Source organism: Bubalus kerabau, chromosome 15 (assembly GCF_029407905.1).
Source record: "Bubalus kerabau isolate K-KA32 ecotype Philippines breed swamp buffalo chromosome 15, PCC_UOA_SB_1v2, whole genome shotgun sequence".
Lineage (NCBI taxonomy): Eukaryota > Metazoa > Chordata > Mammalia > Artiodactyla > Bovidae > Bubalus > Bubalus kerabau.
The window spans coordinates 22,353,727-22,425,815 of record NC_073638.1 but is presented as its reverse complement, the minus strand read 5'-3'; the positions used below and the strand labels follow the sequence as shown (position 1 = coordinate 22,425,815).

At 38.9% G+C, this 72,089-nt stretch overlaps 2 protein-coding genes across 5 annotated transcripts; one reads left to right on the top strand and one right to left on the bottom strand.

Moving 5' to 3' along the window:
• Nucleotides 1–1,861: 1,861 nt before the first annotated feature.
• On the bottom strand, nucleotides 1,862–12,229 carry TEX12 (testis expressed 12). The gene is made up of 5 exons (XM_055548014.1): nucleotides 11,842–12,229; nucleotides 9,773–9,851; nucleotides 8,940–9,051; nucleotides 8,798–8,849; nucleotides 1,862–2,530 (listed from the first exon to the last, which is right to left on the bottom strand). The coding sequence occupies exons 2-5, from the start codon at nucleotides 9,833–9,835 to the stop codon at nucleotides 2,386–2,388; spliced, it is 372 nt and encodes a 123-aa protein (XP_055403989.1). The 5' UTR covers nucleotides 9,836–9,851; nucleotides 11,842–12,229; the 3' UTR covers nucleotides 1,862–2,385.
• Nucleotides 12,230–14,958: 2,729 nt separating this feature from the next.
• Nucleotides 14,959–40,399, top strand: IL18 (interleukin 18). 4 transcript variants are annotated; one of them, XM_055548010.1, is made up of 6 exons: nucleotides 14,959–15,232; nucleotides 31,514–31,600; nucleotides 32,499–32,510; nucleotides 36,574–36,708; nucleotides 37,514–37,647; nucleotides 40,150–40,399. In XM_055548010.1, exons 2-6 carry the CDS (start codon nucleotides 31,522–31,524, stop codon nucleotides 40,369–40,371), a joined length of 582 nt encoding a protein of 193 aa, XP_055403985.1. In that variant the 5' UTR covers nucleotides 14,959–15,232; nucleotides 31,514–31,521; the 3' UTR covers nucleotides 40,372–40,399. The 4 variants fall into 4 exon arrangements, with proteins under 4 accessions (XP_055403985.1, XP_055403986.1, XP_055403988.1 ...); XM_055548011.1 differs by having other exon boundaries at nucleotides 14,960–15,232; nucleotides 36,577–36,708; XM_055548013.1 differs by lacking the exon at nucleotides 32,499–32,510 and having other exon boundaries at nucleotides 14,961–15,232; nucleotides 36,577–36,708.
• The last annotated feature ends 31,690 nt before the right edge of the window (nucleotides 40,400–72,089 follow it).

The window sequence follows — 72,089 nt, the reverse complement described above, 5'->3', positions numbered from 1 at the left end:
AGGGCAAATATATTCCTGCAATAGCATATTTCCAGTTGTAAGATAATCAATTATTCTCATGTGGATGGTACCAAAGATATCAAGTTTGATTAAAAAATAAGCCTTATTTAGACTTTCAAGAACTTCTTCCCTAGGAGGTGTCTGTTCTGACCAGTAAATAACATTGTGACTAAAAGTCATTCCCTAGTCTTAAACACATACCCAATGAAATGATCAAATTTAACCTGCACAGGAAAGAACCAGATACTGAGCAATGGTGACCCTATTAAGATATAACAAATATTGGAGCTTCCCTGGCCGTCCTGTGGTTAAGCCTCCGCACTTCCTATGCAGGAGGCATGGTTTCATCCCTGGTCAGGGAACTAAGATCCCATATGCCACAGCAAAAAGAAAAAAAAAGGTATAATAAATATAATATGAAATCAAAATCTACTCTGAAACAATGCTAGCCTTATCTTTTACATTAATATTTAAGAAAAAATAACTCAAGAACATTTCTTAATGTTGCTAGCTTCTGCCCAAAGTTAGCAGTCATTTTCACAGTTAAAGAACTCTGTAAGGCAACAGGATAACTCAAAATCCAGCAGATTTGTCATACCAACTCAAATGTAGTCATCCTGTTGCATTTAGTTTTTAAAATCCTATTTCTAATCTTTACTGATCTCCAACCTATCCTGTGCCATTAAGATATCTGCCTATGAGCCAAATAATTTTTCCACTGTAACCAATATACTTAGTAAATATTACATTATTGTTTTCAATTCTTTCTTGTATGAATATTTATCTTACATGGTATATATGCCTTAAGGTAGTAATTGATGAAATGAGATTTTAACATTTAGAAGGCAGCAGGGCAAACATGCTGTCCACCTAAGTGAGTGAGTGAGGTCGCTGTCGTGTCCGACTCTTTGCGACCCCATGGACTGTAGGCTACCAGGCTCCTCCATCCATGGAATTTTCTGGGCAAGAGTACTGGAGTGGGTTGCCATTTCCCTCTCCAGGGATCGAACCCAGGTCTCCTGCATTGCGGGCAGACGCTTTACCGTCTGAGCCAGCAGGGAATCCCTGCTGTCCACCTGACAAATACCAAATTCCCTGTGGTACTGTCTAAATATATATATCCAAATTTGTGATAACTTATATAGGCAAAATACACATATAATAGATAGAATTGTCCATATAAACAGTGAGTGTTGTGATTTTTAAAAATCTGATCAATACAGTTATTATATAAATTATATATAACATATTAAAAGTTTTCATTAAAGTCATAGTAACTTCCAACAATGTAGATTTTTTTTAAAATAGTTTTTGTTTTGTATTGGAGTATAGCTGATTAATAATGTGAGTTTCAGGTGAACAGTGAAGGGACTGGGCCACAGATATACATGTATCCATTCTTCGCAAACTCTCCCCAAAGGGAGGATTTTTTTGCTAGAAAAATATTAGCGATTTCCTAGTCCAAATTCAATTCTTGAATTATAACAGGACTGAAATGACTCGCTAAGGCTAACTTGTTTAACCAATCTCTTTACTTTTGGACCACTAATCTTTATCCCATACCACACAGCTTGCTAAGGCTTCTAAATATACTTCATTAACTGCACTATTGATACTATTAATGTGTAAAAAAGTCAATTCATATAAAGTTATGGTTACAAATTTCTAGTTTTTATTTTACCACAAGATAGTAATTTGAAACCAAATTTTTATTGTGCTCAGTCGCTGAGTCATGTCCAACTCTTTGTGACCCCATGAACTGTAGCCCACCAGGCTCCTCTGTCCATGGGATTTTCCAGACAAGAATACTGGAGTGGGTTGCCATTTCCTTCTCTAACATATGATAATAAAAACAACATGATAATAAAACAAACTTTTATTAGCATTGTATAATAATATTAGTGAAAATAATCATATGGTAACATTAAATAGCAATAGCACAGTTTACATATTGAGACACTGGACAGATTACTTTTGGGTTTTAATTTCTTTACAATTCTAACTGTGAAAGACACTTTAAATCTCTATGTACTATTTAAACATAATATTCTAAAAGAAAAAGTACAATATTGTTAAATATTATCAAATTAATCCACTGAGTCGTCTCTTAGAAATTTAAGAAAGGCTAGGATGTTTAAGAAAAAATTTAAAGTTTACACTTTTACAAAATACGCCAAATATTAGACTTCAAAAGAAAAGCTACATACTTCATATTAATGTCCAGCTTAATACTTTTAAATCTAGAAGAGAAATTTAAGAAGTTTTCCCTTCTACATTTAAGGTATACTTTTTTTTAACAACTAGAGCACATTCAGAGCACAAATGTCATTCTTTCATTAAAACAATAATGAGCTTAAATTCTCAGCTTATTTTAAGTACACAATTTTATCTGTGTAGAGTGTTTGCAATCACTGTAAGCCTCTGTCTCAGGAGCTCTCTCTTCTGTATTAGAAAGTTTTCGATAGTATTGGCTTCTTTGAAGAGTCCATCTATCTCGTCAATATAAGACGCATCTACTGCTGCTCTCTCACTAAGGGGAAAAAAAGGTTTTATGTTAAACCAAACAGTCATAATATCTAGACACACCATCAAAATGATGTGCTTTATTATGCTATATTTGTCAGCTATTTCATTTAAATGGCTTTGTACAGTAGTTGGCTTCATTAATTTACCAACACTATTCAGTATGTTAAATTAGTTCCACAAATATTTTTGACTACTCAAAGTCCCTTGACACAGCAGAATGTGTATCTTATACATTATAATTCTAATATTAAACTACATACATTATTTTAACAGCCACACAAACATTATTCAAAACAGTGACTGCTCAGTAGTTCTCTAAAAAAACACCTTATAAAATATGACAGTTTCAGGTCAATAGAATACTTAAATTCAGCCTTCTAATATAGATTGATAATGTTTAATATTTCATAAATATAAATATTTATCTTCAGTATCACTCTATTATAATGGTTAACTTCACCAAATGGTATTTTTTCTCAAAATGTTTTCATAAAATTCTAAGTGTTTTATCATCTAATTAGAAAACAAAATATATCCAGCCTCATTTCAGCTCTGAGAGTATCAAAACAAAAGATATTTAATGGAAAAGTTAGTCTTTGAAAATAACCAGCTAATCTAAGAAACTGAGGTAGAATAAAAAATTTTTAAATTATAATTACCAGATAGGTTTTTTAGACCCTGAGCTAAACTTCCCATTATGGAGCTTCCAGAAAAAAACTTCTATGTCTAAAATAAAGACTCAAAAGAATATACCAGGAGGAGGAGCCAAGATGGCGGAGGAGTAGGACGGGGAGAACACTTTCTCCCCCACAAATTCATCAAAAGAGCATTTAAACGTCGAGTAAATTCCACAAAACAACTTCTGAATGCCGGCAGAGGACATCAGGCACCCAGAAAAGCAGCCCAACTCTTCGAAAGGAGAGAGAAGAAATACAGCTCCATCCACCAGAACATCAACACAAGCTTCCCTAACCAGGAAACCTTGACAAGCCACCTGTACAAACCCACACACAGCGAGGAAACGCCACAATAAAGAGAACTCCACAAACTGCCAGAATACAGAAAGGACACCCCAAACTCAGCAATTTAAACAAGATGAAGAGACAGAGGAATAGCCAGCAGATAAAGGAACAGGATAAATGCCCACCAAACCAAACAAAAGAGGAAGAGATAGGGAATCTACCTGATAAAGAATTCCGAATAATGATAGTGAAATTGATCCAAAATCTTGAAATTAAAATGGAATCACAGATAAATAGCCTGGAGGCAAGGATTGAGAAGATGCAAGAAAGGTTTAACAAGGATTTAGAAGAAATAAAAAAGAGTCAATATATAATGAATAATGCAATAAATGAGATCAAAAACACTCTGGAGGCAACAAATAGTAGAATAACAGAGGCAGAAGATAGGATTAGTGAATTAGAAGATAGAATGGTAGAAATAAATGAATCAGAGAGGACAAAAGAAAAACGAATTAAAAGAAATGAGGACAATCTCAGAGACCTCCAGGACAATATTAAATGCTACAACATTCGAATCATAGGGGTCCCAGAAGAAGAAGACAAAAAGAAAGACCATGAGAAAATACTTGAGGAGATAATAGTTGAAAACTTCCCTAAAATGGGGAAGGAAATAATCACCCAAGTCCAAGAAACCCAGAGAGTCCCAAACAGGATAAACCCAAGGCGAAACACCCCAAGACACATAGTAATCAAATTAACAAAGATCAAACACAAAGAACAAATATTAAAAGCAGCAAGGGAAAAACAACAAATAACACACAAGGGAATACCCATAAGGATAACAGCTGATCTTTCAATAGAAACTCTTCAAGCCAGGAGGGAATGGCAAGACATATTTAAAATGATGAAAGAAAATAACCTACAGCCCAGATTATTGTACCCAGCAAGGATCTCATTCAAGTATGAAGGAGAAATCAAAAGCTTTTCAGACAAGCAAAAGCTGAGAGAATTCTGCACCACCAAACCAGCTCTCCAACAAATACTAAAGGATATTCTCTAGACAGGAAACACAAAAATGGTGCATAAATTCGAACCCAAAACAATAAAGTAAATGGCAACGGGGTCATACTTATCAGTAATTACCTTAAATGTAAATGGGTTGAATGCCCCAACCAAAAGACAAAGACTGGCTGAATGGATACAAAAACAAGACCCCTACATATGTTGTCTACAAGAGACCCACCTCAAAACAGGGGACACATACAGACTGAAAGTGAAGGGCTGGAAAAAGATTTTCCATGCAAATAGGGACCAAAAGAAAACAGGAGTAGCAATACTCATATCAGATAAAATAGACTTTAAAACAAAGACTGTGAAAAGAGACAAAGAAGGTCACTACATAATGATCAAAGGATCAATCCAAGAAGAAGATATAACAATTATAAATATATATGCACCCAACACGGGAGCACCGCAGTATGTAAGACAAATGCTAACAAGTATGAAAGGAGAAATTAACAACAACACAATAATAGTGGGAGACTTTAATACCCCACTCACACCTATGGATAGATCAACTAAACAGAAAATTAACAAGGAAACACAAACTTTAAATGATACAATAGACCGGTTAGACCTAATTGATATCTATAGGACATTTCATCCCAAAACAATGAATTTCACCTTCTTCTCAAGCGCACATGGAACCTTCTCCAGGATAGATCACATCCTGGGCCATAAAGCTAGCCTTGGTAAATTCAAAAAAATAGAAATCATTCCAAGCATCTTTTCTGACCACAATGCAGTAAGATTAGATCTCAATTACAGGAGAAAAACTATTAAAAAATCCAACATATGGAGGCTGAACAACACGCTGCTGAATAACCAACAAATCACAGAAGAAATCAAAAAAGAAATCAAAATTTGCATAGAAACGAATGAAAATGAAAACACAACAACCCAAAACCTGTGGGACACGGTAAAAGCAGTCCTAAGGGGAAAGTTCATAGCAATACAGGCACACCTCAAGAAACAAGAAAAAAGTCAAATAAATAACCTAACTCTACACCTAAAGCAACTAGAAAAGGAAGAAATGAAGAACCCCAGGGTTAGTAGAAGGAAAGAAATCTTAAAAATTAGAGCAGAAATAAACGCAAAAGAAACAAAAGAGATCATAGCAAAAATCAACAAAACCAAAAGCTGGTTCTTTGAAAGGATAAATAAAATTGACAAACCATTAGCCAGACTCATCAAGAAACAAAGGGAGAAAAATCAAATCAATAAAATTAGAAATGAAAATGGAGAGATCACAACAGACAACACAGAAATACAAAGGATCATAAGAGACTACTATCAACAATTATATGCCAATAAAATGGACAACGAGGAAGAAATGGACAAATTCTTAGAAAAGTACAACTTTCCAAAACTGGACCAGGAAGAAATAGAAAATCTTAACAGACCCATCACAAGCATGGAAATTGAAACTGTAATAAAAAATCTTCCAGCAAACAAAAGCTCAGGTCCAGACGGCTTCACAGCTGAATTCTACCAAAAATTTAGAGAAGAGCTAACACCTATCCTGCTCAAACCCTTCCAGAAAATTGCAGAGGATGGTAAACTTCCAAACTCATTCTATGAGGCCACCATCACCCTAATACCAAAACCTGACAAAGATCCCACAAAAAAAGAAAACTACAGGCCAATATCACTGATGAACATAGATGCAAAAATCCTTAACAAAATTCTAGCAATCAGAATCCAACAACACATTAAAAAGATCATACACCAGGACCAAGTGGGCTTTATCCCAGGGATGCGAGGATTCTTCAATATCCACAAATCAATCAATGTAATACACCACATTAACAAATTGAAAAATAAAAACCATATGATTATCTCAATAGATGCAGAGAAAGCCTTTGACAAAATTCAACATCCTTTTATGATAAAAACTCTCCAGAAAGCAGGAATAGAAGGAACATACCTCAACATAATAAAAGCTATATATGACAAACCCACAGCAAACATTATCCTCAATGGTGAAAAATTGAAAGCATTTCCTCTAAAGTCAGGAACAAGACAAGGGTACCCACTTTCACCATTACTATTCAACATAGTTTTGGAAGTTTTGGCCACAGCAATCAGAGCAGAAAAAGAAATAAAAGGAATCCAAATTGGAAAAGAAGAAGTAAAGCTCTCACTGTTTGCAGATGACATGATCCTCTACATAGAAAACCCTAAAGACTCCACCAGAAAATTACTAGAACTAATCAATGGTTATAGTAAAGTTGCAGGATATAAAATCAACACACAGAAATCCCTTGCATTCCTATACACTAATAATGAGAAAACAGAAAGAGAAATTAAGGAAACAATTCCATTCACCATTGCAACAGAAAGAATAAAATACTTAGGAATATATCTACCTAAAGAATCTAAAGACCTATATATAGAAAACTATAAAACACTGGTGAAAGAAATCAAAGAGGACACTAACAGATGGAGAAATATACCATGTTCATGGATTGGAAGAATCAATATAGTGAAAATGAGTATACTACCCAAAGCAATCTATAGATTCAATGCAATCCCTATCAAGCTACCAACAGCATTCTTCACAGAGCTAGAACAAATAATTTCACAATTTGTACGGAAACACAAAAAACCTCGAATAGCCAAAGCGATCTTGAGAAAGAAGAATGGAACTGGAGGAATCAACCTACCTGACTTCAGGCTCTACTACAAAGCCACAGTTATCAAGACAGTATGGTACTGGCACAAAGACAGAAATATAGATCAATGGAACAAAATAGAAAGCCCAGAGATAAATCCACGCACATATGGACACCTTATCTTTGACAAAGGAGGCAAGAATATACAATGGATTAAAGACAATCTCTTTAACAAGTGGTGCTGGGAACTCTGGTCAACCACTTGTAAAAGAATGAAATTAGAACACTTTCTAACACCATACACAAAAATAAACTCAAAATGGATTAAAGATCTAAACGTAAGACCAGAAACTATAAAACTCCTAGAGGAGAACATAGGCAAAACACTCTCTGACATACATCACAGCAGGATCCTCTATGACCCACCTCCCAGAATATTGGAAATAAAAGCAAAAATAAACAAATGGGACCTAATTAACCTTAAAAGCTTCTGCACATCAAAGGAAACTATTAGCAAGGTGAAAAGACAGCCTTCAGAATGGGAGAAGATAATAGCAAATGAAGCAACTGACAAACAACTAATCTCGAGAAATTACAAGCAACTCCTACAGCTCAACTCCAGAAAAATAAATGACCCAATCAAAAAATGGGCCAAAGAACTAAATAGACATTTCTCCAAAGAAGACATCCAGATGGCTAACAAACACATGAAAAGATGCTCAACATCACTCATTATCAGAGAAATGCAAATCAAAACCACTATGAGGTACCATTTCACACCAGTCAGAATGGCTGCGATCCAAAAGTCTACAAGTAATAAATGCTGGAGAGGGTGTGGAGAAAAGGGAACCCTCTTACACTGTTGGTGGGAATGCAAACTAGTGGGAATGCCACTATGGAGAACAGTGTGGAGTTTCCTTAAAAAACTGGAAATAGACCTGCCTTATGATCCAGCAATCCCACTGCTGGGCATACACACTGAGGAAACCAGAAGGGAAAGAGACACGTGTACCCCAATGTTCATCGCAGCACTGTTTATAATAGCCAGGACATGGAAGCAACCTAGATGTCCATCAGCAGATGAATGGATAAGAAAGGTGTGGTACATATACACAATGGAGTATTATTCAGCCATTAAAAAGAATACATTTGAATCAGTTCTAATGAGGTGGATGAAACTGGAGCCTATTATACAGAGTGAAGTAAGCCAGAAAGAAAAACACCAATACAGTATACTAACGCATATATATGGAATTTAGAAAGATGGTAACAATAACCCTGTGTACGAGACAGCAAAAGAGACACTGATGTATAGAACAGTCTTATGGACTCTCTGGGAGAGGGAGAGGGTGGGAAGATTTGGGAGAATGGCATTGAAACATGTAAAATATCATGTATGAAATGAGTTGCCAGTCCAGGTTCGATGCACGATACTGGATGCTAGGGGCTGGTGCACTGGGACGACCCAGAGGGATGGAATGGGGAGGGAGGAGGGAGGAGGGTTCAGGATGGGGAACACATGTATACCTGTGGCAGATTCATTTTGATATTTGGCAAAACTAATACAGTTATGTAAAGTTTAAAAATAAAATAAAATTAAAAAAAAAAAAAAAAGAATATACCATAAGTACTTGCCTTAAGATCTTTGCATATGTTGACAGCATTAGATTAATTTCCTTGCTCATATCTGTTTAAAAAAATCACTAAGTTATGAACTATAATAAAGTTTCCATATTATAAAATCAATATATAGAAATATAAGCATTTTACACATCACCATTCAAGTCTTTCTCCAGAGCTTCATCTTTATAAAATAGTCCAGAGCTTTCAGACAAAGAAGAATCTGATTTTCCAAGAGAGGACAGCTGTGGACTATCTGGCATTTGAGGCTAATATAAGAAAGTAAAGGAAATAGGCAAACAGTTAATAAGATCCTTAAGATATACACATTCTGTTAAAAAAAAAAAAAGAAAAGCAAATAAAACATCTCTCAGAAAAAAGCAAACATGCTGGAAATGTAGGCCTAATAATCACTTGTTCATTTTATTGTAAATTTATATTAGACTTTGAAAATGCTATTAATCCCCTGATGAAAAAGTTTCCTGTATCTTGAGACAGCAGATGCTGCCATAGCAAAAGAGCAAAACTTTCATTTGGGTAACAGCCATATGCTTGCAAATTTTTGCAAGCTAACATAATCTTTAAGGGAACAAATAATGTCTCAAATGTAAAACCGATCAATTGGTAGGGGCAGCAGTGAAGAATGGCAGGATATAGTACTCTTTTTCAAAAAATATCAGTAGGTATAGTACCTAAGTATCCTATTTATTAATATATATCAAAATAATTACTTAATTAAAGTCCTACATATCAAAAGTCATGCGCCCACTTCTGTCTCTAGATCACAAATTACCACAAAGAAACCTCCCACTAGTTTCCTGGAAGCCTATACTTAGTGAAAAGGCCGCTGGAATCAACATAGTTCCTGCTGGGACACCACCAGCTCTGGGAATATGAAGACATTAAATTCCATTTATCAACAGAAATATCTTAAACGAAGAAATTTGAGAAGTATATAAAAGAGTAAAGTTCCATAAGCATAAAGATTACCTCTAACTCTCTTGGTCTCTTGCAATTTCTAGTATCAGGTTTTACAAGTTGACTTGCCATCATATTCTGGAGGCAGGAACTGCAAAGTTTAGAGCAATGCCAATTTTAGGTGCAAACTCCACAATACAGCTCTCTTGAATCCTTCCCTGTCTTTCCACTCCTCCTGTCACTGTTAGTTTAGCCTCTAATTATTCATCACTTACCTAGACTACTCAAATTATCCCTCCTCTGTTCCATCCTACCAATTGCTTTGAGCAATCTTTCAAAACTCCGATTACTGCATTCCTACACTCAAAAGAACCTTTCCTTGACCATTCATTGCTCCAGAAGAAGTTCAAATTGTGTGGTAGAGCACCTGGGGCCAGCCTACCAGTCCTGTGATTTTCTCCTACTCCTTCTACAATCACACTAGTCTCTTTTGGCACTTTCTACTTTGTTTCGGGATTCATTAAATACTTTTCTGCCTTCACAAAATCTTAATGTTGAAACAAATCTTGCTGACTGGTTGTTTAGTCGCTAATTTGTGTTTGAGACTTTCAAGACCCCATGGACTTTTTAGCCAGCCAGGCTCCTCTGTCCATGGGATTTCCGGGGAAGAATACTGGAGTGGGCTGCCATTGCCTTCTCCAGGGGATCTTCCGGACCCACAGTTTGATCTTTGACCCACAGATCAAACCGGCACCTCCTTCATTGGCAGGCGGATTCTTTACCACTGAGCCACCAGGGAAGCCTAAAAAATCCTATAGTTCCATCTAATTCAATCTCAGTTTTACAGATGTGAAAAAACAGAGGCAGAGGTAGCTGACCAAATGCAAACATGTAAAATTAGGCCAGACTAGAAGAACCAAGATCTCGTGTAGTCTAAAAGAGACTTCTCTTTCTACCGTCCTATCTTACCTTCATATAGCATTAAATTTTAGTTTTAAATTGCTTTCTCAAAAATTCTTTAGATAATTACCCTGTGAGCCTGAAAGATTAAACTTGGAAAATGTTGAAACCTAGAATGATATAATCTCTTCATCTTAATAGATGAGAATTCCTGTCAACACTCAAGTTATCAATTTGCTTGCTTTTTGAGAAACTATGTGGACCTGGAATATTGTAATGAATCTGTTTGCTTAGTCATATTTAAGAATCATATATATGACAGAAAGACAGCAGCAATCGGCAAACTCCAAACTGTGCTTCTACACTGCTGTCAGTATCCTTCTAATATGTAAACTTAAGCGCTATAACATTAATGTGTTAAAAAAAAAAAAAATACTACACATGCACAGTAGTGCTCGCTTTGCCTTGGGATGTTTGAGACTGTTTCAGGGAAGCCAACATGAGATTTGTTCTCGTCTCCCTTCCTCTTTCTCTTCCCTTTTACACCTCTTCTCGCCTCACTCAAAGAACGTGCATATATATCAAATCAAAACTTATAATTAGGTAATGCCGCTTCTGTAAAAAAACAGATGACTTTTTCTGTCACAGTTTTGGGCTTCCCTGGTGGCTCAGAAGATAAAGAATCTGCCTGCAATGCAGGAACCCTGTGTTGCATCCCTAGGTCAAGAAGATAAGCTGGAGGAGGAACTGGCAACCCACTCCAGTATTCTTGCCTGGAGAATCCCATGGAGCGAGGAGTCTGGGGGGCGAAAGTCCATGAGGTCGCAAAGAGTCCAACGTGACTGAGCGCCTAACACTTTCACTACTTTAACTTTAAAGGCCTCAGCTGAACCTGGTCAAGAGACTGGGCCTCCGCCTTCAACATATAACCGTTCACAGCCCCGGACCCTGGCTGTGCAACCTGACGCGTTGGTGCCATCGTCATTACCAAGTACTACCTTTCGGCCTTAAGCAATCGTTTTCTCCTCACCCTCTCTTTCTTCCCACCGGGGCCCTCAGGCCACCACACCTACCTCGCTTCTCACCACCCACCCCACCTCCCCGTTCCTCCCCACAACCGTTTCAGTCCCACTCGAGACCCTGCGAGGAAGCATCCCCCTCTCACTGCCTCGCTTCACATGAACACCCTTTGGGCGTTCATCCCCCGCTGCCCTACTCCAACATCAGTCGGGTGTCCGTACCTTCCTCCTAGGCCGAAGCGCGGGACTGAGGAGGCTGCCGCGTGGGCCTTCCCGGCAGGCAGCGCGCAGATCACGTGACACGCCCACGCCGCCTCCACTGAGAGGGGGTTTTTCCCGGCAGGCCTTTCGGCTTGGAGCCTCCGTGAGCCAAAACTCCTCTCGCTTCCCCAGTGCTTGTCTAGAGAAGAAGGGGGAGATCTGAGGATGGTTCCTCAAAAAGAAAGCCCAAGGAAGAACTGTCAGAGCAAGGCAGTGTGTCCCAGCCTCTTGAAACCTCAGACAGGAAACCCAAAACAGTAGCACACCACCACCACTTTCCAAGTAAAAGTAACATCCTGTTCCAGATGGTCTGTTTGCCAGAACGGTATAAACCTGAGTTTTCGTGGCTTAGCAAACCGAGATTTCTGTATCCAGAACATCCGTTCCTTGCCCTCCTTTTCTTTGGTGCAAGCAAACTTTGGGAATTATAGTCTTTTTAAAAATTCCATTCTTGATGTTCAGTTTAGTCGACTTCATTGGCAGCTTCCAAAAAAATATTTTATAACACATGTGGCTCACGTATTTGACATTTACTCTCATTGGGCGCTTTAATGTGACTTTGACCTGCAACTTAAAAGATAGACATTCTACACTTAATGTTCAGTTGTGAAGGAAAATAAAAAGCGTATCACCTCATAAAACAAAGGTCAATAACACTTCCTGTAAATTCCAGGTCAACAATCTTGCACCTTAGCAAATTATACTTGATGCATACATATTATTAGTGTCCCCTCCTCCCTTTGGCTTATTTAAATGTTAGCTGTTATAAAGAATTGTAAGTATTGTGTGTATATATTTATTGTTTGTGGAAAAACCGATTGTTTCAACTCCTAGGCAAAAGGAACTTAGTTTACCTTGCGTTGCTATTATTGTGAAATGTAAGTCATTCAGTAAAACTGGACCACATGATTATGTGCGGCTGAATGGCAACCCACTGGAGTACTCTTGCCTGGAAAATCCCATGGACAGAGCAGACTGTAGGGCTACAGTCGGTGGAATTGAAAAAAGAGTAGGTGCAACTGAACACAATTGATAAGTCTTTTTAAAGATTCTAATCACCATCTTAGGCCTAGTAGCAATGTATATTGAAACATTCCCTATTTGGGATAAAAATAAAGGGAAACATTGTCATTCTGATGCTATGTCCTAAGTTTTTTGGTGTTCAAGTGTCCTCTCAAGAAATAAAAATATAAAATTAAAAAAAAAATTTAATACCCTTACTTGGTAAAATATAAAGTTATCCAATCAATGTTTGTCTTTTCATTATTATCATTACTGTTGTTATTATTCTTAATGGTCCATTAAATCCAAAAGTCTGAGAAATACTGATCCAATTCCTCTCCCAGTCTTCACATTGTATAATAGCCAAACAGGTAGTTATGTACTTATTAAAATATTTCCAGGAAAAATTTGTGTTGTTGTTCAGTAGCTCAGTTGTGACCGACTCTTTGTGACCCCATGGACTGCAGCACGCTGGGCTAAGAAAAATGATTCCACCTAATACATAAATGCTTACATTGGATTAAAAGGATACCATGGACATTTTCTTTTTAAAATCTTTTTTCCATTATATAAACTACATGAGTGAGAGTAAATGCGAGGGTGCAGAGGGTTATAATTGTCCAGCAGTTTAAAATATTCAAAGAGCTATCATCCTCTCATTTAATTTTCACAAACAACCCTATGAAGTAGGTAGGACATTTGGGTTGCTCTATGTCAAAGAAAAAAATGCTTGTCCCCAAAGTAAGAAATGGGTAAATTATGCATTATGCACTTTTACAACTGGAGAGAAATAATTGGCAATGGGCCATTTAAAATGAACTTGCTTGGTGTTCTGCTTATTTAAATCACAGTTTGACTCTACTTAATGCTTTTGTGCTAATTGACTCAACAACACAGAGGATGAAACCTGTCATCAGTTTTAGTAATACGCTTTAAGTTTTTAACAAGTATTTATTTATGTATGGCTGTGCTGAGTCTTCATTGCTGCGTGCAGGCTTGCTCTAGTTGTAGCAACTGGGGGTTACTCAGGAGTTGCAGTGCATGAGCTTCTTGTTGCAGTGGCTTTTCTCATTGCCAAGCACAGGCTCTAGGTGCCTGCACTCAGTAGCTGTATGCACAGGCTTAGTTACCTCAGGGCATGTGCAGTCTTCCCAAACCAGGGATTAAACCTTGTTCCCTGCATGGGCAGGCAGATTCCTAACCACTGAACCACCAGCAAAATCCCATCATACACTTCTTTTTTTATTATTTATTTTTAATTGGAGAATAATTGCTTTACAATATTGCATTGGTTTCTTAAGTGTGTTTTTTTCCCTTCTGATAATCACTGTACCAAGCACCCTCAACCATCCTATCTTAGACTTCCTTTGTAATAACTGCTGTGGACATAATGTTTCTTTGACGTTATGAAATGAAAACCCTATCTTGTTGACAATTAAAAAAACACACAAGCCACAACAACAAAAACACCTCAACTAGCTGTTTTTATAAACGTTTTGTTTCCTAATTCTAGAACTCCTGTTTCCATACAGTCTCTGAACTGGCAAAAAAAAAAAAAAAGAAAGCGAAAACAAACAAAAAAAAAATCACTGCTAATTCCCTTGCTAGCAAGGTAATACAATTGAGCACATGTTCAAGAGAAAATTAGCTAAGAAACTTTGTTTCTGTTAGTTATTTTCAAGGCTGTGATAGTAACACTCTGCTCTTTACCAGTTTCATTTTAGGTGGGGTGATTACATTACAGGACTTGAACCCTCCTAGGGATGATTATTCATGACCGTTGTTCACTTGCTAAGTCGTGTTCTGCTTCTGCCATCCCATGGTATTCAGCCCAGTTAGATGAGAAAATGTGCTAAAGCCTGAATAGAAAGTCTCAAAAGAGAAAAATTAATGTGAGAAAAATGCTTCTGATTGACCAAGGTTTTTTTTTTTTTTTTTAAGTGTTTGGGTGTACTTCGGAAAGAGGTACAAACTTTGAAGGGCCAGAACTGCAACAGAAGAAATTATTTCATTAACGTGATTTTATATTAAAAGAAATATCCTTATTCTGTGACACTTTGTTTCAGGTTTCACTGCCTTAGGAAAGAGGCCACGTTTGAAGGCGGGTCCTAGGCGTGCCAGAATAGTCTCCTCCCTCCACCTTCTTCCTCCTTTCTCTCGAGTGCTACGCCCCCTCCTTCCCAGACAGCAGTCGGATCCGGACCGGCAGACAGTTCTGCTCTCCAGTGCTTTCAGCGCTCCTGGCTGCCTGCTTCGGCTGCTGAAGGGGCTGCCGTCTTCTATAAGGAAAAGAAAGGGACCTCAAACCTTTCAGATCACGTTTCCTCTCCTAGGAAGCTATTGAGCACAGGTAAGAAATATCATTACTTGCTATTTAGAAACTCAAGCATGGAGATGAGAAGTAACTGATAAGATAGAAAAGCGATTGAGAGGAATTTAACTTCTCTCACATCACTTTGATGGGAGACTAGTTGGTAACAACATAAGGAACATAGCATAGTCAGAGGAAAATCTTTTTCTTTCTTTCAGCCACTCTTGGAGAGTATCACTTTAGAGGAAATGTTCTCAAACATCTTGATCCCATGACCTCTTTATACTCCTAAAGATTATTGAGGATCCTGAAGAATTTTTGTTTTTCTGGGCTATTTATTGTATTACTGTCATTTGCTATATTAGAAATTAAAACTGAGAAATGTAAAAAATAATGACCTATTTATTTGAAGATAACAATAGGCACATGACATGTTAGCATAATAACTAAATAACATTTTAAATTATGGATAACTACATAGTGCAAAAAAATCTCCTGTGAAGAGTGAAATTGTTTTCATTTTTACAAATCTCTTTAACATCTGGCCTAATAAAAAAACAGGTGTATTCTCATCTGCTTCTGTATTCAGTCTATGCAATATCACACAAAATGTAGCCCCTGGTAAACTCTATTGTGTACACTTATGAGAGTGAAAATTACAAATTACATCTTAGAATTATTATGAAAATTTCTTTGACCTCATGAACCCCCAAGAATCACTGCTTTAGAATATTAAAATAAATAAGCTTCTCTTTAAAAGGAGCCTCAAATCTGAATCAACTATTTTAAAAACAAACACAAAATTATTAATATGAAATCTTGATGGAATCTGCATCAGCACCCTTATGCTGTGCTATATTGGACCATAATATAGCATTCCCCAGGAGAATTTTATTTCACAGCAAGGAAAGGGCTGAGTAATATCTTCATTTGGAAGTATGAATAACAAAAATAGGACACTTAAATTCTTCTTTATGCCATCTGTGTATGTGTGTTAGTTCCTCAGTTGTGTCTGACTCTTTGCAACCCCATAGACTGTAGCCCACCAAACTCCTCTGTCCTTGGAATTCTCCAGGCAAGAATACTGGAGTGGGTTGCCATTCTCTTCTCCAGGGTATCTTCTCAACCCCAGGATTGAACCCTGGTCTCCTAAATTGCAGGCAGATTCTCTACCATCTGAGCTACCAGGAAGCCCATGCCTGCTGCTGCTGCTGCTGCTAAGTCACTTCAGTTGTGTCCGACTCTGTGTGACCCCATAGACATCAGCCCACCAGGCTGTCCTGCCCCTGGGATTCTCCAGGCAATAACACTGGAGTGGGTTGCTATTTCCTTCTCCAATGCATGAAAGTGAAGAAGTGAAAGTGAAGTCGCTCAGTCATGTCCGACTCTTAGCGACCCCATGGACTGCAGCCTACCAGGCTCCTCCGCCCATGGGATTTTCCAGGCAAGAGTACTGGAGTGGAGTACCATTGCCTTCTCCAAAGCCCATGCCTACATGTAGCTATCTCAGTCAGTTCAGTTCAGTCGCTCAGTCGTGTCCAACTCTTTGCAGCCCCATGAATTGCAGCACACCAGGCCTTCCTGTCCATCACCAACTCCCAGAGTTCACTCAAACTCATGTCCATCGAGTCGGTGATGCCATCCAGCCATCTCATCCTCTGTCGTCCCCTTCTCCTCCTGCTCCCAATCCCTCCCAGCATCAGAGTCTTTTCCAATGAGTCAACTCTTCGCATGAGGTGGCCAAAGTACTGGAGTTTCAGCTTTAGCATCATTCCTTCCGAAAGGAACACCCAGGACTGATCTCCTTTAGGATGGACTGGTTGGATCTCCTTGCAGTCCAAGGGACTCTCAAGAGTCTTCTCCAACACCGCAGTTCAAAAGCATCAATTCTTCGGTGCTCAGCTTTCTTCACAGTCCAACTCGATATTATGGACAAGCCAGATTTAAAAAGATATTTTGAAGGAAGATTTAATAGAATAGCTATCTCAAATTCTATTAAATCTTCCTTCAAAATATCTTTTTAAATCTGGCTTGTCCATAATATCCCTATGTAAATATTATGAATTCTTATATTAATTCATTCATGAATTCTTATCATAGTTTCATAGCCTGTCTCTAGTCTTTTTCGTCGTGTCATTGCCAGCTCAGTAATCTGCTTTCCTATTGCCTGTGAGATTAAATATGTTCTATGTGATTTTTCCAAGCCCTCTATAGTCTAACCCACCCTACCTTGTGTTCACTGAAGGACAGCAGAATTGTTCCACTACAGTCAAAAAAATAGCTCCATTCAGTCCACCTCTTACCACGTATGGTGTTAATTATCACCTAAATGCTCTTCCTTGTACTCCATCTCTTCAATCAAAGAATCAGGATTAAATTCAGTTCTCCTTTTCACACAAGGTCAATCCAGCAGTTCTATTTTGGCTTCTTGCTTTGAGTCTGTATTTAACAGTTGATTGTATACTGTATACCTTTTATCATTTAATATTTACCTAAATTTTTACCTGAGTCTTCTTCCACTCCCCACCTCTACCATGCCCACATACTTACATTCATTAAGATGGCAAAATCTTGAAGGACAAAATGACTTATAGAACTGAAGAGTTCTATTTTGACCTTGTTGCTGTCAAGGTGATTAACTACCTGATTTTAGGGAATTAGTTAGGTAACATGCTTCCTCATTGCATCCTGTACCTATTCCACAGAATTGGAATTCCACAGCAAAGGTAAACATAATCATTATTACTTTTCAATTTCAAGACATTTTGACTTTTAATCTGATAATATGTTTTAAAATTCCCATTGGCTTAATAAAGCTGGTTATATAATAAATATTCCATTGGTACGTATTGTTTTTGAATTATGAGGAAGTGGTTACTAGGGTGTTTGCCACATATTAATGGCTCTCTCTCTGCCACCTTAACTAGAATCTAGAATTATAGAATGCTGGAGCTGGGAGAAAAAAAAAAAAACTCAAATATTGACCATTCAACACTCTCTTGTCCAAATGAGGAAACTGAGGCCCTCAGAATTAAATGACTTACCCCAGAAAAGATTGGAACATATGTGGTTTAATCACCATTTATGATAGATGAATGATTTTCTACCATTCACTAGCCTCTGGCTAGTTTCCAAGGCTTGTATAACTAAAACTTTTTATTGATGCAAAGAATCAATTATCCCTGCATATTCCTGGAAGGATCTGTCTGGAGTAGTTTATAACTCTTTAAAAAGAAAAAGTTAATAATCTCGGAATCTTAGCCTGAAATATTCAAAGCATTTTTATCTGATGCGACTTATAATTTTTATAGATTAAAGAAAGCAAAGGAACATGGATGAGAAAGGAAAAGAGGAAAATTGAGGGCAGTGGGAGAGGAAGAAGAATACTTGTAATCTAGATGTTTTAAGATCTAACAAAAAAAAAAGTGCTAAGAAAATAAAGAATTCAAAATAAACACTTGCATGAAATAAAAGAGAAAGTAAAACTATTAATACTAGAGAAAAAAAGAAGAAGAATATTTGAGAAATTCTATTTTTAAAAATCTGTCTTCAGACCTCCCTATTCTTTCCCTTTCTTAGTGGCTTTAGGATGGAGTTTAAGTTTTTTTGTTTTACTTTTTTTTGGCTGTGTCAGGTCGTAGTTGCTTCGGACTCTGAAGCATGGGATCAGCAATTGTGGCCCGTGGATTTTGTTGCTATGCAGTCTGTGGGATCTTAGTTCTCTGACCAGGGGTCAAACCCATGTCCCCTGCATTGCAAGATGGATTCTTAACCACTGGACCACCAGGGAAGTCCCAGAGTTAAAGTTTTAAGATAGAAAAAAAATTTCTACCAGTCTCTTTACACAGTGTTGTCATGGCAACAAGGTTTATCATAGCAAACATTTATTTAACATTTTTTGAGCTCCTACTGTGTGATAAACTCTTTCCAGGTGTTGAAGATTCAAAACCCAAAAGGCATCTCATCATCTTAAATAAACTCAGATTGAAGATGGGTGGACCTATTTGTAATCAAAGTAATCTTAATTCAGGGTAATAAGAACTATTTTAGAAGCATGAACACAGGGAGGGAGTTTTGGGCATGATGAGAGAAGGATTAACTAAGTGTGGAGGAGTCAGTTTTCCTGGAGGAAATGTTTGAGCTGTGACTTAAAGGATAAACAGTGAAGAAGGGTTTGGCAGGCAAAATAGGGAGGGGAAATTTTGGCCTGATGGGAAATAACTGGCTGGACAGTGGAGTGAGGGAGAGTCTGAAAGGAAGAAAAGCAAGGAGAGGAAATGGAAATAGAAGATATGAGAAATGACAAAGGCTAGATTTAAAATAGTGCTGGTGGAGATGGAGAGGAGACACCAAATTCTAGGCACATTACTGAGTTATAATCTATGGTATTTTTGAGACAGGAGAAGTTTAAACAAAGGAATTGAGAAGAACTCCCAGGTTTCAGTTTCCTTGGGTAGGTCGTTTCGTGTCCAACTCTTTGCAACCTTATGGACTCCTCCCAGGCTCCTCTGTCCTTGGAATTTTCCAGGCAAGAATATTAGAGCAGGTTGCATTTCCAACTCCAGGGAATCTTCAACCCAGGGATTAAACCCACATCTCTGTGTCTCCTGATTGGTAGGCAGATTCTTTACCACTCTGCCACCTGGGAAGCCCAGGTTTCAGTTTGGGACAGGTTATTTGGACATACTTGAGAAGGTAATTCATTAGTACATCCTACAGTTGGGACTGTGGATCTGGAGCCAGAAATTGTAATTTGCAAGTTATATATCCCCCAGTAACTGCCACCCTCTCTCTTTATAGTTAAACTTCCTAAAAAAAACAGTTTATATTCAATGTCTCTACTTTTTTTTCATCCCATTCTGTTCTAGATCTTTGTCCACTTGCCTTCCCTTCCTCCACTTTCCCTAAACTGTTCTACTGATATCAAAAATTTCTAATTGCCAAATTCGATGAACAAATTTAAGCTTGTATCTAAATTAATGGACTCTGCAGCTTCTGACTCCAACCAGCTGCTTCTTGTTGAAGTTCCTTTGTTTTTTGACTTCTGTGATACTTATCTCTTAGATTTGCAAAACTGGTTTAATAATTTTCTACTCAAGCCTGTCTTTCATTCTGTTTTCTTAATGAGGTAATCACTCAACAGTTTGCCCAGAAACTTTGAAGTCATCCTCAGTTCCTCCTTTTTCCATTTGAGCTGCAACTAATCAGCTAAAAAATGCTGTTTAATCTCTCTTGAATCATGCCTGCAGCCACTGCCTTAGTTTGTAGCCTCATCAACTCTTAACTTGTTCAAATAGTTTCTGCAGCTGTTTTCTGGCCTCTGTCCAAATTTTTTAATATCTCATCAAATCTATTTTCTATACTGGTGTCAGAGAGAGCCCTTTGAAACATAAATTTCACCATGTCTTTCTTCTACTGAAAATAAGTCAGTACTTTCAGAAAAAAAAGTTCAAGTTCTTTAGCCTACTCTCCTTTTCAAGCTTTTGGCAAACTTAACTACACTGCAAATTGCATTTATTTGAATTGAACTAGGTAGAATCAAACTAATTTAAAATAAAAATAATAATCTCACTTTATAGGCAAAATGAAATATGTGAACTCCAAATTAAATAGTTTGTTTAGAATGATAGTTTCAAAGCTGGTAGGCCAAGTGAGTTGTGAACTGCTAACTCTATTGCCACATAGAAGTGTCTCTTCTACCTGGTAAAAACATCTGCTTTCATGTTGGCATATTGTAAGTGAGGCTATTCTTTAAACATCTCAGAAACTCTTGAGACAAACAGGTTATTGTGGCATTATTTTTATTATAATTTTAGATATTTATTCATTCATTCAGCAAGCATTTATCAGATGTCTGCTACGCACCAGGTTCACAAAACTGAAGCTGATGATATTCCTACTCTTATGGAATTTACATTCTAGCAGGGGAAAAAATAATAAAAGATATATTTACAAACCATGTTAAAATATTTGAGGCCATATTTTTATGAAATTGTCTAGAAGATATAATTTTCTTTGGAAATCTCAGCCATTTATTTTCAATATCCCCACCCCTACTTTGCCTTGATACCTTTCATCAATGCACTTAGATATTCCAAAAGCTCATTCTTTCTCTTGTTTTTTTCTTTAATTGGAGGATAATTACTTTACAATGTTGTGTTGCTTTCTGCTATACAGCAACATGAATCAGCCATAAGTATATTTATATATATATATATCCCATCCCTCTTGAGCCTCCCTTCTGCCTACTCCCATCCCACCACTCTAGGTCATCACAGAGACCAGGCTAAGCTCCTTGTGTTATACAGCAACTTCCCACTATCTGTTTTACATATGGTAATGCATATATTTCAGTGATACTCTCTCAATTCTTGTCGTTTTTTTAATTTAAACAATGTTTATGGAGAATCATGTGGGTCTCTAAAAAATAAAATAAAAAGCATATATGTATGCTTATATATTATATATGAACTGAATCTAGATAAAACTGTTAAATAGCCACCAAATGGACAGTCAGTTCAAGATGGTGGCCTCACAAGATCTTGAACTCACCTCCTGCCACAGACAACAGATCTACAGTTACATATAAACCATTCCCTCTGAAAAAGACCTAAAAACTAGCTGAAATCTCCTCCACAAGAAAGGATAATAGAGCCACATCCAGATGGGTAGGAGATGGAGAAACATGGTTTCACCAAGAACCCCACTTATGGTGCAGCAACCCACAACAGAGACTGATAACATAAAGCAGAGCTATTCCCTGAGGAGCAAGAAGTCAGTGCCCCACATCAGGCCCCCCAGCCCTTGAGAACTACACCAAAAAGATAAGCCCCCAATACATCTGGCTTTGAAAATCAGTAGAGTTTATATCCGGGAGAACCACGGGGCTATAGGAAACAGATTCTGCTCTTAAAGGGCTTGTGTGCAGATTTATTTACTATAGGACCCATCATAAAAGTAGCAGTTTGAAAAGCACCCAGACCAAATGTGAAGGAAGAGTCATTTGCTAATCTTAAAACATCTGAGGAAGGTGCAGGAGCTTGTTAGTACTCTCTCCACCTGGATGAAGACGCTGGCACGTGCTGTTTTGACAATTTCCTTCTATCTTGCTAGTACTGGCACAGACAAGTGCCATCTTGGCACTCTCCCTATAACGTGCTAATACCACTGGGCACACTGCACCCCATATTTCTCTCCCGGCCCTGCCAAGGCCCAGCAGGTGTACACAGCCCACATGGGGGAATGCTCCTAGACCTCTTAATTTTGGTGGCTGGAGGGAATGCATTTCTAGGTCCCATGAATCTGAGACAATCAAATGGGGGTTCTGAGAAGACTACCACTCTCAGGGTGCTGCACAGACAGCAGACTGAAATATACCTCCAGTGTCCCTGTGAAAAGGGACTAACGACTTGTCCTGGAGCTTCAGGCTGAGGAGCACACTTCACGTTTATCTCATCTAAAAGCCATGGGGGAACCATCTCTGCACTCGTCTTTGGCTTTGCTGCAGTTCACTGGCACCTACAAGAAAGGATCTCACACACACTATGATAGCCCTGGTTTTTGCCAACTGTAGTAAAAAGGACTCCTTCAGATGGCCAGCTCTGGAGGCTAGCAGAATTTATCATTGCAGTCCCACAGGGCAATATATATTTACATACCTTAAAAACTGCTGCCTGGGAGTCTGGCTTCTAATCAGCCTGAAGCTAGGTGCTAACTGAGGTCTCTCACTCTGAAATACTCACAGGTCCCTCAACACTTGGGACCTATCAAGAATAAATCAGGTGGCATATACAACCACAAAGGTTGAGTGACTGCCAAGAACTAAGGCAAGGTTAAACAATAAGGTTCATCTTTACACAAGGTCATGTCTTTAAGGCTAGGAGAGAGAACTATTTTGCCTAATATATAAAAACAAATACAGAAAGTCAAGCAAAATGAGGAATGAGAAGAATATGTTCCAAAGGAATGGATATGATAAAACCCCAGAAGAAAATCTTAATGAAATGGAGATAAGTAATTTACCTGATAAAGATTTTAAAGTAATGGTCATAAAGATACTCATCAAACTCAGGAGAAGAATGGATGAACTCAGTAAGAACCTCAACAAACAGAATATAGATGAAAGTACCAAACAGAAGTCACAGACTGAAGAAGACAACAACTAAACTGAAAAATACACTGGAGGGACTCAACACCAGACTAGATGAAGCAAAGAAAGAATCTAGAATACAGGGCAGTGGAACTCAAACAGAGCAGCAAAATAGAAAACAAATTTTAAAAAGTGAAATTAAGGAACCAGTGGGACAAACATCAAGCCGAATTGCATTCACATTACTAGGTTCTCAAAAGGAGAAGAGAGAGAAAGGGGAGCAGAAAACTTATTTTAAAAAATAATAGCTGAAAACTTCCCTTACCTGGAGAATGAAACAGATGCCCAGATCCAGGAAATCCAGGGAGTTTCAAAAAAATAAAAATCCAAAGACACCAAGACACATTATAATTGAAATATCAAAAGTTAAAGAGAGAATCTTGAAAACAACAAAAGGAAAAGCAATTTATTACATACAAAAGAAGCCCCATAAGAATATCAGCAGATTTCTCAGCAGAAAGTTTGCAGGCCAGACAAGAGTAACATGATATATTCAAACTGGTGAAAGGAAGAAAATTCCAAACAAGAATACTCTACATGGAAAGTCTTATCATTCAAAACTGGAAAAAAATAAATAGCTTTTCAAACAAACAAAAGCTAAAGGGGTTCATCTCCACTAAACCAGTCTTACAAAAAATGTTAAAAGGACTTTCTTAAGCTGAAAAGAAAGTGCACTAATTAGGAACAAGAAACAGATGAAAGTAAAAATCTCATTATAGAGGTAAACATATAATAAAATTAGTGGATTAATCACTTACAAAGTTAGTATAAAGATTAAAAAACAAAAGTAATTTTTAAAACTACAAAATAACTAATTAAGGGATATAGAAAGTAAAAAATTTAAAGTGTGACATCAAAACATAAAATGTTTGGGGTGGAAATGAAAATGTAGAGTTTTATAATACATTCAAACTTCTTATAAACTTAAAATATATATTTTATATATAAGCTCTTTAGATATCACTCTCGTGGTAACCACCAGGCAAAAATCTATAGTAGATAAATACAAAAAAATGAGGAAGGGATCTAAGCATAACACTATAGAAAGTCATCAAACAACAGAGAAGAAATCAAATGACGAATCAAAAAGGAATGATAAAACAGGCAGACAGGCAGAAAACTATTAACAAATTGGCAATAAGTACATACCGATCAATAATTATCTTAAAAGTATGGGGACTAGGTGGGATAATTTGAGAGAATAGCATTGAAACATGTAATTACCATATGTAAAATAGATGACCAGTGCAAGTTTGATGCATGAAGCAGGGCACCCAAAGCCATTACTCTGGGACAACCCAGAGGGATAGGGTGGGGAGGGAGGTGGGAAGGCAGTTCAGGATGGGGGTACACATGTATATCCATGATCGATTAATGTTGATGTATGGCAAAAGCCATCACAGTATTGTAAAGTATTTATCCTCCAATTAAAATAAATAATTTTTTTTAAAGTAAGGGGCTAAATTCTCTAATCAAAAGACAGAGAGTAGCTGAATGGATAAAAATATACGAATCATCTATATGCTGCCTGCAAGACTCATTTCAAACTTAATGGATATATAGAGAACATTCCAGCTAAAAACAACAGAATACACCTTCTTAAGTGCACCCAAGTGCATGTGGAACATTCTCCACTATAGATCGTATGTTAGGCCACAAAATAAGTTTCATGAATTTAAGATCAAAATCATGTCAGGCATCTTTTCTCATCACAGTGGTTTGAAAATAGAAATCATCTATTAAAAAAATGGAAAAATCACAAATATATGGAGATTAAAAAACATTCTATGAACAACCAAAGGGTCAATGAACAAATCAAAAGAGAAATTTAAAAATTACCTTGAGACAAGTGAAAATGGAAAATTAACATGCCAAAACTTATGAGATACAGCCAAAGGAGTTCTAAGAGGGAAGCTTATAGTGATACAGGCCTACTTCAAGATACAAGAAAAATCTCAAATAAATGATCCTACTTTACAATTAAGGAACTTAAAAAAGAACAAATTAAGCCCAAAGTCAGCAGAAGGAATGAAATAATAAAAATCAGAGCAGAAGCAAGTGAAATACAAACTAAAAAGACAAAGTGCATGCATGTGCGCTCAGTCATGTCCTACTCTTTGCAACCCCATGGACTGTAGCCCACCAGGCTCCTCTGTCCATGGAGTTTTCCAGGCAAGAATACTGGAGTGGGTTGCCATTTCTTTCTCCAGAGGATCTTTCTGACCTAGGGATCGATCGAACCTGTGTCTCCTGCATCTCTTGCACTGGCAGGCTGGTTCTTCACCACTGTGGCACCTGGGAAGCCCAAAAGATAACAGAAAAGATCAATGAAACTATGATCTGGTTCTTTGAAAAGATAAACAAAATTGACAAACCTTAAGGAGACAAGAAAAAAAAGACAAAGAACTGAAACAAAAAAGATCATAAATGAAGGAGCAGAAATTACAACTGATACGAAGAAATACCAAGGATCGTGAAACACTTATGTAAACAATTATGCAGCAACTAACCAGACAAGCTAGAAGAAATGGATAATTTCTAGAAATACTCAGTTTTCGAAGACTGGACTGAATCAGCTATCAAAAAACTCCCAGCAAACAAAAGTCTAGGACGGAAATGTTCACTAATGAATTCTACCAAACATTCAAAGAAGATTGATATCAATCCTTTTGAAAGTGTTCCAAAAAAATAAAGAGAAGTGAGTGCTTCCAAACTCATTTTATAAGGCTACCATTACCTTGATACCAAAACCAGACCAGAAAAAAATTATGAACTAATATCCTTCATGGGTATAGATGCAAAAATTTTCAACAAAATATTAACAAACCAAATTCAACAATACATTAATAGGATCATATACCATTATCAAGTGGGATTTATTCCAGGGATGCAAGGATTGTTCAGGTCCACAAATCAATGTGATACACTAGATTAACAAAATAAAGGATAAAAATCTTTATGATCATCTCAATAAATGCAGTACAGTGTTTAACAAAATTCAATACCCTTTCACACACACACACAAAAAAAATCCTCAACAAAGTGAGTATAGAGAGATCTCACCTCAACATAATAAAGGCCATATTTAACAAGCCCACAGCTAACATCGTACTCAACAGCAAAAAGCTGAAAATTTTTTATTTAAGATCAGGAACAAGATATGTATACCCACTATTGCCAGTTTTATTCAACACAGTATGGGCCCTCCTCGCTAGGGTAATTCATCATGAAAAAGAAATGAAAGATGTCCAAGTTGGAAAGGAAGAAATAGAACTGTCACTCTTTGCAGAAAGCATGATTTTATACATAGAAAACCCTAAGACTCCACAAAAAAAAGTTAGAACTAATAAATGAATACAGTAAAATTGCAGAGTACAAAATCAGTATACAAACGTTGTTTTATTATAATAAATGGAAAGATATTCCATGCTCATGAATTGGAAGTATTAATATAATTTAAATGTCTGTATTAGCCAAAGCAATATACAGATTCAATGCAATCCCTATTAAAACTTCAATGGCATTTTTCACAGAAATAGAGCAATACATCCTAAAACTTGTATGGGACCACAAAAGATTTTGAATAACTGAAGCAATCTTGAGAAAGAAGAACAAAGCTGGAGGCATTATACTCCCTGATTTCAAATTTTTAATACATTGCAAGCTATAGTAATCAAAACAGTATGATATTAGCGCACACACACACACACAAAACAGGCACATAGATCAATGGAACAAGACAGAGAGCCCTGAAATAAACCCACACATGTATGACCAGGTAATCTATGAAAAAGCAGGCAAGAATATACAATGGAAAACAACAGTCTCTTCAATAAATTGTATTGGGAAAACCGGTACCATGTTCAAAAACTGGCCCGCTGTTTTACACTCTACAGAAAGATTAACTCAACGTGGACTAAAGACTTAAATGTAAGACCAGAAACCATGAAACTCCTAGAAAAACACATAAGCAGACATCTCCTTGACATCAGTCCAGCAATATATATATATATAGGCTCTGACTCCAAATTAATGAGACTATGTCAAACAAAAAAACCTTCTGCACAGTGAAGAAAACTATCAACAAAAGTAAAAGGCAACATTTGAAAGGGAGAACATATTTGCAAATCATATCCAATAAGGGATTAATAGAAGTCAAAGTGTATAAAGAACTCGTACAACCCAATAACAGCAAAAACAACAACAGAAACCTGACTTTAAAAATGGTCAGAGGATCTGAATAGACATTTTTCCAAACAAGACATACAAATGGCCAACAGATACATAAAAAGATGCTCAGTATCACTAATCATCAGAAAGATGACATATCATCTACATATCTTTCAAAATTATCAAAAGAATAAGAAATAGCAAGTGTTGGCAGAAATGTGCAGAAAAAGAAACTCTATGCATTCCTGGTGGAAATGTAAATTTCTGCAGACACTATGAAAAACAAAAAATTAAAAATAGAATTATCATATGATCTAGCAATTCTACTTCTGAGTATCTGATGAAAACAAAAACACTAATTCAAAGAGATATATTCAAAACTATGTTTCTTGCAGGATTATTCATAATAGGCAAGATATGGAAAATCCTAAAAGATAATGCTGCTAAAGTGCTACACTCAATATACCAGCAAATTTGGAAAACTCAGCAGTGACCACAGGACTGGAAAAGGTCAGTTTTCATTCCAATCCCAAAGAAAGGCAATGCCAAAGAATGTTCAAACTACCACACAATTGGACTCATCTCACATGCTAGCCAAGTAAAGCTCAAAATTCTCCAAGCCAGGCTTCAACAGTACATGAACCAGGAACTTCCAGAAATGTCCAAGCTGGATTTAGAAAAGGCAGAGGAAACAGAGATCAAACTGCCAGCATCCACTGGATCATAGACAAAGCAAGAGAATTTCAGAGAAAAATCTACTTCTGCTTCATTGACTATGCTAAAGCCATTGACTGTGTGGATCACAACAAACTGGAAAATTCTGAAAGAGATGGGAATACCAGACCACCTTACCTGCCTACTGAGAAATCCGTAAGCAGGTCAGGAAGCAACTGTTTGAACCGGACTTGGAACAATGAACTGTTTCCAAACTGGGGAAGGAGTACATCAAGGCTGTATATTGTCACCCTGCTTATTTAACTTATATGCAGAGTGCACCATGCAAAATGCAAAGCTGGATGAAGTACAAGCTGGAATCAAGATTGCCAGGAGAAATATCAATAACCTCAGATATGCAGATGACGCCACCATTATGGCACAAAGTGAAGAGGACCAATAGAGCCTCTTGATGAAAGTGAAAGAGGAGAATGAAAAATCTGGCTTAAAACTCAACATTCAGAAAACAAAGATCATGGCATCCAGTCCCATCACTTTGTGGCAAGTAGTTGGGGAAACAATGGAAACAGTGAGGACTTTATTTGGGGGGGCTCCAAAATCTCTCCAGATGATGACTGCAGCCATGAAATTCAAAGACACTTGCTCCTTGGAAGAAAAGCTTTGACCAACCTAGACAGCATATTAAAAGGCAGAGACATTACTTTGCTGACGAAGGTCCGTCTAGTCAAAGCTATGGTTTCTCCAGTAGTCATGTATGGATGTGAGAGTTGGACCATAGAGAAAGCTGAGTGCCGAAGAATGGATGCTTTTGAACTGTGGTGTTGGAGAAGACTCTTGAAAGTCTCTTGGACTGCAAGGAGATCCAACCAGTCAATCCTAAAGGAAATCAGTCCTGAATATTCATTGGAAGGACCGATCCTGAAGCTGAAGCTGAAGCTCCAATACTTTGGCCACCTGATGTGAAGAACTGACTCATTGAAAAAGACCCTGATGCTAGGAAACATTGAAGGCCGGAGGAGAAGGGGACGACAGAGGATGAGATGGTTCGATGGCATCACCGACTCAATGGACATGAGTTTGAGCAAGCTCCAGGAATTAGTGATGGACAAGGAAGCCTGGTGTGCTCCATGGGGTCTCAAAGTGTCGAATATGACTGAGTAACTGAACTGAACTGAACAGGAAACAACATAAGTATCCATCAATGGATGAATGGATAAAGAAGATGTGGTGTATATAATGGAATACTAGTCATTAAAATAATAAAATCTTGCAACAACATGAATGGACCTTGATAGTGTTATAGCATAACACTCATTTTTTTCACTTAGCAGTGAAATAAATCCAACAGAGAGATAAATACTATAATTTCACTTATATGTGAAATCAAAAAAAAAAAAAGAACAAATGAAACAAAATAAAGCTCATAGAGAACAGATTAGTGGTCGACAGAGGGGAGGGGGAAGGGGCAGGCAAAATGAATGAAGGGGATCAAGAGGTGCAAACTTCAAGTTATAAATAAGTTATAGGATGTAAAGTACAGCATGTGCACTATTGTCAATATTTTATTACAAATTTGAAAGTTACTAATTATCCTAGAAATTCTTATCATAAGAAAAAAAATTTGCTACTGTACAGTAACAGATTGTTACTAGATTTACTGTGGTAATCATTTCACAATGTGTACAAATTTTCCATAATAAAAAGTAACAAAAGTAGGCACCAGATAACAAATAGTTTATATTAGCTTAATATGAGTTATGCATTGGAGAAGGAAATGGCAACCCACTCCAGTGTCCTTGCCTGGAGAATCTCAGGGACGGAGGAGCCTGGTGGGCTGCCATCTACGGGGTCGCACAGAGTTGGACACAACTGAAGCGACTTAGCAGCAGCAGCAATATGAATTAAGTGTTTTCAACTGGGTTTTAATTTCCTCCTTCTTCTATATATGTTTGGCCTCTAGCAAACTGTGCTAGAAAAAATTTGAGTCACCTCTAAGTATAGGCGTATAAACCAATTGACAACTTTGTCCTAACCATCTTCCTTGGAGGACCAACCATAACTGTCCTCAGGGAGCCATGGACCTCTGAAGTCTAGAGTAGAATTTCTTAATCATTTCTGTGACATGGACCGTCCCATGGCCAGTCTGGTGAGTCTGTGGAGCCCTTTTAAGAATCATGTTTTTATATGCATGAAATTAAATACTTAGGGTTAGAAAGGAAATCCTTCATAATTAAAGAGTTACCAAAAAAAATTTAACAAATTTTAATAGGTTTATATGTGAACCTTTATTAACACATTAAATAACAAGATGTCACGTTGAAAATAATAACTTCCATATGTTTCAAAGTAGTAATGAGCCATATTTCAAGATCTCTGCAACAATTATAATACAGTAGAAAATATGTATGTCTATTAATGATAGTCACAGATACTGTGAGTAATACTGTGATATGTCTGCAGCATAATGGAAGGAAGCATTAAATTTCAGTTAGAAGTTGGTGAAAATATTTGTGTGGTTTTTTTCCCCCATCCAAGTTCACAGATTTCCCAGACTTAGAACCCTTGCTCCATAAACAAAGATCTGAAAGGATATACACCATTTTGGAGTGAGGTTGGGTGGGGTGGAACAGAGGAAAAGAGAAAAAAAATTCTTGGCATTTTCAAATTCTGTATTATTTGATTTTTTTTTAACAGAAAGTTTGTATTTATGTATTACTTGTGCTAAAAGCATAACATAGTCCAGTCCAGACTCCAGATCAAAAGCTCCTCTGGCTCAGAGAGGTAGCCATCAGATGCAGAGCCCTTCAACCTCCTTCTACCCCACCCCCACTCCCAGGCAGAAACACCATTTTTAGCATTGCCTCACCTTTAGCACTTTGACAGTGAAGTCACAGTCTTCAGTCTTTCACTCACAGAATCCCATTGGTTGTAAGGCAGAGATGGAACCAGTCCCTAGTTAAAGGACAGGATTAGATATGTTTCTGGCATCCTATGTTTATACTGATAATATATGTATATTTCCAACAAAATACTGGAATAGTAAATCAGTTCAATAATGGACTACTTATCCTCCTTTTATAACCCTGTTTAATGAGAATATACTTCCATTATCTAGATTTCAAATATCTAATGGTTTGCAAGAGAACATTTGAACACATGCATTCATAAACTGAAGACTCCTGGCATTTATTAAATGTCCAGAGTGTTCATCAGCATGCTGGACTTCTGAAATTGGAGGTAGAACAAGGCAGTAAGTGGTAAAAGATTCCTTTTGTGTAAAAGGAATAATCACTACCTATTAACAGATGACTGTTTGCTTTCATTAGGCATAAAGATGGCTGCAGAACAAGTAGAAGATTATTGCATCAGCTTTGTGGAAATGAAATTTATTAACAATACACTTTATTTTGTAGGTAAGTTCAAAACATATTTAAACCAAATACAGGATTTAAATACATGTATTCAACTAGAGTTTGAGCAAGCTCCAGGAGATGGTGAAGGACAGGGAAGCCTGGTATGCTGCAGTCCATGGGATCAGAAAGTCGGACACGACTGAGCAACTGAACAACAATTCAACTAGAAAAGATGTTATAGGCAAACTATTAAGTCACTTGTTTTTTGTTACCAGATTCCATTGTAATATGCACACTTCTCTGGAAAAAAATATTGGACCTCTAGAAATTAATCGTAGTGTGTCCAAGGTCCCAATACTTTGTCCTGCCACCTGTCCTGGCATTTAGTTCATAGTAGCCCACCCAGAAGGTGGCTGCAGGTGCATGTCATGAAAATCCCACAAAATCGGATACATTTGGGTAATACAATTTCCCAAAGCAAAACTGGCAAATCACATAAGAGATATGTATCTTAAATCTAGAGTTCTGTGAGTTATTTTATGTAAATACGTTTGACAAATAGAAACAGATTCTTACGATTATTCTTCCTTGGGCAGTTGGGGTTCACTTGAAAGCTTCATAGAAAGTTCTTTGGTGACTTTCCATCAAAGCAATAAATTTAAGATTAAAATCTATCACTTTATAAAATTTCTTTTTAGCTACAAATTTAAATTTATGAAACCTAGATTTAGGTTTTATACCTACCATACCCGAGAACATACCAAGTCTAATTAGCTTCATTTTATGGGACCTTTTGGATGATTATATATTTTTATGGAGGCCAGCAAAGGCCATCAGCAGTAAGACATGGGTTAAAGAATACAGAGGGGCAGAAAAGAGTAATAGAAGGGTTTGTGAGAGGACATTCTGAGTTGAAATATAGAATTAACATATTTTGTTTCTTTTTTTCCCCCTTTAGCTGAAAATGATGGTAAAGTATAACTTTATTTCTCTTTCTTTGCAAAATAAATAGCTACTTGAGTAAACATCCCACAGACACATCCATAATACCATTCTCAGCTGATAGAAACTGATACCAGTCTATTTGAGAAGCTAATATTCCCTCAAAGGAATGTGGACTCACTAGCACTGCCTCGGAATAAAGACGACTGTAAGGGATACAAAAAAGAATTTCCAACAAAATATGTTTCTCCCAGCTTAGGAAATTCTCAGCTATTAGAATCTCCAAAATGGACCTTGCCTGTTACACAGATCCTGAGATTAGCAGAAAGTCATGGGTTCTCTGGTATATATAGGAACAGGGTACTGAAGAATGAGAATTGTTGCCTAAAATCAGGAACATCTTCCTTCTTCAACCCTCCCCCTCAGAATGGTCTGGAAAGAAGCCTGGCAGGCTCCCAGGGTGCAGGCAATTCTGGAAGTAGTGGAGAAGGGGGAGGGTAAGCAAACAGACCAGTGAGGTTAAGTTAGTAAGTCTTCGTAAGAAGTGAATGTCCCCAACCCTTGTCCCTCTGGCATTCAGAGAGGTTCATACCCATATAAAGCCTATGATCTTCTAACAGACCCCCAAATTATTCAAGGTCACCAGTTTCTCATACTTTTCCTTAAAAATAGCACTTTCCCCATTCTTAATGTGATCCCTACTAGACCAAAAATAGAAAACAGGAACTTTTGAAAAATACTATTCCTTCAGGTTTCTTTCTCCAGATTTATTGAGATACAATTGTCATATAGCTCCTCATGTTTCTGAAAGATTGCTCTACACCTATTTACTTGATTCAGCAAATACTGGCATCTGTATCTCTGGTGCTATGTTAGGCACTCCGAGACAATGGTGAGCAAAACACAGTTCCAATGGGAGAAGCAGGCACATTAGGAAGGCAATTGGAATGTGGAGTGTTACAAAGGCCGGGGATGCTATGGGAGCACCTAGAAGGGCACCTAACTTAGTCTAGTTGATTCTGGGAGGGCATTTTGAAGGAGGGACAGAATTGAAAAGTCAATAGGGGTTAGCCAAGAGAAGGTATTCTGGGCAGAGAGATGAACACATGCAAATATCAAGATGCAAAAGAAAGTGTGGCATGTATAAGGACTTGAGTTATTCAGAATGGGAATAGAGTGGCAGTAGGAAAATAATAGAGAGGGATGAAAAATAGGATGCAGATCCATAAGTTTTTCTTATTCTGATATATGGAATCTCAACCTTATGTTTGGGTTTTGGGGATTCATTAAGCACAATATGTATGATGTAGGATACAGATTAGTTCTCTGTAACAAAGAGATCCCAAAATACAGTAACTGGATAAGATTAAAAAAAAAAAAAACTTCTTTTGAATATAAATCCAAGTAGGCAGCAGTTCAGTATTATTATGGCTGGATACATCCTGATGATATTGGAATCTAAACTTTTTCTTTTTCTCTTCCATCATCCCCTAGTTGTTGAACTCATCTACATACTTGAAAATCTTCATCACACTTTCCGAATCTATATCCCAGCTAGCAAGAAAGTGTTCAAAATAAGGGGAAGACAGGTCCACTCTTTTCAAAGAAAGGTCTATTTAGAAGTTGTAAACATTAAGTCCACTCATATTCCATTGACTCAAATTTAGTCATATGGCACAAACGGCAAGGGAAATATGGAAAATATAAACTTTATTCAAGGTGATCATGTCATTCATTAAAATTGAAAGATAACATGATCATATCTCTGAATGTTAACTTTAGTTAAGATTGAATTTTAATTCCTTCTAACTTCTATTCTGTAAAGAATTGCTGTGTGGACAATAAAAGGGGGCTGCCAATTAAGAGGCTATTATTGTAGTCCCTTTAAGAAATGATGGTGACATGAATTAAGGTAGGCACAGTGGGGTGCCATTGAAGAGCTGTGAATGGATTAAAAACAAACGTGGAAAAATCAGTAGGACACGGATTTTGAAAGGGATGGAAAGAAAGAAAAGATGATGCCTATGTTTTTTCACATAGGCAATTTGTACTATTCAGTGAAATAGGAAACACAGGAGGAAGAGCAAGGTGGAGAGGTTTGACAGGCAAAGAGGAAGACAGATGATAGATTTAGTGATGGTGAATGATGATCTTATCTGTATGACTTCCTAGTGGAGATGTCCAGTAGATTTTTGGACATGTGGTTCTAAACTCAGGATAAAAAATTTGGGCTGCACATGATGTGAGAGACATATAGAAATGTTATCTGGAGCTATAAGAGTAACAATGACAAATTGGAGGAAATGCGTAACATGAGAAAGTAAAAGTCATGGACTAAACTCTGAAAAATACCTATATTTAAAGGATTCAATAGAAAGAGAAGCTAATAAAGAATAGAGCAGAGTAGCCAAAGAGGAAGAAGAAAAACAGAGAATGACACAGAACCCCAGGAGAGCATTTCAAGATGGAGATAATAGGCACTGTGTTGAATTTTGCAGCCTTGAAAATCAAGAGCCAGAAAGCATCTATTATAATTTGCAACAGGGAGTTTGGTGATCTTGGTGAAAGCAGTTTGATGGAAAAATGGAGCCAGTGAGTAGAAGCTTGCAATAAGTAGAATTGTGAATGGAAAGTAAGGAAATGATACATACAATTCTTACCAGAAGCTCAGCTACTACAAGGAGGAAAGAAACAAGACAGGCTTTAGAGTGGGATTCTGTTGATGGAGGTGCTTTAAATCTCAAAATGAAAAGCTTTATGTTGTTCTCATTATAAAAATAATGTGTTTATAGTAAATAATTTAGGCAATGAAGATAAGAAAATTAAGAAAAATTAAAACATGAAAATAACCTCAAAATATTCGTTGCTATTATTTTGATATTTTATACATATATATTAATAAAATACCATACTTAAACTTCTTTTTCTAATATAATATACATAGACATCTTTCCATGGCAATTAATAATTATTTTATTATAATTATACTAAATTCATGATAATTCATATTAAGGAAATATCAAAATCTATTTAATCAATTCCCAACTGATGAACATTTAAGTTGTGTCCAGTTTGTTTTTATTATTAAAGTCATCCCATAGGGATGGTGGTCCAGTGGCTAAGCTCCACGCTTCCAGTGCAGGAGCCTGGGTTCAATCCCTGGCCAGGGAACTAGATCCCACATGCTGCAACTAAGAATTCCCACGACGAAGATCCTGCATGGCCAAATAAATAAAAATTTTTTTAAAAAGTCATCCCATAAACATTCTTGTAGAGAAATATTTACACGTTTGTCTGCTATTTCCTCAGGATAAAATCCAGGAAGTAAAATTGCTGAGTTGATGGAAGAGAGGGAATGATTGACTCATTGAAAGTACATGTTACACACAGATGAATTTAGCCTTAGATACCAGAAGAGGCCCCCTTTTCACATATCCCTTGGGACGAGAAGGGTAGAGGAAATAAGAGGTGATGCCCTAGTTAAGTTTGTAAGTGAAGTAGCAGGAAATCATTTGCTGAAAGTGAAAGCAGAGATGATGGTGTAGAGATCCTGAGGAGAATAAAGAAGGCTTGAAATTGCAGCTATGGCCTATAGAAGAAATGCTGAACCAGAAAAGAAGGTTCGTTATAGCACCAATTTGTACATTTGTATGACTGGTTACCAGCAGTGCATTCAGCAGCCAGGTTTAGAGTTCTGCAGTGGAAAGACAAATGAGTTTGGGATTTAAGACAGTGGCAAAAGGGTATAAATGATGAATCATGAGGTCCAGGCTGCATAGAGAAGGAAGGGAAGACAGGAAGAAAATCAAGAGTCAGGAAAACTAGACAAAGCGAAAGAAAAGTATTAAGGAGACTAAAAAGGTAGGAGATTGTGGTCAAAAGCAGGATATTTGAAGATTTAAAAAATAGAATGGTTCTAAGTGATAACATGGATCAAGGTGCCCCTGGAAGTCCATTTAAAAACACTGTACAATTTTACCTTAGCTTCTAATACAGAAAATTGTGATTGTTATTAAAAACTGGAATGTTTAGTATGCCTTTTTGTAAATTGGGGAAAAAAAATTTTTAATATGATTGCATGTGCATTTTAGAAGACCTGGAATCAGATCACTTTGGCAAGCTTGAACCTAAGCTCTCAATCATACGAAATTTGAACGACCAAGTTCTCTTCATTAACCAGGGAAATCAACCTGTCTTTGAGGATATGCCTGATTCTGACTGTTCAGGTATTTTTAATATACATTTGTAAATATGAAAATAACAAGCTACTTCTTCTTATTCCATTTAACTGCTTACATTTTCTGTGATAGACAGTAGCTTACATGAAAAGTCATAGTGGTGTAATTTCACTGACAAGAAACTTCATAGGGAATCCATATTTTTTAGTTGGCCTAAAAAAATGATGCAATAAAGACAGTGCTGTGGTCATGCTGTTTGAACCTATCCTTGGATCATCAATCCCTTCACTGTAATAGCATTAACTGTATGTGATCTCCATTGAGATGGATCCTTAATACCTGCTGGTGATAGCTGAACCTGCTGATAACATTTTCAAAACTAAACATTAAATATAAATATATAGCACTTCAAGTAAGTCTATCTTCCTTCAGAAATTTAGAGTGCCTTAGAAAATGTATAACTTTACTGTGCCTTCCAGGGTATGAATTTCAAATATGAGACTTTAGGCAGAGTTGGAAAAGTGAATGGTGCACTCTTGAAAAATGCTGAATTTTTATCTTCAGATAGAGCTTTAATATTCTATTTAGTGTTTGAAAGTTAAAGACAATCTTTTAAAATTCAGAATATTTCTAACACACTTAAAAAGCTTCTGTATTTGTATTATAATACATACTTAAATATGTTTTAAAGAGTGTATGAATCGCTGTATATAGTCTCCTGCTAAGTGGCTGAATCTCAGAGTATGGGATTGGAAATGGGCCTATTAAGGATTATCTTTTGACTAACTCCCCTAAATACTTATTTGCAAAAGTTCTTCTAACTAATGTTCTCATTTATTAATGTTTGTTTCAGATAATGCACCCCAGACCATATTTATCATATATATGTATAAGGACAGCCTCACTAGAGGTCTGGCCGTAACCATCTCTGTGCAGTGTAAGAAAATGTCTACTCTCTCCTGTGAGAACAAAATTGTTTCCTTTAAGGTAAGACTGAGCCTTAATTTGTTTTAGTCATATTTATGTGCAAAATTAGAAAGCCCGAATATCCCCAGTCTAACCTTTTGTCTGGACAAGAATAGCAAGAAGTAGAGAACCATTAAAATAGTTACTGAAAATTGTTAAACTCTTTAACCTACTGTAGTAACATCATAGTTTTTTGTAGTTTGCCATAGGGAAAGAGGGTCTTCAACACTTGTTTCCTAATCCAGGTCTTCTGAATAATCAACCTATAGATTAACAATAATACAGAATAATTTATGAATTATTTTATTTTAAGAACTGCATTTGATTTTCCAGAATAAGTCCTGCTACAAGGAATGAAGCTAATAGTTCTTCTGTAAACCCTCTACTGTGTAAACTATGATGATAATATTTTAACCCCTAATCATTTTGTTCCTGCTGATTAGCCTAAGTCTTGCTATAACCTTGCAACATAACATTCAGTTGATATATATTATTTTTAATGTTAATCTAAGTGAATAAAATTAATAGGATCAGTTGTAAAGCAATGGTATGATGTATCTCAAAGCCAGATATAAATTCTTTTGGGCCACTGCTTTTTTCTCTATTCTCCATCATCATTTTTCTCTATTTTTTCCATTAGTATTAGATAAACAACCAACTATAGATATGGGTTGACTCAGAAAACTTTCCTCCCAATGAGAGCAGCCAGGGAATGCTCACATATTGGCAGTATTTCAAAAGTGAATCTCATGTCATGAAGACTTTCTGAGTGGAAATTTGCCAATAAAGAACTACAATAAAGATCACCCAGTTCCCACTGAAAGTTAGAGTAAGACCTTCATAGACATGCAAAGGAGCAACTTGGAACAGAGGGAAAAGCCACATTAAAATATAATCCAAGTAAGATCAGTGCATCTGTAACAAATACAGCCTCCAAAAAAAAAAAAAAAAAAAAAAACCCTTAGCCATTCCCTTCCAAGCTCAGTTACTGTAATGTCTTTAGAAGCCTGGAGGTGGACAGGCAGGGTGGAGAGGATTCAGCATGTTGTTACTTAGCAACAAAATCAGAAGGGAAGGAGGGGGATGGCCAAGCTCAAGCCATGTGGGATAGAGAAAAACTAATTCAGCTGCGAGACAGAATCAGAAACTGGGAAAAGCCTGATCTATATGTAAAGTGGGGGCTTCCCATGGTCAAGAATCTGCCTGGAATGCAGGAGACCCAGGTTCAATCCCTGGGTTGGGAAGATCCCCTGGAGAAGGGAATGGCTACCCACTCCAGTATTCTTGCCTGGGAAATCCCATGGACAGAGGAGCCTGGTGGGCTACAGTTTATGGGATCACAAAGAGTCGGACATGACTGAGCAACTAACTCTTCACTTTCACATGTAAGTAGACTCTTACTGAGAGACTGGGGACAGTGTCAGGAAGATGAAATAATGCTTGGCAAATAGTAGAATGGGAGAACTAGTTTATAGTGTCATTAAATCAGATTCACACTTGTTGATAAAGGACAAAGGTCAAGAGTTATGGTTTTATAAATTCCAGTTGAGAAGTTTGGGGAGGAAATCCAGGTCCTTTCAGGCATCTAAGGAGGATACTGGGATGCTGTTTTGGGTTTGGAGGTCTCTTTGTCAGTCCTTGGTTAGGATCATGAAGATCTTTGCTACCAGAGGGTGAAAATAAAGTTCAAATATTCTACTGGTTCTGGGATTAACATGGAAAGAACCTGAAGAGGTCCTCACATTTTCTAGTCCATCCTGAAAAGTAAGCATGGTGCACTAAATGGGAAAAGTACAGGCAGTACTGTCAGTTAAGTGACCAGCAGGGTTATAGTTTCAAGGTATCTAGCCATTCTTTGGAAAACCCCATTCTGCCACTGAGACGTAGGAATCAGCATCTGACCTCCCAGGGCAGGGGCCAGCCAAGAGACAGACTACTCTCAGGACAGAAATTCAGGACTACTATGGAAATGAAATGCTTGGCAGGGAAGCACCAAAAGCTGCTGACCAAGACCTGGAACAAGTAACAGGTCTATTTATAGCCGGTTTCAGTTCTTGTCTCCACTGAAGGAAGCAGCTGAGGTTCCTGCTCCTTCCTGTCTCTCCCACAGTTGGTTCACAAACCGGAGCTACCCTAGGCTCATGGCTGAAGGTCATCAATGTCCACAGTTGTGAATGGTTGAAGAAGACAGGAACTGATATTAGCCTGAAAAGGCTGTGGTCTTGGCTGGAGCTCCACTTCATCTTGAGCAGATAATGGACTTCACTGAATGGGAAAGGAGAGAAGGAAATCATCTGATGGATATATTGGGAAAAACAGAGGCCTGGACCTAAATGTGCATTACGTAGTGGGGAAAGCCAAAGTGGTGGGAAAGCCAAGAAGAATGGAAGGTTAGAGATTCAGAGGGAGAGGAGATCAGTATTCCTACATTCAGAGATTTTTTTTTTCTTAATTCTTGAGAATATAAACTTCTTTAGTTCTGTGCAATATTTCAAAATAAACTGTACATTTTTTTCTTTATAGGAAATGAATCCTCCTGATAACATTGATAATGAAGGAAGTGACATCATATTCTTTCAAAGAAGTGTTCCAGGACATGATGATAAGATACAATTTGAGTCTTCATTGTACAAAGGGTACTTTCTAGCTTGTAAAAAAGAGAATGACCTTTTCAAACTCATTTTGAAAAAACAGGATGATAATGGAGATAAATCTGTAATGTTCACTGTTCAAAACCAGAACTAGATATTAAAATGACATAGTTTGAACTGTCTGAGCTGTCTGAGCTTTTACTTTTCAAAAAGATTATGAGTTTGAACGTGTAATTATAATGATAAAATGAATAATGATCTCAAAGATGTCACTGAAAAATTAATAATAAGCTTTTGAAAAATTAAATTGACTTCCTCTCATCCAGGCGAATAAAATATCTGTATAGTGTAAAAAGAATGAATAGTTTAAAAACACATTGTACAGTGTTAACTGGAAAATAGATTATATTCAATAGAAATGTTTTGAAACTTGGGGGTTATTGGTCCTAATGATGAATAAAACTGATACTTGAATTTTCTAGTTTTCAATAAGTAATTAAAACCTTAAAGGTTTTATAAAGAAACCACTTCACTTGACTAATTTTTGTATTCCTTTCAAAGTCAGGATATCTTTAAAAGTCAGATTGATCCTGAATCTGGCAACATATAAAAAGAATTATGCAGTCTGGTGAAGTATCATTCAATCCAGGAATGCAAAGATGGTTTAATATTTTAAAATCAAGTAATATACCATATTAATAGGATAAAGGATAAAAACCCACAATCATCTGAATAAATGCAGGGAAAGCACTTACAAAATCTAGTTCATAGTAAAAGTTCTCAACAAACTTGAAAGAGAAGAGAACCTCTTCAATGTGATAAATGGCATCTATGAAAAGCTAATGCTAATCTCATAATTTAATGGTAAAAAAAAATGCAAGAATTTCAGCTGTTGCAACTTTTGTTTAACATCATGCTAGAGGTTCAAGCCAATAAAATTACAAGAAAAAGAAATAAAACATATCCAGATTAGAAAGGAAGAAGGAAATGTTATTTGCAGACAACATGATTCTAAATGTAGAAGATCCTAGAATATATACCCATGTGTTTACACAAACCCCTATTAAAATTAATAAACAAGTTCAGCGAGGTCACAGAATACAAGATTAGTATACAAAAATGAATTGTATTTTTATATATGAGAATGAACAATCTCATAATAAGAAAGCAATTCCCTTTACAATGATATTACAAAGAATATAACATATAAATAAAGTTAGCAAAAGAAGTACAAGTCTTAAACATTGAAAATTTCAAAACAGTGCTGAGAAAAATTAAATACATTCTAAATGGAGAGATGAGACACTTCACATTCACTATTTGGAAGACTCAATGTTGTTAAGATGGCAGTTCTCCCCCAAATTGATCTTTAGATTCAACTCAATCTCCACCAAAATTCCAGCAGGTTTTTTTGCAGAAGTTGACAACCTGTGCCTAAAATGTATGTGTGTGCTCTGTGCTGTCAGTTCAGTTGTGTCTGACTGTGACCCTATGGACTAGCCTCCCAGAACCCTCTGTCCATGGGAGTCTCTAGGCAAGAATACTGGAGTGGATTGCCTTGTCCTCCTCCAGGAGATTTTCCCAACTCAGGGATCAAACCCATGTCTCCTGTGTCTCCTGCATTGCAGGCATATTCTTTACCTACTGAGCCACCTGGGAAGCAGGAAATCCAAAAGCACGGAATAGCCAAAATTTTTCAAAAAATAAAAAAGTTGGATAACTTTCATTTCTTAATCTTAAAATTTAATACGAGCTACAGTAATCATAATAGGCTGGTATTGACACACGGGTAAACATATAGATCAATGGAACAAATTTGAGAGTCCAGAAATAAATCCCTATATTTATGGCCAATTAATTTTTGACTGAAGCAATTTGATAGAAAAGGAGAGTTTTCAACAAATGATGCTGGAACAACTGAATATCCACATGCAAAATGAACAAAGAGATGAACTAGATCCTTCCCACTATATTCAGAAATTGATTCCAAATCAGAGACTTTAATGTAAAAACTGAAGTTGTAAAACTTTTAGAATAAAACAGGAGAAAATGTCAAGAACTTTGAGTTAGACAAAGGTTTTTTTTAGACACAACCCAAGAAGCAGGATCTGTAAAATAAAAAATTTAATAAATTGAACTTTATCAAAATTTGGGAGTTAACCTGGATGAATGGTGCAGGGGACCTCTAGATAATATCTTTACAAGGTCCTGTGACTCTTTATTATTCCAAATTTTAAATTTTTTCAAAAAAAATTTATTCAAAAGATGTCATTAAGAAATTAAAAAAGCAAGCCACAGAGAAAATATTTGTAAATCATATGTATGGCAAAAAATTTGTATCCAGAAAATACAAGGAAATATTCAATTCAATAAAAAGACAATCCAATTTTTTTAATGGGCATAAGATTTGAATAAAAATTTCTCCAAAGAAGATATACAAATGACTAATAAGCACATGAAATGATGCCTAACATTATTAGCCACCAGGGAAGGTGTATTAGTTATTAGGCAAATGCAAATTAAGACCCAATAAGATACCACTTCACATCCACCAGAATGGCTATGATCAAAACAACAGAAGAAGGAGGGGCAAATTAGGGGTACAGAGCTGAGATATAAAGCACTATGTATAAAATAGCTAAGAAACAAGGACATATTAATATTATATAGCACAGAGAATTAGAGCCATTATCTCATAATAACTTTTAATAGAGTATAATCTGTAAAAATGCTTAATTACTGTGCTGTACATGTCGTGTTGGAGAAGACTCTTGAGAGCCCCTTGGACTGCAAGGAGATCCAACCAGTCCATCCTAAAGGAGACCAGTCCTGGGTGTTCATTGGAAGGACTGATGCAGAAGCTGAAACTCCAATACTTTGGCCACCTCATGCGAAGAGTTGACTCATTGGAAAAGACCCTGATGCTGGGAGGGACTGGGGGCAGGAGGAGAAGGGGATGACAGAGGATGAGATGGCTGGATGGCATCACCAACTCGATGGACGTGAGTCTGAGTGACTTATGGGAGTTGGTGATGGACAGGGAGGCCTGGCGTGCTGCAATTCATGGGGTCGCAAAGAGTCGGACATGACTGAGCGACTGAACTGAACTGATATGTAAAATTAATATATTGGGGGGCTCTGAAAAGTATTTTTTAGTTTTTAAATTTTATTGGAGTATAATTGTTTTACAGTATGTGTCAGTTTCTACTGTACAGCAAAGTGAATCAGCTGACATATATCCTTTTTCTTTGGATTTCCTTCCCATTTAAGTCACCACAGAGCACTGAGTAGAGTTCCCTATGCTATATAGTAGGTTCTCATTAGGTATATATTTTATACATAGTATCAATGATGTATATATGTCAATCCCGATCTCCCAGTTCATTTCACTCCCTCTTTCCCCGTTCGTATCCATACATTTATTTGTTCTCTATGTCTGTGTCTCTATTTCTGTTTTGTAAATAAGATCATCTATACCAATTTTTTCATATTTCACATATATGCATTAATATATGATATTTGTGTTCTATTTCTGATTTACTGGGCTCTGCATGACAGTCTTTAGGTGTCTCTACAAATGACCCTATTTTGTTCCTTTTTATGTCTAAGTAATATTCCATTGTATATATATACCTCATCTTCTTTATCCGCTCCTCTGTTGATGAACATTTAGGTTGTTTCGTGTAGTAACAACACTCTAGGTTGTTACAGTAACGTGTCCTGGCTGTTGTAAATAGTGCTGCAATAAGCACTGAGGTACATGTGTCTTTTTGAATTATGGTTTTCTCTGGGTATATGCCCAGTTGAAGATAATAAAGTATTTTAAGTTAACTGTATTTAATGGAAGCCTGGCATGCTGCAGTCCAGGGGATTGCAAAGCGTCAGATACGACTGAGCAACTGAACGACAACAAAATACTTAAGTTAGTAAAAAATAAATAAATAAAAAGACAATAACAAGTGCTGACAAAAAAAATCTGAAGAAACAGGAATTCTCATACACTGCTGGCAGAAATATGAAGTAGTAGAGTCACTTTGGAAAGCAATTTTGCAATTTCTTAAAAAGGTTAAGTATAATTTTTTCATATGGCTCAGAAATTCACTGCTACATATCTACTCAAGAAAATAAAACATATGTTTCCACAAAGAGTTATACATGAATGTTCACAGCAGCATTATTCATAATAGGCAAAAAGTGGAAAGAGCCCAAATGTCCCCCAACTAGTGAAGAGATAAATAAAATTTGGTAGGGCCATATTGAAATATCAATACTAATAAAAAAGTGTAAAATACAGATAAATACTACAGCATGAATGAACTTTAAAAATATTACTTTAAAAAGTCAAATACAGAAGATTGCATATTATATGATATTCTATTTATATACAATGTCCAGAAAAGACAAATTTGTCATGACAGAAAAGTAGGTTCATGTTTGCCTAGAGGTGGGGTGGGAATTGCCAAATTCAGACTTAAATTGAAGAAAGCAGGGAAAACCACTAGACCATACAGGTATGACCTAAATCAAATCCCTAATGATTATACAGTGGAAGTGAGAAATAGATTTAAGGGCCTAGATCTGATAGATAGAGTGCCTGATGAACTATGGAATGAGGTTCGTGACATTGTACAGGAGACACGGATCAAGACCATCCCCGTGGAAAAGAAATGCAAAAAGCAAAATGGCTGTCGGGGGAGGCCTTACAAATAGCTGTGAAAAGAAGAGAAGTGAAAAGCAAAGGAGAAAAGGAAAGATATAAGCATCTGAGCGCAGAGTGCCAAAGAATAGCTAGAAGAGATAAGAAAGCCTTCTTCAGTGATCAATGCACAGAAATAGAGCAAAACAACAGAATGGGAAAGACTAGAGATCTCTTCAAGAAAATTAGAGATACCAAGGGAACATATCATGCAAAGATGGACTCAATAAAGGACAGACATGGTATGGACCTAACAGAAGCAGAAGATATTAAGAAGAGATGGCAAGAATACACAGAAGAACTGTACAAAAAAGATCTTCATGACCCAGATAATCACAATGGTGTGATCACTGACCTAGAGCCAGACATCCTGGAATGTGAAGTCAAGTGGGCCTTAGAAAGCATCACTACGAACAAAGCTAGTGGAGGTGATGGAATTCCAGTTGAGCTATTTCAAATCCTGAAAGATGATGCTGTGAAAGTGCTGCACTCAATATGCCAGCAAATTTGGAAAACCCAGCAGTGGCCACAGGACTGGAAAAGGTCAGTTTTCATTCGAATCCCAAAGAAAGGCAATGCCAAAGAATGCTCAAACTACCGCACAATTGCACTCATCTCACACGCTAGTAAAGTAATGCTCAAAATTCCCCAAGCCAGGCTTCAGCAATATGTGAACCATGAACTTCCTGATGTTCAAGCTCGTTTTAGAAAAGGGAGAGGAACCAGAGATCAAATTGCCAACATCTGCTGGATCATGGAAAAAGCAAGAGAGTTCCAGAAAAACATCTATTTCTGCTTTATTGACTATGCCAAAGCTTTTGACTGTGTGGATCACAAGAAACTGTGGAAAATTCTGAAAGAGATGGGAATACCAGACCACCTGATCTGCCTCTTGAGAAATTTGTATGCAGGTCAGGAAGCAACAGTTAGAATTGGACATGGAACAACAGACTGGTTCCAAATAGGAAAAGGAGTACATCAAGGCTGTATATTGTCACTCTGCTTATTTAACTTATATGCAGAGTACATCATGAGAAATGCTGGACTGGAAGAAACACAAGCTGGAATCAAGATGGCCAGGAGAAATATCAATAACCTCAGATATGCAGATGACACCACCCTTATGGCAGAAAGTGAAGAGGAACTCAAAAGCCTCTTGATGAAAGTGAAAGTGGAGAGTGAAAAAGTTGGCTTAAAGCTCAACATTCAGAAAACGAAGATCATGGCATCTGGTCCCATCACTTCATGGGAAATAGATGGGGAAACAGTGGAAACAGTGTCAGACTTTATTTTTTGGGGCTCCAAAATCACTGCAGATGGTGACTGCAGCCATGAAATTCAAAGACACTTGCTCCTTGGAAGGAAAGTTATGACCAACCTAGATAGCATATTGAAAAGCAGAGACATTACTTTGCCAACAAAGGTCTGTCTAGTCAAGGCTATGGTTTTTCCAGTGGTCATGTATGGATGTGAAAGTTGGACTGTGAAGAAGGCTGAGTGCCAAAGAATTGATGCCTTTGAACTGTGGTGTTGGAGAAGACTCTTGAGAGTCCTTTGGACTGCAAGGAGATCCAACCAGTCCATTCTGAAGGAGATCAGCCCTGGGATTTCTTTGGAAGGAATGATGCTAAAGCTGAAACTCCAGTACTTTGGCTACCTCATGCAAAAAGTTGACTCATTGGAAAAGACTCTGATGCTGGGAGGGATTGGGGGCAGGAGGAGAAGGGGATGACAGAAGATGAGATGGCTGGATGGCATCACCGACTCGATGGATGTGAGTCTGGGTGAACTCCAGGAGTTAGTGATGGACAGGGAGGCCTGGCGTGCTGTGATTCATGGGGTCGCAAAGAGTCGGACACGACTGAGCGACTGAACTGAACTGAACTGAACTGGGGTGGGAATGGGGATTAACTGTAAACAGATATGAAAAATCATACTAGGGAGAAGAAAATGTTCTAAAACTGGATGTGGTAGTGGTTGCACAATTTGGTAAACTTTCTAAAAATCCTTGAAGTGTATCCTTAAATTTGGTGAATTTATGGTATGTAAATTATGCCTTAATAAAATTACTTTTAAAAAATTCCATTTGATTGAATTTTTATGTTAACTTTTATTATATTTTCCTTACTATACAATTAAGACATATTTGTTACAGAAATTTTAGAAAATACTGTGTAACAGAAAGAAGAAAATTCAAAGTGCCCATTGCTTCCATCTTCAGACAACCATCTCTGACATTTTGGCATAGGTCCTTAGTTTTCCTTTCTATAAAAATGCGCTCTGAAAAACTAAAAAGTCCCTGCCCCTTGATCTAGACAGAATCTGCTATACCTTTTCAATAATCTTTCAAAGCTTCACTTGAAATCTTGGACATACAAAGGGATAGCTTGAACTGAGTCTTGACATAAGGGATGGTTCTGCATAAGGAAAGAGGAGGCTCTGAGAGGGAGAGCACAATGAGAGTTCTAGCTTGAGTTTCCTGCCTTCCCACAAAAAACAGAGTCTACTGCAAGGACTTTTGTGCAAGTAATTTATCTGGGATGTAATCCCAGGGAGCAAGAATGAGAAAACTAGGATGAGAAAGGGAATGTGCAAGCTAATATAAGGTGTGTTATCAAGGTTCTCACCATGGGCCTGACTTGTCCAGAACCACATGAGAAGCATACAAAAGGCCTCCCAAAATCATCTCCCTGGAGGGAGGGAGGTAAGGGTATCTACCCATAAGCTCCAGACACCCATTAATCGAAGGTTGCCCCTGGGGGTGTTAATCCCCACACTTCTTAGCAGTGCTTGGCCAGGTGGATTTATGTGTGGCAGAAAGTGAAAAGATAGACAGCACACTCAAGACAATATTGTTAGTATGAGCTAGCATGGCACTGTCCACTGCAGTTACTGAGGAAATCAGAATGGGCTGAAGCAACGTGACACAGGGCACCAGACTGGAGCAAGCAAGAGGCTGAAGCTTAAGTAGAAAGAAATTACCATAGCTGATTCACGTTGTTCTACAGGAAAAACCAACACAACATTAAAAGCAATTATCTATCAATTAAAAATAAATTTTTAAAAATCACCAGAGGACCTTTGAGCAGGTGTTTTACTTCTTTCTTTCCAATCTATTTGGATTATTTCTTTTCCTTATTTTACCGTATGGTTAGAACCTCAGTAAAGTGTTGAATAGAAGTGATGAGAAACAGCATATTTGCCTTATTCTCAGTCTTACAGAGAAATCAATCAATATTTTATCATTATATATGATATTAAGTTCAGTCACTCAGTCATGCCTGCCTATTTGTGACCCCATGGACTGCAGCACGCCAGGCTTCCCTGTCCATCACCAACTCCTGGAGCTTGCTCAAACTCATGTCCATTGAGTCAGTGATGCCATCCAACCATCTCATCCTCTGCCGTCCCCTTCTCCCCCTGCCTTCAATCTTTCCCAGCATCAGGGTCTTTTCCAGTGACTCACTTCTTTGTATCAGGTGGCCAAAGTATTGGAGCTTCAGCTTCAGCATGAGTCCTTCCAATGAATATTCAGGACTGATTTCCTTTAGGATTGACTTGTTTGATCTCCTTGCAGTCTAAGGGACTCTCAAGAGTATTCTCCAACACCATAGTTAGAAAGCATCAATTCTTCTGTGCTCAGCTTTCTTTGTGGTCCAAATCTCACATTCATATATGACTACTGGAAAAACCATAGCTTTGACTATTCAGATCTTTGTCTGCAAAGTGATGGCCCTGCTTTTTAACACACTGTCTGGGTTTGTCATAGCATTCTTCCAAGGAGCAGGCCTCTTTTAATTTCCTGGCTGCAGTCACCATCCACACTGATTTTGGAGCCCAAGAAAATGAAATCAGAGTTTTCACATTTTCCCCATCTATTTGCCATGAAGTGATAAGACCAGATACCATGATTTTCCTTTTTTCAATTGAGTTTTAAGCCAGCTTTTTCACTCTCCTCTTTTGTCTTCATCAAGAGGTTCTTTAATTCCTCTTCACTTTCTGCCATAAGGGTGGTATCATCTGCATATCTGAGGCTGTTGATATTTCTCCCGGCAAACTTGATCCCAACTTGTGATTCATCCAGTCTGGCATCTCACATGATGTACTCTGCATACAAGTTAAATAAGCAGGGTGACAATATACACCCTTGATGTACTCCTTTTCAATTTCAACCCAGTCCATTGTTCCATGTACAGCTCTAACTGTTGCTTCTTGTCCTGCTTACAGGTTTCTCAAGAGGCAGGTTATGTGATCTTGTATTCCCATCTTATTAACAATATTCCACAATTTGTTGTGATCCACACAGTCAAAGACTTCAGTATAGTCAATGAAACAGAAGTAGATGTTTTTCTGAAACTCTTGCTTTTCCTAGGATCCAACAAATGTTGGTAATTTGATCTCTGGTTCCTCTGCCTTTTCTAAATCCAGCTTGTACATCTGGAATTTCTTGGTTCACGTACTGCTGAAGCCTAGCTTGAAGGATTTTGAGTGTAATCTTGCTGGCATGTGAAATGAGTGCCATTGTGCAGTAGTTTGAACATTCTTTGGCATTGCCTTTCTTTGGGATTGGAATGAAAACTGACCTTTTCCAGTCCTGTAGCCACTGCTGAGTTTTTCAAATTTGCTGGCATAATGAGTGCAGCACTTTAACAACATCATCTTTGAGGATTTGAAATCACTCCGCTGGAATTCCATCACCTCCACTAGCTTTGTTCGAGTAATGCTTCCTAAGGCACACTTGACTTCACACTCCAGGATGTCTGGCTCTAGGTGAGTGACCACACCATTGTGGGTATCTGGGTCATTAAAAGCTTTTTTGTAGAGCTCTGCTGTGTATTATGCCACCTTTTCTTAATCTCTCCTGCTTCTGTTAGGTCCTTACCGTTTTTATCCTTTATTGTGCCTTTCTTTGCATGAAATGTTCCTTAGGTATCTCCAATTTTCTTAAAGAAATCTATAGTTGCCAGGGTCCAGCCCCGGTGAATCCAGGGAAATTCAAAGGAGAGACGGCGTCAGCAAATACACTGGCTTTAATTAAATATTAATTAGAGATATAAAGAGTAATAGAATGAGGATAGCTCAGTAGGAAAATTCAGTAGAGAAAAGAGGCTGAATAACTTGGTTTACGTGGAAAGCTAATAAAATTCCAAGGCAAGGAATTTACGTCACCTACGTAGGCCGCAGGCGTCCTCCCATTCTCCCGAAGGAGAGGAGACACTAAGGCCTCCCCGGTCAGATCTTAGAAGCCCAGGCATAATTAGTAGGCTTGACGAGCCTCCATGTTCCAGATGGGGATTCAGCCAGAAGCTGAGAAAAAGAACGACATGGGGAGACCAGTCTTTCGAGGAACTGATCCCATTTTTTATTTTTCCAGGGTCTGTTTTTATACACTGAGATGTTACACAAAAGTCACGCGGGGTCAGCAGTCCGGACTTTTATTAAAGTCAGGTGCTTCATACAAATGTATACGGAGATCTTAGGGGTGTCACGTCATCTTCTGGCCAGGGGGCCTGCTGACAATTTATGACCCTCTCCTTGTGACAGCGGTCAACCAGAACACTTATTTCTCCAGGGGTGATTATTCTTAAAACAGACGCCACCTTCCGAAGGTACCAGATAAAGTTACATTCCTATAGGGTGAGGGTGTAGTGGGTTTTAATTAAGGAAAGAATTTGCTTAGCCTAAGGTCTAACGTGATTAATATCAAGGTTAATACTTATATCTCTTATATGTTAGTTATATTCATTAATGTGTATAAGGGCAGGGGATGTGGAGACTTAGCAGTAAACATTGGCTCAACAAATGAAAAACCCTTCACCAATACAATTTCTAATCAGCCCACTATACTTATACTAATAGTTTTCTAACTTCTCTAAAGAACCTGTTTTTAGAAGGTTTAAAGCATCTCATGCCTCTCACGGTTGGGAGGCTGTGAACAATCACATGTGGCCGGACAAGCCTGTCAGGCAGGCTAGAGAACCTTCAGAGGAGTTTGTAAGTTGCAACACTCCTGTCATGCCCAGGAATTATTATTAACTGGAGCTCTAAGTTAACTGTTTTTCAGAGAGAGGTGGTGGGGGACAGCCCCCCGTAAAGTCAGAGGTGTAGGTGAGAGCACAAAGTAGTAAAGTAGGCAGACTCTGGTTTTGGGGGTAGATGCTCGAGAATTTCTAGGGGGACTCCTGAGGCTCCATCCCGCCTTTGCGTATGTCGAGCCTCCTTCCTCATGACCTTTGCCATGGGCGGAGCTCCTCACGCTGGCTCCTGGCATATAGTCTTTCCCATTCTATTGTTTTCTTCTCTTTTTGTGTATTTTTCAATTAAGAAGGCTTTCTTATCTTTCCTTGCTAGTCTCTGGAACTTTGCATTCAGTTGGGTATATTTTTCCCTATCTCCTTTGCCTTTCACCTCTTTTATTTTCTCAGCTATTTGTAAGATCTCTTCAGACAACCACTTTTCCTTCTTGCATTTATTTTTCTTGGGGATGGTTTTGGTCACCACCTCCTGTACAATGTTACGAACCTCTGCCCATAGTTATTCAGGCACTCTGTCTACCAGATGTAGTCCCTTGAATCTATTCATTACCTCCACTGTATAATCATAAGAGATTTTATTTAAGTAATACCTGAATGACAGAGTGGTTTTCCATACTCTTTTCAATTTGAGCCTGAATTTGCAATAAGAAGCTGATAATCTGGGCCACAGTCAGCTCCCGGTGTGGTTTTTGCTGTCTGTATAGAGCCTCTCCATCTTCAACTGCAAATATAATCAATCTGATTTCAGCCCTGACAATCTGGTGATGTTCATGTGCAGAGTCGTCTCTTGTGTTGTTGGAAGAGAGTATTTGCCATGACTAGTGCGTTCTCTTGGCAAAACTCTGTTGGTCTTTGCCCTGCTTCATTTTGTACTCCAAGGCCAAACTTGCCTGTTACTCCAGGTATCTCTTGACTTCTTACTTTTGTATTCCAGTTCCCTATGAAAAGATCTCTTTTTGGTGCTAGTTCCAGGAGGTCTTTTACGTCTTCATAGAATCAGTCAGCTTCAGTTTCTTCAGCATCAGTGGTTGGGGCACAGACTTAGAATACTATGGTATTTAATGGTTTGCCATGGAAATGAACCAAGATCATTCTGTTGTTTTTGAGATTGCACCCAAGTACTGCATTTCAGACTCTTTTGTTGACTACGAGCGATACTCCATTTCTTCCGAGGTATTCTTGCCCACAGTGGTAGATATAATGGTCATCTGAATGAAATTCACCCATAGCCATCCGTTTTAGTTCATTGATTCCTAAAATGCTGATGTTCACTCCCACCATCTCCTGTTTGACCACACCAATTTACCTTGACTCATGGACCTAACATTCCAGATTCTTACACAATATTGTTCTTTACAGCATGGGACTTTACTTTCACCATCAGATACAACCACAACTGGTGGTTGTTTCTGCTTTGGCTCAGCCTCTTCGTTCTTCCTGTAGCTATTTCTCTGCTCTTCTGCAGTGGTATATTGGACACCTAGTGAACTGGGGGATTCATCTTTCAGTGTCTTATCTTTTTGCCTTTTCATGCTGTTCATGGGGTTTTCAAGGCAAGAATAATGGCATGGTTTGCCATTCCCTTCTCCAGTGGACCACCTTTTGTCAGGCTCTATCAGGGACATGCTCTTCAGCTGCTCAGTGTAGCTGGATGCCATGCTGGGCGCCCTGGTTGTCTCACTGATGGTCCTCCTTGAGCATTTGAACCTTCACTGTCCACTGGGTGTCGGTCAACGTGCAGCCAGGGATCAAGGCAAAGGCCCTGCTGGAGTGGCTGGGAAGAGGGTCTGGGGAAGGCTGGAGCTGATGTTGGAGGACACCCAGGATGGGAGGGCACCCCGGCCTCATCACTGCCGCTGACCGCCCTGGAACCCCTCCGCTTCCCAGAAGTCTCAGAGCCAATCAGCCGCTCAGGAGCGGTTGGTACGCCAACCTCTCTGCTGCCACGGTCACCCTGGGAACTGGGGGTGCTGGTCACTACCCTGCTTCCACCTCCAACTCTGGGTTGATCTTTGCAAAGCCGCTTCCCAGGCCACCAACGCCTCTTCAGGCCACCACGATGTTATCCTGTGGCGATACTTGTTATAGGTTTAGTACCAAATATTTTTCCAGATCACAGTGAAACTGAAAAGCATTTGGGTTAGTTTTCACTATATTTCTGAGAATTTTTACGAATAGTAAATTTATATAAGTGCTTACTTATTTAAGCCAATTAAACAGAGATCTTGTAGAGATTAATTTTGGTAATATTATCTGAGGTTTGAAAATACCACACAGCTACAACACACACTTGTGTACAGACACACATGAATATACAGACAGGCACAAACTGATAGTTTAGTTTTTAAATTTCAACCATAAGACAGGTATGATAATGTAAAATTCACTAGTTACAAAAGAAACAGTTGGAATAAGTTAAGTTTATATGCTCAGATGGCTAAATCTTTTTCTACTAATATTTATGGCGAAGACATAAGATTTTTCATTCACTCAAATTTCAAATGACCTTTCAGCATTTGGTTCTTCTGATAAGAATTATCTCCCTGAAGTCTGTAGAATATGTACATCTCAAAGGCATACATTTTTATCTTTGAAGAAGAGTCCTTAAAAGGAAAAAGTTCTTATCAGGCTCCAATATGTTCTTCCAGTATCTTATCAGGTTTCAGGCAGGACAAACAGTAAATATTCCTGGGAGTATTAAATAACTTCATGGACCCAAAAGGCATTCATTCTCTAAGACAGTTCAAAGGTTCCTACTTTCCCAAGATTCAGAGTCACTCCCAAAGAGAGCCAAGAGAAAGCACTGACACCTACATGTCCCAGGCAGGGAGAAAGCCAAGCCAAGCTTTTGTTCTTAAAAAGGTAACCATTTAACAGTCTCTTCACAGTGGAAAGGCAATTTACATGGAAGATTACTAGAATTAATGCTCAAATACTGGAAGCTCAAGTGGAGCAATAGGAATTTCATCAGTCCTATAGTCTTTTGTTTTCCTTACCTTTTAAGATATGCACATTTATTAAGACACTGCTCTTTTTTTCATCATTCTTTTGTATATGTATTTATTTATTTTTGGTTGCACTGGGCTTCTTTGTTACTGCTCTGGCTTTTCTCTGGTTGCGGTGAGCAAGGGCTACTCTCTAGTTTTGAAGCAAGGGCCTATCATGGTGGTGACTTTTCTTGCTGAGAAACACAGGCTCTAGGCATGCAGTCTTCACTAGCTGCTGCAAGTGGATCAGTAGCGGCAGCTCCCAACCTCTAGAGGGTAGGCTTAGTGCTGTGGCGCACAGGTTTAGTGGCTCTGCGGCATGTGGGATCTTCCCAGACCAGGGATAGAACTCATGACCCCTGCATTGGCAGGTAGAGTCTCATCCACTGTACCACCAGGGAAGTCCTCAGTACGTTTTATAATTTTTCATTAGCCTTTTGCAGCAAAATTTTCAAAGAAACTGTCACGCGAGTGTATGTTCCTCGGTTCTTCGTCTCGTCATGACAAAGATTTGGAGCAACGGACATTAAAGCCCTTGGCGCATCACAGCTCTCGGGTCTTGGACAAACTGTGTTACAGCTCTTAGGCAAATCAGTGTTACAGCTCCATTTTATTTAGAAGATAGCAGGAGAATCCAAGACTCGAAGAGAAGAGAGTGGAGGAGTGCGTGGGGAGGGAGAGAGAGAGAGAGAGAAAGAGAGAGAGTGAGAGCACGCGCATGCACGTGGGAGAGAGAGTCGGAGAGAAAGTGCTTTGGCTCCTCTTTTTATATGTTTTTTCCTCCACCTGGGCCTGCCCTATGCAAATTGGGCTTAGCCAGGAGTGCTGTTTGTTCTGTTTGTTCTGCCTGAAGTCTTCACTCTGGTCCTCAGGCCTTCCTTGTCTTTTAGGTAGGTAGAATAGGGAAAAGGAGTCCAAAATGACAGTGGCTAAAAGACAAGGAAGGTCTGAGGACCAGAGTGAAGACTTCAGGCAGAACAAACAGAACAAACAGCACTCCTGGCTAAGCCCAATTTGCATAGGGCAGGCCCAGGTGGAGGAAAAAACATATAAAAGGAGGAGCCAAAGCACTTTCTCTCCGACTCTCTCTCCCACGTGCATGCGCGCGTGCTCTCACTCTCTCTCTTTCTCTCTCTCCCTCCCCACGCACTCCTCCACTCTCTTCTCTTCGAGTCTTGGATTCTCCTGCTATCTTCTAAATAAAATGGAGCTGTAACACTGATTTGCCTAAGAGCTGTAACACAGTTTGTCCAAGACCCGAGAGCTGTGATGCGCCAAGGGCTTTAATGTCCGTTGCTCCAAATCTTTGTTGTGAGGAGACAAAGAACCAAGGAACATACACTTGCGCGAACAGAAACTATCTTGGAATTTTGAAGCTTTGTGGAAGCTTCAGCATGTCAATTAAAATAAGTATCTGGGTGAGGAAGATCCCCTGGAGAAGGAAATGGCAACCCACTCCAGTATTCTTGCCTAGGAAATTGCATGGACAGAGGAGGCTGGTGGGCTACAGTCCATGGGGTCACACAAGAGTCAAACATAACTTAGCAACTAAACAACACCTCTTCTTTAAATGATCTTATCCAATTAGAGTGCTCCTCCTAATGACCACTGTAATTCTAGTTTGTGATTTCCAAGCGCTGGCAGCAGCTTAGAAGGACCCTAGATGTAGGAGTTTAATCCTGTCCATGAAAAATTAATCAGTCAATCTAATAAGTGGAAATCTTTATCAGAGCCAAATTGGAGGATTTAACCTGGGAAGAGCACCTCATAAAGCTCTGAGAACTGCCCCACCTGTTAGAAGTCAAGGCACAGTTATGTAAGTTTTTTAAGACTGTACATCAAATGATGTATTATTGACACTTTACATACTTCAAATCTAAGCAGCATGTGACCCCGACAACATGGTTGATGTCAACTAAAAAGATGCACAACGTCAGAGTTGTGAGTTAAGTTTTATTTGGGGGCAAATGAGGACTTCAGCCTGGGAGACAGCATCTCAGCTCTGAGGGACTTCTCCAAAGAGGCAATGGGAGAAGGTCAATGTATAGGATTTTGGTGATGGGGGAGTTTAATGTAAAAAAGCACTCACTTTACAAAAGGTTTTTTGCTAGTCACAAGGAAATGACATCACCATGAAGGAATTTAGTGCTTTTCTAGATATGAGGAGATGCAAGGATTTGGATCATGAAATTAGTTCCTGAAAATATCTAAGTATTTAAAGACCTGTTCCATCAGTTTCCCTAGAGCACTGAGTGCAACACTCTCCAAGGCCTGAATTCCCTTCAGAGAGTATTCAAGGTCAGCAGCTGCAGCAGCATGGGCAGATGGCAAATGCCCGTGTTGTTGTTCTTCAGTCGCTGGCAAGTGCCAATTTTTAGTTGACATTGACTTTAAAAAATGCACAACATGGTGAGAATTGAGAGTTAAGTTACTGGGGCCAAAATGAGACCTGCAGCCCAGGAGATAGCACCTCAGATAGCTCTGAGAAACTGCTCCAAAAATCCAGTGGAGGAGATCAGTATATGTGTGATTTTGGTGAAGGGAGAATGCATGCAATGAAGCACAGATTTTTCCAGAAACTTTCTGCTAGTTTTTTGAAGTTTTTGCTAGTCATAAGAAACAGTCATCACCATGAAGGATTTTAGTGCTTTTCTAGACATGAGGAGAAACAAGAATTAGGCTCATAATATTGGCTCCTAAAAATATCTAACTCTCTGAAGACCTGTCTTGCCAGTTTTCCCCGAGCACAGAGTGCCTCATTTCTGCTCTCCACCCTGAACTCCTTTCAGGGGGTGTTGAAAATCAGCAGCTGCAGCAACACATGATTTCATCCTTGTAGAGGTCTTTGGCAAGTGTCCCTGGCAAGTGCCAATTTGTAGTTGACAAGATCAAGATGGAATGTTATCTTTTAAGGAGTTGTCTTGCTGGTGCTAGGAAACTGTCACTCTTCAGGGTGAGCAGCTTTTTCTGCCAATGGGGGAGATTTGGTCGATGCATAATGTAGAAATACAATGCATGGTGTGGGGACAGAGGAAACTAAAGGCAGAGAAATTTTTGTTTAAGTTTTTTTTGTCTTGCTGTAAAATATGAATTTTATTTCACAATCCACATTTATGTCCAGCTTATGTCTAGCCACAAATGGGGTGTAATTCTCATTTCTGTCTGGCCATAATTTGGGGTCCCCACCCTGGAGGTTTCCCTGGTGGCTCAGATGGTAAAGAATCTGCCTGCAGTGCAGGAGACCTGGGTTTGATCCCTGGATTGGGAAGATCCCCTGGAGAAGAGAATGGCTACATACTCCAGTGTTCTTGCCTGCTAAATTCCATGGACAGAGGAGCCTGGTGGGCTACAGTCCATGGGATCTCAGAGTCATACACGACTGAGCAACTAACACACACACACATATACCCTAGAGGTTACCAAGCCAGACTCTCAGAACACAAAGCAAGTTTTGTAAGATTTTGTAGCTATTCAGTATCTTCCAGAACCACAGTTCTTAGACATCAAATAAGCAGATATGCTGAAAGATGGAAAAAGTTAAATAACTCTTTGGATCTTAGGAATCCCATTTTTCACTCAAAACAAAATTTCATTCACCTAAGATCTGGCAGCACTGGACCAGTCCACTCAAATCCAATCCAGTCCAATCCAAGACAAAGTCTGGTTTTTAAATTGGATCCTGTCCAGCTCCAGCTGATAACTACCAACAATTCCCATGGAACTCTGGACTAGGGAAAGGTTGAACCAGCAGAACTCAACAACTGAGGAGTGCAGGCTGGGGGCTCTTCATGGATGAGGAACTGCACACTGCCACCACCTACTGCCACACAGATCTTTGGGCAGATTCAAGGGCCAGGAATTGCAGGCTAAAACGTTAGGGGCTGGTCTCTAGGTAGACCCACCTACTAGCTCAACAGGGCACCAAGCTGACCTACCCTGTGAAGAAAAGCCTATTAGATCAGGAATGCAGTGCAAAGAGAGCAGATGGCCCTTGAGAATGGCAAGAAAGACAGTGAATTTAAAGAGTAACATGTCTTGTGTTTCTCATTGTCCCCAAATGCTATCAAATTCACTCCCAATCCCCACTGCTGCCCCCAAATTTGTTAAATAAAAATTCATCAGAATAAATTTGAAGATTTTTGTGCTGAAAGTTTTCACTTTCATCTCAGGTTCAAAGGATTTGTTAACAAAATAAGCCACTTGTTCTATACAAATAAATAATAGCAATATTTATTAAAGAATTATCTAGCTTGCTTTCAATATACTAACATTAAAAGAAAAGAGAAAGAGAAACAGCAGAGGATACATCACCAAATTGGGTTTTGACCAACATCCAGACTCAAACAGTGCTGGGCAGTCCTGAGACACAGCACATGCGGAGTCCCAATTGGGAAAAGGTCCCAAGTGGTGGATCTACTCTGGGGGTGAGACTTCAAAGATTGCAGTAGATTGCAGTTTGGGGCTCCTGCTTATAATCCCAGGATGCAAACTGATATCGTCATTAATCTGTGAGCAAATAGCAGCTCTGGTTTCATGTTAATAATATTTGTTTTGTCTTATAAAACTTGGAATGTTGTTAAGCCTGGGCCTTGGTGGCCAGGTACCCTTCAAGGGCTCAACAATTTCAAGATTTGTCCCCAGTCTTATCTATGGTGCTGCAAGTCTTGAATTCACAGCAGGTAGTGAGAGCAGTGTCTAGGCGGGTTAGAAGCAAGGCCAGAGGCCTGCTCTGCTTTGTCTCTGAAGCCTAAACAAGACTATTTATTTAATTTCCCTAACAAAGATGTAATTGACTTTATTAATTTATTCATGAATTGGGCAGCATCCCACCTAGAAAATAGAAAGAGGCTCTGTCAAGCTGCAGAAAAGGAAAGGGAGCAGAAGAAAAAGAAATTATTAGCAAATTATAAAGCAAAATAATTAGCATTGTTTTAGGCACAGTTCTCCTAAAGATAACAGAAGGGGCCCTTTCGGGGTGGGTGGACTATCTCATCAGTGCTGACTAGGTAATTTCCTATTGACTGGTTAAAGGTTACTTTCCTGGGAGAGGCTGTCACTGCAGTTAATTTAGGTATTAAGTTTGTTTTGCTGACACGGGGCCTTAAAGCAGTGGCTGTATCTGGGGCCTGTTATTTCTTCTTAATAAAATGTATGACATAATGATTTGATATTTGTTTATATTGTGAAACGATCACCACAATAAGTCTAGTTAGCATCTGTCACCACACATAGTTACAAAACATTTTTTTCCTGTGATGTTAACTTTTAAGATCTAGTCTCTTACCAACTTTCAAATACGCCCTTTAGTTTTCTAAATTCTTTTGGTATAACTTCCTTATATTTGACTCCTGAAAAATGTGGATATTTAAAGAGGCAGTATGAAGAGATGATATGAGGAGACTGACTTTTGGAGACATGCAATCTTGTTTTGAATCTTGTCCTGTGACCAAAGTACACGGGAGACGTGTGCTTTGGATGCATCTCTCTGAGGCTCAATTTCCTCACATATCAAATGGGAATGGAGGGAAACACCCACTTCACAGTGTACTTTAGAGAATAAATGAGATAATATGAAGCTCTCGGTAGTATCTGGCACTGGACCGTGACAGCTAATAAGCTTTATTTCCCTTCTTACATTTCTCCATGTATTCACCATCCACTTCCACCTGAGCTCATACACACCACACACACACACACACACACCTGTCAGAAACAGGGCCTTTTCTTCCTATAAGAAATAAACCTGGAATTTCCTTGATGGTCCAGTGGCTAAGATTCCACACACCCAATGCAGGGGGCCCAGGTTCAATCCCTGGTCAGGGAACTAGACCCCACATTCCACAACTAAAATATCCCACATGTTGCAATTAAAAAAAAAAAAAAAAGATTCCACATGCCTCAACGAAGACCTGGTGCAACCAAATGAATAAATAAATATTTGAAAAAGGAATAAACCCATCTTGCTTTAGGTCACTTCTTTTCCTACAGTGTATAAACTCATTGCTCACTCAAAAGGAATAAAAACATCACTGCTTTCCCTACCATTCTTTCTGGCTCTTAGACATATGTTGCATATTCCCTATCTTCTTCCAACACATGTACTTTATAACTGAAAGAGAAAATACCAGGACATAGAAGTCTACTTTGTTTTGCTTGCTTATCTTCCAAATTTTAAACTCTTGATTTTGTTGCACAAAAGAAATCCCGTGTAAACTAGACTACAGAAAATGGCAAGTCACGGCTTGGAATTTTGCTAACTCTACATATGATTGTCTCTGGAACCAAAAAATTCATACAGCAGAACAAAACTTTATATTCACATCTGTAGTTATGCTCAAAATTTGGCCTTTGATTTTTCCTAAAATGGTAATGACCTTGCTCATGAATGGCTTCTCACCCCCATGAACGGTACACGTTTTGTCTAGGACTTAATTATACATCACAGAGCTCAGTTCAGGAAATGAGAGTAAAAACAGTCAAGGTAAGTGTGTTCTTAGTTGCTCAGTCAGGGCGGCTTCTTTGCAGCCCCATGGACTATAAACCACCAGGCTCCTCTGGCCATATACTAGAGTGGGTTGCCATTTCCTCCTCCAGGAGATCTTCCTGACCCAGGGATTGAACCTGTGTCTCCTGTGTCTCCTGCATTCCTGGCAGATTTTTAATCTGCTGAGTCATCAGAGGAAGAATGTCAAAGGTATAGGCATTGAAAATCCTAACATTTGGGGCGAGATGTCATGAAATTCCACCTGCCCCCAAAAGGGCTCCTCAACTGAGGTCTTTTGGGGGACACCAAAAGAGAAATATCTTCTCTTTCTGGCTCCAAGACTGCAAGATGGTCTATAAGGTACTTTTAGAGTCATTAACTCACGTTTTACAGCCATTTGATAAAAAAACAAAAATGACAAGTGGAGATATTTCCAGAAAACTCTTAGATACCATATTCTAAACACAGTGCCTTCTAAGGCCAGAGGCACACATCAGGCAGAGCCTCAGGGCCTTCCAAAGATGCCTGCAACAGAAGGGATAAAAATGAAGTGCAGGGGAGGACTTCTGATTGGCTGGGTGGGCAGCCTTCACAGAAAAGGTTTAATTTAAGCTAAGCCTTGATGGGCAAGCAGCATCTCAACAGACTATGGGAGGAAGAAGTCTTTCATCTCTGAGCACGTGGACTTGGATTTGTTAGATGTTGTCTCTGAAGGTCAGAGTGCTAATTGTCATAGCAGATAGGAATCTCAGTCCTTACGCTCTGATGAATAAGAAATGAAACCTTACTTTCTACTCTTTCTACTGCTTTTTTACTCTTTCTACTCTTTTTCCATGCCACATGTTTACAGGATCTTAGTTCCCCGATCAGGGATTGAACCCTGGCCCTGGCAGTGAAAGTGCCAAATCCTAACCCCTGGACTCCAGGGAATTCCGAGAACCTTACCTTCTATATATATATATATATATATTTAATTTTTTATTTTGTATTGGAGTACAGCGGGTTAACAATAATGTAACAGTTTTAGGTGAACAGCAAGGGGACTCAGCCAGACATACACATGTATCCATTTTCGCCCAAACTCCCCTCCCATCCAGGCTGCCACACAACATTGAGCAGTTCCCTGTGCTATACAGTAGTTCCTTGCTGGTTATCATTTTAAACATAGTGTGCACATGCCCATCCCAAACTCCCTAACTATCCCTTCCCCTCATTCTTCCCAAACAACCGTAAGTTCGTTTTCTAAGTCTTTTTCTATATTTTAATTTTTACTCCAAGTTCTCACTATGCTGAGGTAGTAAAAACTTTATTTTAGTAATTGCTAACAGCCCCTCTGTCCCCACAGAGGGGAGATAGATGTAGAACTATACAAATATAGAACTTGTATCTAAGTTCTGTAGGTAAATAATACCAAGGCACGGGGGATAGGATAGATAGGAAGCAAAGAGGAATCTAAGGTTTTATCTATTGCCAGAAAGTTTATTAACAATAAGGAAAGAAAGAACAGGTCGTAAAAAGTCATACATGACTGAGCGGCCGAGCACACACAAAGAAATAAAAGAGAGAACACGTCAAGAGAGAGTGGGCCACACTGAGAGAGTCAAAGGGCCCTGGAGGGCTGGATACAGAGTTTTTAAGGCAGGACCATTTGCATAATCCAGGGATGTCATTAACTGACAACCTTGATTGACAACTGCAGGTTATATAACAAGATGCTCTACCGCTCATGGGCTTCCCATAATTCAGTCTGTTATTATAGATAATTATAATCAATCATTATAGGATTGACTATATTCTTTGCAGCCAAAGATGGAGAAGCTCTATACAGTCAGTAAAAACAAGACCAGGAGCTGACTGTGGCTCAGATCATGAACTCCTTATTGCCAAATTCAGACTGAAATTGTGGGACCACTAGACCATTCAGGTATAACCTAAATCAAATCCCTTATGATTATACAGTGGAAGTGAGAAATAGATTTAAGCGACTAGATCTGAGTGCCTGATGAACTATGGACGGAGGTTTGTGACATTGTACAGGAGACAGGGATCAAGACCATCCTCAAGAAAAAGAAATGCAAAGAAGCAAAATGGCTGTCTGAGGAGGCCTTACAAATAGCTGTGAAGAGAAGAGAAACGAAAAGCAAAGGAGAAAAAGAAAGATATACCCATTTGAATGCAGAGTTCCAAAGAACAGCAAGGAGAGATAAGGAAACTTTCCTCAGTGATCAGTGCAAAGAAATAGAGGAAAACAATAGAATGGGAAAGACTATAGATCTCTTCAAGAAAATTAGAGATACCAAGGGAACATTTCATGCAAAGATGGACTCAATAAAGGACAGACATGGTATAGACCTGACAGAAGCAGAAGATATTAAGAAGAGGTGGCAAGAATACACAGAAGAACTGTACAAAAAAGAGCTTCACAACCCAGATAATCAAGATGATGTGATTATTCACCCAGAGCCAGACATCCTGGGATATGAAGTCAAGTGGGCCTTAGGAAGCATCACTACAAACAAAGATAGTAGAAGTGATGGAATTTCAGTTGAGCTATTTCAAATCCTGAAAGATGATACTGTGAGTGCTTCACTCTATATGTCAGCAAATTTGGAAACTCAGCAGTGGCCACAGGACTGGAAAAGGTCAGTTTTTATTCCAATCCCAAAGAAAGGCAATGCCAAAGAATGTTCAAACTACTGCACAATTGCACTCATCTCACACATTAGCAAAGTAATCCTCAAAATTCTCCAAGCCAGGCTTCAGCAATACATGAACCATGAACTTCCAGATGTTCAAGCTGGTTTTAGAAAAGGCAGAGGAACCAGAGATCAAATTGCCAACATCCACTGGATCATCAAAAAAGCAAGAGAGTTCCAGAAAAAACATTTATTTCTTCTTTATTGACTATGCCAAAGCTTTTGACTGTGTGGATCACAACAAACTGTGGAAAATTCTGAAAGAGATGAGAATACTAGACCACCTGACCCGCCTCTTGAGAAACTGTATGCAGGTCAGGAAGCAGCAGTTAGAACTGGACATGGAACAACAGACTGGTTCCAAATAGGAAAAGGAGTACATCAAGGCTGTATATTGTCACCCTGCTTATTTAACTTATATGCAGAGTACATCATGAGAAATGCTGGGCTGGAAGAAGCACAAGCTGGAATCAAAATTTCCAGGAGAAATATCAATAACCCCAGATATGCAGATGACACCACCCTTATGGCAGAAAGTGAAGAGGAACTAAAGAGCCTCTTGATGAAAGTGAAAGAGGAGAGTGAAAAATCTGGCTTCAGGCTCAACATTCAGAAAACTAAGATCATGGCATCTGGTCCCATCACTTCATGGCAAATAGGATGGGGAAACAGTGTCAGACTTTATTTTTCTGGGCTCCAAAATCACTGCAGATGGTGATTGTGGCCATGAAATTAAAAGACGCTTATTCCTTGGAAGGAAAGTTATGACCAACCTAGACAGCATATTAAAAAGCAGAGACATTACTTTGTCAACAAAGGTACATCTAGTAAAGTCTATGGTTTTTCCTGTGGTCATGTATGGATGTGAGAGTTGGACTATAAAGAAAGCTGAGCACCGAAGAATTGATGCTTTTGAACTGTGGTGTTGGAGAAGACTCTTGAGAGTCCCTTGGACTGCAAGGAGATCCAACCAGTCCATCCTAAAGGAGATCATTGGATGATCATTGGGTGTTCATTGGAAGGACTGATGTTGAAGCTGAAACTCCAATATTTTGGCCACCTGATGTGAAGAGCTGACTCATTTGAAAAGACCCTGAGGCTGGGAAAGATTGAGGGCAGGAGAAAAAGGGGATGACAGAGGATGAGATGGTTGGATGGCATCACCAACTCAATGGACATGAATTTGGGTAAACTCCAGGAGTTGGTGATGGACAGGGAGGCTTGGCGTGCAGCAGTTCATGGAGTCACAAAGAGTCAGACAGGACTGATCGACTGAATTGAACTGAGCTGATAATTAGATATATGTGTTCGTGCAATATTTATGAGCAGTTAATGAGTTCCACTCCAGTACTCTTGCCTGGAAAATCCTATGGACAGAGGAGCCTGGTAGGCTGCAGTCCATGGGGTCCCACAGAGTCAGACACAACTGAGCGACTTCACTTTCACTTTTCACTTTCATGCATTGGAGAAGGAAATGGCAACCCACTCCAGTGTTCTTGCCTGGAGAATCCCAGGGACGGGGGAGCCTGGTGGGCTGCCGTCTCAGGGGTCGCACAGAGTCGGGCACGATTGAAGCGACTTAGCAGCAGCAGCAATGAGTCCAATGGTCACCAAAGGTTACTTTAGTACAGGATAATGTGAGTACAGGATACTGAATCACCAACAAGGACCTAATGTATAGCACAGGGATGCTCCTCAATGTTATATGGCAGCCTGGATGGGAGGGGAGTTTGGGGGAGAATCAGTTCAGTTCAGTTCAGATGCCATCCAACCATCTTGTCCTCTGTCATCCCCTTCTCCTCCTGCCCTCAATCTTTCCCAGCATCAGGGTCTTTTCAAATGAGTCAGCTCTTCACATCAGGTGGCCAAAGTATTGGAGTTTCAGCTTCAACATCAGTCCTACCAATGAACACCGAAGACTGATCTCCTTTAGGATGGACTGGTTGGATCTCCTTGCAGTCCAAGGGACTCTCAAGTGTCTTCTCCAGCACCACAGATAATGGATACATGTATATGTCTGGCTGAGACCCCTTGCTGTTCACCTGAAACTATCACAGCTTCGTTAACCCACTATGCTGCTGCTGCTGCTGCTGCTAAGTCGCTTCAGTCGTGGCCGACTCTGTGCGACCCCATAGATGGCAGCCCATCAGGCTCCCTCATCCCTGGGATTCTCCAGGCAAGAACACTGGAGTGGGGTGCCATCGCCTTCTCCGGTTAACCCGCTATACTCCAATACAAAATGCTAGAGTAGGGCAAGTCCCAACAGTCAGTGGTGGGGGTGAGGGGAGGTTTCTGGCTTCCTGACTGTTTTTGGAGTACTAGTGGGGGTCTATTAGGAGCAAGACTAATAAATTGCTTGGTGGGATTAGGCGGCTATTGTACTGTTTAGCTGAAGGGGCCACCTCCCCTTGCTCTCAGCTAACCTCCTGCCTATCAGTTGCTACTGAGCAGGCCCTTACTTCTGCCCACAAAGCCCTTTTAGGAGGAATCTTCCCTTTTTTCAGTCATGTCCGACTCTTTGCGACCCCATGGACAGTAGCCTACCAGGCTCCGCTGTCCATGGGATTTTCCAGGCAAGAATACTGGAGTGGGCTGCCATTTCCTTCTCCAAAATCTTGCTTCATCTCCATGGTGCAGGGGTGGGGGCTGGGCATTGTTGGTTGCTGCTCTAGGATCCATGTGATCTCTCTCCATTATGCAGCAGCCAGGTGAGTGGGATGGGACTGACACAAGCCACCATTCTTCCCAACCATCTCCATTGGCTGATGCTGACTGGCTCAACTGTGATCCCATCCTTCTTGCTTTGATGGCAATTGTTATCCACAGTGGCTATTTTTGTTTCTTTGCCTGTGTCCCACAGCTTGTGGGATCTTAGTTCCCCAAAAATATTGAACCCAGGCCTTTGACAGTCAAAGCCCCAAGTTCTAACCACTGGAACACTGTGGGGGAATTCCCCACAGCTGTTCTTTTAGCGATGAGTACTTCATTGAAGCTGGTCCAATTGAAACCCCAGGATTATTTTCCCATGGTTGAGAAAAGAGAAGTTCTCCTTCTGGACAGACAGATATGTAAATCCTGGAACTGATACAGGCATTTTGCTGTTAGGAGGGCAGTCAGCCTAAGGACAGAGCCAAGACCCATAAGAGAACAGAAGTGGAGGCAGAGCCTGATCAAATGACCCTGTCCCTGCGCTTTATTACTGAGCCAATAAAATCCATTTATTGCTTAAATCACTTTGAATTGGATTTTTTCTTTTTTTATCACTTCCATAAAAAAGCATTCTAACCAGTTTACTTTAGGGGCACCCTTGAGTGCACTGAAAACATTCTGTTTCTTCTGGACCCATCTGGGCTTGGAGAACTCTGAGAGGCTGTTCAGATCTTATTACGTATTCCACGTAACAATTTATTTTATACTATCTTGCTGCCTCCGACAGCTCTACCCAGAAGAGGGGGCATAGTTCTCCCCTTTTCTTATATCTCACAAAGCTATTTGTCAGGACGGTCGGGTGTCAATTTATACCCCATCCTATAGAACAGTTAATCACAACCGAATTCCCTCACACTGCTTTTTCAACTCTAACCTCTGATTTGCGTGTCTTTCACATAGTTTTAACTTTTCAGAGTTTCATACAATTCACACACTATGTAAATTTTTTGGACTGGTTTTTTTCCATTCAACAAAATGCCTTGGTAATTCACCCAAGTTGTTGTGTATATACAACAACTATATGTATGTATGTGTGTGTGTGTATATATATATATAGTTCAGTACTTTTTGCTGTTGAATTCCCCCCAAAAGCCTGTTATTCCCATCGTTGTTGATGGCAACTTTGTCCTTCTAGTTGTTCAAGCCAAAATCTTGATTCCTCCTTTTCTTTCAATCCTACATCCAATCCAGACTTCTCTGGCAGGCCAGTGGTTAAGACTCTGTGCTTCCATTGCAGGGGGCACGGGTTCCATCCCTGCTCAGGGAAATAAAATCCCACATGCCATGCGACACAGCAAAAGAAAGAAAGAAAAAAAAATTTTTTAATAAAGAAAATCAAGTTAGCTCTACCTTTATTTTTTATTTATTTATTTTTATTTTTTTGCTTCACCATGTGGCTTGCAAGATGTTAGTTTCCAACCAAGAACTGAACACTGGCCCTGGCAGTGAAAACACAGAGTCATAACCACTGGAGAATCAGAGCTTTCCCTAGCTCTACCTTTAAAGTATATTGAGAATTCAATCACTTCTCAGCATCTTCACTGCTACCGCCCTGGTCAGACCCATATCATTTCTCACTTGGGATACTACAACAACCTCCAGTCTGGTCCCTGGGCTCCTGCCTTTGTCTTCCCTATTATCTATTTTCAATATAGCGGCAGCAGTGGTCCTTTTGGAAACATAAGTCAAATCATGAGACATTTCTGCTCAGAATTCTGCACAGGCTCTCCATTCCATCAGAGTGAAAGCCAAGGTCCCTCTAATGGCTTACAAAGGCCCTACATCATCTGGTCCCCTCTTACCTCTCAACTCTGTCTCCTACTTTTCTCCTCCTCATTCATTCCACTCCAGCCACATTGGCCTTCTGCTTCTCAAACACACCAAGCATGATTCCACGGGTAGAATCTACCTGTTTTCTCTGCTTGAAATTCTTTCCATGCCTCCAAATGTCCATTGTCTAATTCCCCACCTCCTTTAAGGATTTGATGAAATCTTCCTTTTTTGATGAACCTAAAACTGACTACTCCATTTAATAGCCAGCTCACCTCCAGGCATTATTGATCCCCCTTACACTGCATCAATTTTCATCATAGGCCCATTACCTTCTAAGATACTATGTAATTAACCTACACACTATGCTATTATTTACTGTGAGATTCCTCAGTAGAGTACTGGCTCCATGAAGGCAGGGATCTTTGTTCATTTTATTCATGAATGTATCCCAAGTACCTAGTGCAGAACCTGAAACACAGGAAACACTCTATATGTGAGTTAAATAAGAAGGGAAAATAAAGGGACTTCCATGGCAATCCAGTGGCTGGGACTGCACCTTCTAATATAGGAAGTTTAGATTCAGTTCCTGGTCAGGGAGATGGCCACATGCCTCATGGCCAAAAAATCAAAGCATGGAACAGAAGCAATATTGTGACAAATTCAATAAAGACTTTAAAAAGGATCCACATCAAAAAATATTTTTTAAAAAGAAGGGAAAATATAAATTCTGGGGCTCGGTAGTTTCTTACAGACAGAGCAAGTCAGTCAATTAAATGCACAAACTTCTAAGTTCTCTTAAGTCTCAAGGACCCCAGTTAGTTCCCCGTTATTGAATGCCTATTACATGCTAGGTATTATTTCACTTAACTATACAGATATCCATGAATGAAGCTCCTAACGCAGAGGTTCCAAAGGCTAAGGTAGTCTATGACAAACGCTCACAAATTATTTAAGGAAGCAATAACAACCTGAAGTATTGGAGAGTAGGGCCGAGTATCCCTACTCCTTTACAAAATGATCAAGCATGGGCTGCCTGGCAAAGTCACAAAGCTTCATCAGTTGATGGTTCCATAAAGATATAAGCCTGGTTTCCTGGTCTGTTACCATCTTCTATCGGTCTTTCCTCTGCTACATTACCTCCTTGCCTCATTGCTCTTCAGCCAACTGATCAAGGTTGGAAGCTATGCATGTTAGTTAGTTGCTCAGTTGTGTCTGATTCTTTGAGATCCCATGGACTATAGCCTGCAAGGCTCCTCTGTCCATGGGATTTCCCAGGCAAGAATACTGGAGTGGGTTGCCATTCCCTTCTCCAGGGTTCTTCCTGACCCAGGAATCCAACCCAAGTCTTCCACTTTACAGGCAGATTCTTTGCCATCCAAGCCACCAGGGAAGTACCTGGAAGCTATGTATTGCATCCCTAAATCTCACATGTTAGTTTCACCCACCTATCAAGGAAGACCAACTTAAAAATTATTTGAGTAAATTCCATGCATCTGACAAATACTTATTGAGCACGCACTATAAGCCAAGCTCTTCTATAGGTATTAATGACTCAGCAAATAGGAGACACAGATCCCTGTTCCCAAGGAGATTACATTCTAATAAAAGGAAAATGAGACTAGACAATTTTTTTAAAGATCAAAAATATCAGATAGTGAAAAATGCAATGTGAACAATTAAGAACATCTATGAAGAAGTGACCATTAAAGTAAGACAGAAGTGGACCAAGACAGAAGTTCCCATGCCAAGATTATGAGGAAGTACATTTTAGGCAAAGGAAACAGCTAGTACAAAAGTCTTGAGGTTGGAACAGCTTGGGGAGTGTGAGGCAGGGAAAGAGACTACTGTGACTGAAAGAGAGTTGGCAGAAGGGAAAATGGCCATGGATGGGGTGGGAGAGGTGATTGGGGCTTGGCCAGAGGTTTTGTGGACTAAAATAAAGAGTGTGGATTTTATCTAAGTGCTAATGAAACTGAGTAGGTCTCAAGCCTTCCCAGGGAGAAATCTCCTCTGCCCTCTACCTCTTATTTGTAGAAAATGTTTAGCCTACTATACCTTCTAGGTCCCAAAGAGCAAATTTCACCAGAGAATAAGAAAATACAGAAACAAAGGAAAAGAGTCAAGCAAAATAAAATAATAATAGTTTAGCCATAAAATAGTCAAAGACCTTTAGTTCCTCCTCAAGGTCTATAGATTATATCCTGAGCCATATCCTTGAGTTGTTCTGCAAATATCAAAATCTCCCCCAGGTGAAGGAGGTTAACTGCATGCTGATGACCAGCAGAACCCAGACCAATTAGAACCAGAAGGTTGATGAATGAGACTCCTAAAACTTCACCCTTTGACCTCACCATCAACCAATCAGAGAATTATGCACAAGCTGAAAAGGCACTCCGCAACTGACATCCCCAACATTGCCTTTAAAAACCTTTCCTTAAAAGTCATCAGGGAGTTTAGGTCTCCTGATTGTGAATTGCTCATTCTTATTGCTTTGCACCCCGCAATAAATACTGTACTTTCCTTCACCACAACCCAGTGTCAGTAGATTGCTGTGCATTAGGAAAAGACCCAAGTTCAGTTAAGTAACAATTTTGGCAACCATGAAGGGACTCCCATCCCAGATAGGTGTCTGGACAGTGGCAGCTCTCAGATCCTGTCCAGCAGCTCCCTGAGTTACCTTTGTCTCACTGATAGCCCTGAGTGCTTGCTTCTAACCAGGCATTGCTGGCCCATATCACTTTCAATTTTGGGTTGAGGGAAGCAAAGCTCTGTTCCCGGTTTGTAAGATGTCTCTGCTAAGTGATAGAATCTTACATGTGATGACATTAGAGTATTCTTCCCTACTGGGTTGCCTTGATTGGAACTTTTCCTTTTGAGGGAGAAAAATCATAAGACTTAGTCATCTGGGTCTGATCTCCAAGTGGAGCATCATTTTAACTTTTCCCTCTGTGCCAGGGAGCTTCTTGGTCATCCATTACCACCTGAGAAGTAATTGTGAGAGTCCCTGTTAGATCTAAACTCGTCTGCACCCCCATCTGAAATAGTACGTAGGAAATCCTCCATTCTCATGCTAGGGAACTGCGACTTTTAGAAGCTACTGTGCATTGGGTTGCCTCATTCTGGTCTATTTCTGGTAATACAAGCCATATGGAAGAAAAAATGGGAAATTAGATCTCTATTCCATCTTGTAGGCCCCTAGGATGTATTCTACAAAATCGGGAAATTTTCAGCTACACACATATGAAAAGAAAGAAGATGATTTCCTTTTAACACCATGTGGCTATAGCATTCTTAAGATTTCAGAGAAAAATGGCTTGATAAAATATATTTTCAAAACTCTGACCCCAAGAGAACAAAAGTATTCCTAGAAGAAATCTTGAAGTTAAAAGTCTTAACATGTTCTTGGAATGCAAACACAACCCACATTGCCTGAGACTATGGCCTTGGGCAGCTCAGATGATAAAGAATCCACCTATAATGCAGGAGACCTGGGTTCAGTTCCTGAGTTGGGAAGATCCCCTGGAGAAGGATATGGCTACCCACTCAATACTCTTGCCTGGAGAATTCCATGAGCAGAGGTGTCTGGCAGGCTACAGTCCAGGGGTCACAAAGAGTCAGACATGACCGAGCAACTAACACTTTCACACAAATCTGAATGAAATGAGAAATAGGGTGAAGAAGTCTTTCAAACTCAAGTGAGTAAATTTAACTTATTCCAACTGTTATTCATAAAAGAATGTCTTATGTTGAAATACCCAATTCATGACTAAGTTTCAAAAATGAAGCTATGAGGAAGTTCCCTGGAGGCACAGTGGTTAGGAGTCCAGGCTTTCACTGCCATGGTCTGGGTTTACCCCTTGGTCAAGAAACTGAGATCCTGCAAGCCTCACATTGTAGGGGGAAAAAAGAAAGCTATGAGATCTCTAGTTGTGTCTTTCTTTAAAAATCAGTTTATAAATGAGCTTTATTCAATTGGCTTAAAGGAAATCAAGCACTTACATAAATTCTAAGAAATATAAAAGAAACTAAGCCAAATGAATTTCAGATTCATATGATCTGGGGACTATTCAGCATTAAATTAATGTCTGATATTAAAGTTAGTTTAAGCTTGTTGGTTTAATTAACATAGACATGTCTTTAGAGTCATCAACATTATGTATAATATTTCTAATGTACCTAAAGTTCAGTTCAGTTCAGTTCAGTCGCTCAGTCGTGTCCGACTCTTTGCGACCCCATGAATCACAGCACGCCAACTCCCGGAGTTCACTCAGACTCACGTCCATCGAGTCAGTGATGCCATTCAGCCATCTCATCCTCTGTCGTCCCCTTCTCCTCCTGCCAGCATCAGAGTCTTTTCCAATGAGTCAACTCTTCGCATGAGGTGGCCAAAGTACTGGAGTTTCAGCTTTAGCATCATTCCTTCCAAAGAAATCCCAGGGCTGATCTCCTTTAGAATGGACTGGGTGGATCTCCTTGCAGTCCAAGGGACTCT

Excerpts from the sequence above, each read along its gene's own strand:
- TEX12 (XM_055548014.1), bottom strand. The coding sequence starts at position 9,835 with ATGATGGCAAGTCAACTTGTAAAACCTGATACTAGAAATTGCAAGAGA. Across the intron at positions 9,052-9,772 it reads AGAGACCAAGAGAGTTAGAG|CCTCAAATGCCAGATAGTCC; the intron begins GTAATCTTTATG and ends TTCTTATATTAG. Across the intron at positions 2,531-8,797 it reads ACATATGCAAAGATCTTAAG|TGAGAGAGCAGCAGTAGATG; the intron begins GCAAGTACTTAT and ends TTTTCCCCTTAG.
- IL18 (XM_055548010.1), top strand. The coding sequence starts at position 31,522 with ATGGCTGCAGAACAAGTAGAAGATTATTGCATCAGCTTTGTGGAAATG. Across the intron at positions 36,709-37,513 it reads GCCTGATTCTGACTGTTCAG|ATAATGCACCCCAGACCATA; the intron begins GTATTTTTAATA and ends TGTTTGTTTCAG. Across the intron at positions 37,648-40,149 it reads ACAAAATTGTTTCCTTTAAG|GAAATGAATCCTCCTGATAA; the intron begins GTAAGACTGAGC and ends TTTTCTTTATAG.